The sequence below is a fragment of the Cimex lectularius genome, unplaced genomic scaffold (genome assembly GCF_000648675.2).
Source record: "Cimex lectularius strain Harlan isolate CLEC.00 unplaced genomic scaffold, Clec_2.1 scaffold277, whole genome shotgun sequence".
Classification (NCBI taxonomy): Eukaryota; Metazoa; Arthropoda; class Insecta; order Hemiptera; family Cimicidae; genus Cimex; species Cimex lectularius.
The window spans coordinates 251,933-324,021 of NW_019394221.1; the positions used below are offsets into that span (position 1 = coordinate 251,933).

General features: G+C 35.2%; 8 protein-coding genes and 1 long non-coding RNA gene across 9 annotated transcripts; 5 read left to right on the forward strand and 4 right to left on the reverse strand.

Moving 5' to 3' along the window:
• The first annotated feature begins 717 nt into the window (after window positions 1-717).
• Window positions 718-5,985, forward strand: LOC106666596 (glycine-rich cell wall structural protein 1.8-like). Its single transcript, XM_014393884.2, has 2 exons — window positions 718-758; window positions 3,864-5,985. Exons 1-2 carry the CDS (start codon window positions 750-752, stop codon window positions 5,919-5,921), a joined length of 2,067 nt encoding a protein of 688 aa, XP_014249370.2. The 5' UTR covers window positions 718-749; the 3' UTR covers window positions 5,922-5,985.
• Window positions 5,986-10,025: 4,040 nt separating this feature from the next.
• On the forward strand, window positions 10,026-11,321 carry LOC106666584 (hsp90 co-chaperone Cdc37-like). Its single transcript, XM_014393874.2, has one exon. The coding sequence runs from the start codon at window positions 10,144-10,146 to the stop codon at window positions 11,236-11,238; it is 1,095 nt and encodes a 364-aa protein (XP_014249360.1). The 5' UTR covers window positions 10,026-10,143; the 3' UTR covers window positions 11,239-11,321.
• Window positions 11,322-20,933: 9,612 nt separating this feature from the next.
• Window positions 20,934-21,170, forward strand: LOC112128314. The gene is made up of 2 exons (XR_002910938.1): window positions 20,934-20,987; window positions 21,030-21,170. It is a non-coding gene; the product is annotated as an uncharacterized LOC112128314 (long non-coding RNA).
• Window positions 21,171-25,717: 4,547 nt separating this feature from the next.
• LOC106673691 (dormancy-associated protein 2-like) lies at window positions 25,718-26,365 on the forward strand (the record flags this gene model as incomplete). Its single annotated transcript, XM_024230307.1, has 1 exon — window positions 25,718-26,365. A coding segment is annotated over one exon (528 nt), but the record flags the coding sequence as incomplete, so codon positions are not given.
• Window positions 26,366-29,058: 2,693 nt separating this feature from the next.
• Window positions 29,059-29,487, forward strand: LOC112128315 (dormancy-associated protein 2-like). Its single transcript, XM_024230308.1, has one exon. It carries the CDS (start codon window positions 29,059-29,061, stop codon window positions 29,485-29,487), a length of 429 nt encoding a protein of 142 aa, XP_024086076.1.
• A 2,788-nt stretch (window positions 29,488-32,275) lies between these two features.
• On the reverse strand, window positions 32,276-36,309 carry LOC112128313 (larval cuticle protein A2B-like). The gene is made up of 3 exons (XM_024230291.1): window positions 36,286-36,309; window positions 35,906-36,031; window positions 32,276-32,724 (listed from the first exon to the last, which is right to left on the reverse strand). Exons 1-3 carry the CDS (start codon window positions 36,292-36,294, stop codon window positions 32,395-32,397), a joined length of 465 nt encoding a protein of 154 aa, XP_024086059.1. The 5' UTR covers window positions 36,295-36,309; the 3' UTR covers window positions 32,276-32,394.
• Window positions 36,310-39,859: 3,550 nt separating this feature from the next.
• On the reverse strand, window positions 39,860-40,711 carry LOC106670764 (adult-specific cuticular protein ACP-20-like). Its single transcript, XM_014401351.2, has 2 exons — window positions 40,641-40,711; window positions 39,860-40,545 (listed from the first exon to the last, which is right to left on the reverse strand). Exons 1-2 carry the CDS (start codon window positions 40,647-40,649, stop codon window positions 39,922-39,924), a joined length of 633 nt encoding a protein of 210 aa, XP_014256837.1. The 5' UTR covers window positions 40,650-40,711; the 3' UTR covers window positions 39,860-39,921.
• A 2,978-nt stretch (window positions 40,712-43,689) lies between these two features.
• Window positions 43,690-55,954, reverse strand: LOC106666616 (glycine-rich cell wall structural protein 1.8-like). The gene is made up of 3 exons (XM_024230309.1): window positions 55,946-55,954; window positions 53,635-55,614; window positions 43,690-44,235 (listed from the first exon to the last, which is right to left on the reverse strand). The coding sequence occupies exons 1-3, from the start codon at window positions 55,952-55,954 to the stop codon at window positions 43,759-43,761; spliced, it is 2,466 nt and encodes an 821-aa protein (XP_024086077.1). The 3' UTR covers window positions 43,690-43,758.
• Window positions 55,955-65,833: 9,879 nt separating this feature from the next.
• On the reverse strand, window positions 65,834-67,729 carry LOC106670814 (keratin, type I cytoskeletal 9-like). The gene is made up of 2 exons (XM_014401419.2): window positions 67,704-67,729; window positions 65,834-67,112 (listed from the first exon to the last, which is right to left on the reverse strand). Exons 1-2 carry the CDS (start codon window positions 67,710-67,712, stop codon window positions 65,898-65,900), a joined length of 1,224 nt encoding a protein of 407 aa, XP_014256905.1. The 5' UTR covers window positions 67,713-67,729; the 3' UTR covers window positions 65,834-65,897.
• Window positions 67,730-72,089: the final 4,360 nt, after the last annotated feature.

Below are 72,089 nucleotides of genomic sequence, written 5' to 3' on the forward strand. Positions count from 1 at the left end.
TTTTTTAATACGGTTTCAATCCCACCTCCTCCACCACATGACAAAGTCATCGTTTTGTCTCTCCCTACTTATAACTCAGACGTCGCACTATAATATTATAACAATGTATGGCCAATTGTATGTTACCGTCAATGCCAAAGCTTCTAAATCTTAAACTGTCCAAATATGTATATCACATGTCAACAAATTGTATCAAGATTATAGTCAATAGTTCATAGGAAAAAAATCGGCGGAAATGGAATATAGCTAGGTTTAGTGGACAAAAATTTAATGAAAGTTTTGTCAATAGTTGTTTGACGAGTTGAAATTATTAGTGTGCTTGAAAGCAATGTTTAACTTGACCTTAAAGGCTTTAAATTTTTAGAGTATTTGGTAGAGAGAGAGTTATTGGAGTTTTAGCAGTTTTTCATCACTTTACAATTGGTTACTATTTTATGGAAAAAAAATGATATGAAACACACGACAGATTGATTAAATAGTCGAAATAAAAGTGAAAGTTTATGGAATCGGTCTAATCTAAAACAAATCAAACTCCAGGGATAAACAAACGATTCAACGTACATCGGAGCGATATTATGCACATGTTGCAGTTTTACAAATTGATCATATTGCATTTTACGGCATTATATAAATTCTCATGGGAAATTCGTAGAGGGGGAAAGGATGTCAGATTGAAGAGGTGGATACCGTAAGTATATATATAGCAATGCAAAGGTTTTAAACCAGATCATTTTCAGACTGGATTCGTTATGCTTAAGGTGAGAGGTTGCAGAATTATAAAATACGCGTTCACTTCTCCATAATTCTAAACCGGTTTAACATTTTTTCCCCACAAAATACTATTTTAAGAATTTAGTTTTCTAATTGTGTATTTATTGCAAAATTTCTTTTCTATTTACTAAAATAACTCACATAAATATTAAATATGCTTATAGCATTGACGTATGGTCAATTTAAAATGGTAAAATTTGATTTTTTTCACCCATTATTTTGTTTAAGTAAATAAGTAATACAGCTACATAACGGAAACCGTTTTTTTTTCTATTCCAAATGATGACCGTTTTCAACAAGAAGACTGCTTTTTTAAAAATTATAATCAATTATAAAATAAAATTAGGTTAGATTTAGATTTAAATTTTATTTACAATGAGACAAACATATATACATAGTAAATGCTTTGTTAAGGTTACAATATTAAATTTACCAACATGCAAAGATTAGATATTCTTTCACATTATAAAAAGGATTTTTTAAATAATTTTTTCCTTTATGACACTTATAAATTTATGTGTGAACAGTTTTCATAGTGTGAGTGGGAACGTATTAAAAATTATATTAATCCATACATGTTTAGCGGTCATAATTGACCATTATTCAATTTTTTTGGGAGGGGGGACGTATTGTCAACAATCAGGTCAATTCAGGTAGGTATACGCAACTATTATTACTATATACAATAGAACAACCTTCCTCTGGGAATCGTAACAGAGGGCCCAAATACTCGCTGCATTGGTCAAGCACAATTCTCAAATCGGGTGGCATTCCTGCGCGCTCTCTATAAAGACCCAAGGATTTGCAGCCGTCAATTAGGTGGGACACATCGAGCAACCTTTCTCTACATGCCGGACACATACGCGGGCCTAGGCTTTAGAGGTAAATGAATTCAACAGCTTTTACTTCTTTAGACCTGATACTTTGCTCATTTAACATACAAGTCAGAAAGAAGCCGTAGAAAGAAGGAGCGAGGTCAGGATTAGATCAAAAGAATTAAAAAGAGAAATTATACTTCTAGCTCAAATGCACCATCATTTTTGACCTTGCCTAACTTGAAAAAAAGTAAAAAATTATTTTTAAATTGATGATCCGCTCCTTTCTCTCCATCACTTAACAGCCGAATCGTTTTGCCGACAACATCGTTTCTCCTCTTAGAAAAAAACTCCATTTCTTGGGTGTTTTTCTTGTTTTAGAACAGATCATCGATCGAGCCTGAAACTGAAGAACATCCTCTAAGCGAGCTATCTTATAATGAGATCATATCTGTTGGACATATTTTGCCGAGTCCTTCAGGGAACTGAATTTTCACCTTATGTACGCATTAGAGCGGGTGTTCCTCAGAGTAAAACCCCCCATATTGGGCCTATTTCTATTTTCAATATACACTACAGATATTCCTTTGCATGTTAACATTTAAACACGATTTTTACAACGCTTGAACACAAGTTCAGTCAAGAACAGGAGAAGTATAAATACCTTCACTCTTAACACAAACTAAGTACACACAACTATTATTACTATATTCAATAAAACCCCGTTTCTTCCAAGAATCGTTACAGGGGACTCAAATACTCGCTGCCGTCGGATGGCATTCCTTGGCGCTCTTTGTATGGAGCCAAGGAACTAAGGGTGGTGGAGTAGTCAATATGCTCTGGGAATGCCTAATATATCTCCAACTCCTGGGAATACGCAACCTCGTAACTTTGATGTGGGTACCGGAGTCCGATTAAAAGCAATGAAGGGAGAAGAATCGAACCTAACCTAACCCGTCCTAACCTTAACCTTAGGTACTACCTAACCTAACCTAACCCGTCCTAACCTTAGCCTTAAGTGCTACCTAACCTAACCTAACCCGTCCTAACCCTAACCTTTGGTGCTACCTAACCAACCCAACCCATCTTCACCTCCCTAAAACAGAAAACCAATGACGATTAAATCACAACAAAAATGGTGTATCCAGCCCAACAAGCATATTCTAAAAGTGCTCCTTTATTCTGAATCTTCTCTTTTCTTCTGTGCTCTCATCTTCTGAAGACTAGGTAAAATTTTGTTAGAACCTTTCTGTCTCTAGTTACGGTCGAGACATGGACAGTAGGTATGGTTAACAATTTTCAATTTTTCATTTTACCTCAGTTTAACATGTTTAGCAGCAAATCCCTCTAAATAAGATAGAATAACTACATCAGCTAACCTAACCCGCTCATAACCCTAATTCTATTACTCCCAAATCCTTACCTAAACCAACCATGGGTCAACTTCAACCCTCCCGTAACTTGAATGCGCGAAAATGGTCATGCGAAAAATTGTGAATTCAAAAAGTATCCAAAATTTGCTTCTTTCAGTATCTTTTTCTACTGAATCCTTATACGAATATTTGGTCAACAACCCCTTTGAAAAGATTACCAAAAAGTAGATAGCAAAATACCTCTAGTTTAACTTGAATTGCAGCCGATTGCTCCAACATAACCTCAATCACACTCTCCTTAAACCTAACCCATTACATTGACATTAAGCGCCTTTTTTTGTGACTTTAAAATATTCACATCATGGCTTTCTCCATCCCAGAATTGTATAGCTAGTTACCCAGGAAAGACCCATGTACAGCATTCTCAAGGTGACTACTTGATTCCTCAATTTGTAAATTATAAAGCATATTTTTGACAATTTTATACTTATTTTATCAATATAACTATGCCAACATAAGTTATTGTCAAGATTGGTTGAAAGCAGTTAAAATCATTAAACATATGTTCAAAAAGTGGTCCTGAGATTGAACCCTGAGGTACGCCACGTATCACAGTTCTCTGACTGGAAGTGTTATTGGTTACTTTTCATTTCGTTGTATCCCTAACACCATAATCCTGAAGCTTCTCTAAGAACAAGTCGTGATTTATTGAGTCAAAAGCTCAGGTCAAATCGCAGAGAGTCATATAATTCCTATTTAAAAAAAAATATTTTCATAAATAAAGTGTAATATAGTTAGTGAATGATAGTTTTAAACTTATTTATTATGTTTTCTTATGGTATAAATGGATATATAATAATGATATTATGTGAAAGTGTATATCATATTTATTTTTATATTTCAGATATTAGTTTTAACAACTTTATTCATCGCAATCCGGGCAGTCCCCGTCGAATATGGCCATGGAGGGCATCACGAAGTCGATTACTACACAGAACCTCACTATTATTTCGAATACGACGTGAAGGATCCTCACACCGGAGATGTCAAAAGCCACAAGGAACAACGGAAGGGAGATCACACAGAAGGAGTCTACAGCCTTTTGGAACCCGGCGGTTCGAAGAGGGTCGTCGAGTATACAGTCGAAGGCAAGAAAGGAGGCTACGTCACCAAAGTGCACAGAGGACCTGTCAAACTTGTAGACAAAAAGGGCCATGTTGGCGTTGGTTACGCCAACTCTAACTCTTACCAAAAAGAAGTTCAAGAAGTAGTCTACGGTTCATCAGGTGGTTCTTACGGAGGATCCCATGGTGGTGATTCAGGCTCATTTGGTGGGTTCCATCAATTGTCTCATGATAATGAAGCCGGCTCATCCGGTGGTTCTTTCGGAGGATCCCATGGAGGTAATTCAGGCTCATTCGGTGGGTTCCATCAATTGTCTCATGGTAACGAAGCCGGTTCATCCGGTGGCTTTGGAGGTTATCATTCTTACGGACAAGGTGGACAGGTTGGATCATCAAGCAGGCATGGCAGTTCATCAGAATCCCGCGGTAGTGGTTCAGGTGGATATCAACACCGGTCCAACAGCGGTTCTTCTGGGAGTTCATTCGGAGGACATCAATTTCAACCATCTTACTCTCTCGGCGTAGGCAGGCATGGTGGATCTAGCAGCTCATCTGGAGCAAGTCGGTTACAATATTCTCATCAAGGAAATGAGGTTGGTTCATCACAAGGTTCTTTCGGAGGTATTTATGGTCACGGATATGGAGGACACCACTTTAAACCGTCGTACTTAGTTAAAGAAGAGCAGGAAGAGGGATCGTCGGGCTCTTCCGCTGGAAAACTACAAAATTCTCAACAAAGCAATGAGGGTGGTTCTAAGGGATCTCTCGTAGGCGGATTATTAGGTGAATACTACCAGTCTTACCAGAATGGCAATGATGGTGCTTCTTCTGGTGGTAATCTTGGAGTATTCCAATCATATGGTCATGGTGGATTACTTGAGCCTACTTACCTGGTCGGAGAAGGAGGACAAGCAGGCTACTCTAGCGGGCTTACCCATCTAGGCAGTGAAGGCGGATCAGGAACAGTAGGTGGATATAATCTTCTTTCGTCTCACAATGGTAACGAAGGCAGTTCTTCTGGTGGATCTTTGGAAGGAGTTCATTCTTATGGATTTGGAGGACACCTTCTTCAGCCATCTTACTTTGGTGGACATGGTGGTGTCGCTAGTGGACAAGGCGCTTCTGGAGGCTATCAATTACTATCTTCCCATGGCGTTGCATCAGAGGGATCCCTCGGAAGCGGATCGTTAGGAGGCTACGAACACTTGTCATATCACGGTGAAGGTGGATCAGGAGGTACTCTTGGAAGTGGATCTTTAGGTGGGTATAATCTTTTATCTCACAATGGCAACGAAGGCGGTTCCTCTGGAGGGACCTTCGGTAATGTCTATGCGCATGGATATGGCGGACACCACTTTCAACCATCAAACCTCGTAAGTGAAGCTGGACATGGTGGATTGTCAAGCAACTACGGAAGTTCGTCCGGTGATAATCAACTCCAACACGTTCATGGTTCTACTGTAGGCTCTAGCGGAAGCGGTCTAGGTGGATTTCAACACCTCGGTAATGAAGGCGGTTCTTCTGTATCTCTCGGAGGTGGATATCAGCTACTTTCGTCGAACTACGGTCAAGAAGGTGGCTCTTCACGCAGTGCATTTGGTGGAGCTCATTCCCATGGGTTCGGAGGGCATCGCCTTCAGCCGACTTATGTTTTAAGAGAAGGAGAACGTAGTGGTTCTTCCAGCGGATACGGCAGCTCTACCGGAGGAAACGGCGGTTCCTCTTCCACACAAGGAGGATACGGTAAAGGCGCAGCTACCTCTAAAGTTACTTACTCAACGAACGGAGCTAAGGTGTACACATCTACCAAACACCTCTCACCCAAAAAGTACGTCTAGTAAATATTTTTTAGTTAAACAATTGTATCCTGTGATTTGTAAATAAATTGTTTTGTATGTTTTATAATAAAATATCAATGTTTTGGTTAAATTTTATTTACGATTGTTCCACACAAAAATAAATATTTTTGTTTTTGTTTTTTTGTTGTGTGGGTTTGCTTTTTATGTCACAACGGGCATGGAACCAATTCGATAATTTACCATGTATACTCGGTTTGTATATTCAATATTCAGTACTTCAATTTAGAAATAGAAATACAACTTTTTGAAATTATTTTTGTTAATAAACCAAGGATAAGGTGATGAAGAACTTTGCATATTAGATGCTTGTTAAAAAGATCTACAGAACGAAACTGTGCGGAAGATTAATAACCTTATTCCTCCATCTATCTATCTACTCTCTCTCACTCTCTCTCTCTCTCCCAGCAAGTGATAGATAATTATTATTAGCAAATAGATAGTTTTAGTTTTAAGATGAAAAACGATTCTTAAGAAACCGTAGAGTGTATGAAACATGTCAACCCCATTTTTATGATAATCAAGAATAGCTAGATTTTTAAAACTGTACAGGTTGTTAAATCTGTAAATTGTACACAGATTATTATTGAAAGCATACAAGTCTTTGATTTCAAATACCTCCCCATACTTTTCTATTTAGTTTATGAAAGTAGAATTGTTTTCAAAAAGTCAAAAATATGCAACAATCGTTGACAAACAAAATGTACGTCAATTATAAAGTTGTTATTTATTTATGGTTTACAAGTTATAAAATATTTATTGTTCGCCTGGAATCGCAAGATTATTAGTTTAATTTTACATAAAACTATGATACTATTTTCGATTACTTATTTTATAGAAATAATTTAGGCGGGTTGGGTAGTCGTTTTTGAAATTTCGTCCCGTACCATACATTGGTGATCTATCAGAAAAACTAGGTGAAATTTTTAAACAAGTAGGTTTTAGAGTAATTTTTGGAGGAGCGAGCTCACTCAGAACAACTTCTCAAAACCTAAAGGCAACGTTGATATTTTGTTAAAAAGGAAGGTTTACAAATTTAATTATAATGATTTCTATATTAAATATATATGAGAAAGCGGGAGGAAAAATAAAACTATAGGGAGAACAATGGCCTAAATTTTTCGAATTTAAGACTTCAGACAAACAGGACTATTTGAATGAAATAAAGCATAACTTCAAGTGTGATTTCAATTTGCAACGGGACGAATCTGATTTCCAAAAAGGTGCATTTTATTGATAAAACAGTCAATTTAATTTGCAATTTAAGTGAATTAGATTTGTAAAAGCGTGAAGTTGATTTTTAAAAGAGTGAATTTAATTTACAACAAATAATTCGATTTGCAAAAGATAAATTTGATTTTCAAAAGAGTGCATTTAATTTACACAAGGAGGAATTTGATTTGCGAAAAAGTGAATTTAATTTGCAAAAGATTGAATTTTATTTTCAAAAGAGTGCATTTAATTTACAAAAGGGGAAATTTGATTTGCGAAAAGTGAATTTAATTTGCAACGGGACGTATTTAATTTCCAAAAGGATGGATTTTTTTTTGAAAAAACAGTGAATTTAACTTGCAATAGGGAGAATTAGATTTGTAACTAGCTGAATTTCATTGTTAAAAGGGTAAATACAATTTACAAAGTATTAGCATTCGATTTGTGAAAAGGTGCATCTAATTTGCAAAATTTTGAGTTTAATGTACAAAAGAGTGAAATTAATTTCCAAAAGGGTGAATTTAATTTGCAAAAGGGTGAATTTGAGTTTCAAAATAGTGAATTTAGTTAAGAAAGGTTGAATATGATTTGCGAAAGAGTTAATTCGATTTGCCAAAAAATAAATTAGTTTTGCAAAATGTTAAATTAAATGTACAAAACCGTTAATTCGATTTGCACAAGGCTGAGTTCGATTTGCGGAACGGTGAATTTGATTTTTAAAAGAGTGAATTTAATTTGCAAAAGATGAATCTAATTTCCGAAAGAGTTTATTTTGTTGGTAAAGCAGTAAATTTAATTTGCAAAACGGTGAATTTCATTTGTAAAAGGTTGAATTATTTTACAAAAGGGTTCATTTTATTGGGGGGGGGGATTTTGTTGGTAAAACAGTAAATGGAATTCGATTTGTAAAAGGGTGAGTTTGATTTTCAAAGGAGTGAATTTAATTTGCAAAAGAACGAATTTCATTTGCAACAAGACGAATCTGATTTTCAAAAAGGTGAATTTTGTTGGTAAAACTGTAAATTTAATTTATAAAATGGTGAATGTTTCATTTGTTTTGCAAAAGCGTGAATATCTTTTACAAACTGCTGGTCCTGGGTAACTATAGGTTGGGGAATATTTTATTTAACAATATTATTGCTCTGTAATCTGGTGAATTTTGACTAATATTTATTTTCTTATCATAAGTAATTTCATTCAATAGAAAATTCTTCTTGTAACACATTTGTTTTGAAGTGATTTATTTTTTTCATTGTAAAATAATATAAATAAATTTTTCACAGAGATTCGATATATGCTATAAACTCCTATTTCTTCAACTAATAATTTAGACGTAAATCTGAAATTTTTTTCTATAACATTTTCAGGCTTCTTTTTTGCAGGATATAAAATGGCTCAACAATGTATCTATATGTAACCACCCCGAGCTGTAATTCGAAATAGCATTATTGATTGGAAAAGGGTTATATATATTAATTTTATAGTTTTAATGGGGAAATCATTTTATTTGGTTAATAATACAAATGCATTTTCTTAGTTTAACACTTAAATATTCTGTCTGTTCATTCCATTTCATGTGATTGTCTATGAATATCCCAAGGTAATTAATTACTGTACTTCTTTAATTGGTTGGCAACATTGCCGTGAGTGTTCTTCACAGTGATATTTGGTATTTGAACCCTTTCCAAGAAGGGTAGGTTTTACAAATAAAACTATTCCCCCCCCCCAAGTCGCAATAAACACTTGCTATGTGAGTTGAAACCCTTTCCAAAGCATAAGCTAACTCTACAACTCTATTTTTTAATAGTTTTCAAAGAGATGATAGGCTATTATTATGCTTTTAACTTTAAATTAAACAATTTCCATTGATCTGCGGTTGAAAGTATTCCGATTAATCGTCCTTCCGATTTTCTTGTTAGCACTACGTCATACCATTACGATCAAACCGCCCGCGCCGTGAAATTGTAAAGTTAAAAAATAAGCACTTGCGAATATTTTCTACCTATGAGGATGCGGGAAATACGTTACAAAATGTAATTTAAAACCGCTAATTGGCCGCAGTTTTTCATTGTTCCCGTTCGAATTGGCCAATTGTCTTCGCCGAAGACTGAGGCACACTGGTTGTGGTGGACGTGCGGTACCTTGTGCAACACATACCGTGGATTAATGATGGGCCATTTCGAAAATGTTACCCTCCCAGGAATGCAAAGCCAAAGCACATAAAAATAAGTTATATAAAAACAGAACTTTTATTAAACTCATTGTAGTGAGTCTTGAGATGTGTTAGTGCAGTTGGCTCTAGGTTTAAAATTAAAACTCAATTCAAGATCCTTTTCAAATTTATGTTTTTCTTATCCCAAACTTCTTTCAATTAAATTCAAAGTGTGCTCATGTTGGATGTGTTTCAGTTGAGAATTTTTGTAACAAAAGTGGGCTATTTTGAAGTATTAGCACAATCGACACTATCACATTCTAGATTCTTTTAACAGCATTTTATAATGTTATGCTCTCGATTCGTAGCATGAACTGGTTATATTCAAAATCCTCACAAAAGACTCTAAAAGAAAAAAATACGTTAGATGGATTTAAAAAAAAGGTAAATGCCAAAATCAGTATTTCACGACCTCAAACGATGTTTTACTTCTTTTGAACTAAAAATCTGGCTGATCAATTTGCTTAAAAAATAATAAAATCCATGAAATATATGTACATAAAAATAAATATATGAATGTGAAAAGATAATTCAATACAATTCGTTATCTAAGTTGTGGAAAAAACAAAGTTATGACCTAAACCTATTTTATTACAACTTAATTCGCAAGGATTTGTTGCTTAGAAGAGAATAATAAAGCATCAATCACATGTAATCTAACATCTGTGAAAAAATTTAAATGTAACACTTTTAAATTTATTGTAGAACTCCCATTATTATAAAATCGTGTTTTTCTTATCATTTCTTCATACCGGTGTCAAAATTGCCAGTAAAACGAACATGGTCGACTACAGCAAGTGGAGAAAAATCGAGATATCCGACGATGAAGATGAAACGCACCCCAGCATCGAATCTTCAGCCCTTTTCGATTATAAACACCAGGCCAGGATCCGGCGGATGGAAGAGGCCCAAAAGGAAAAGGACGATTTAGCCAAAGCCAAAACGGACAATCAAAACAAAATCAAAGAGTTGAAAATGAAATTGACCGATGGTTCCGGTGAAGGGGACACTTCCGTCGAAAGATCTTTACTCGAAGAGTTGGAGAAAACTGCGGAAACGTTCGACCAAATAGAAGAACGGCTGAAAAATAAAGAAAGGCTTACACCTTGGAACATAGATACAATCAGCCAGCCGGGTTACACAAAGACCTTGATAAAGAGGAATTCTCCTACTAAACCGCCAACTCTGACAGAAGAAGAAAGAGAAAAGCGTTTGCAGGATTTTATTAAAAAGAACGAAAAGACATTGCAGCAGTACGGCACGCTCAGGAGTTACGACGAAAGTCAACAGTTTTTGGAAGATCATCCTCACTTAGTCTGTGAAGATACTGCGAATTATCTAGTCATATGGTGTGTAAATCTCGAACTGCAGGAAAAGGCAAAGTTGTCCAAGCTCGTTGCCCATCAGTGCATCTGCATGCAGTACATTCTTGAGTTGGCCAAAAGGCTCGACGCCGATCCGAGAAACTGCGTGACGACGTTTTTCTCTAAGATCAAAATCTGCGACGGCTGTTACAAGTCGAACTTCGAGGACGAACTGAGATCTTTCATCGAGCGAGTCAAGGAGAGCGCGAGGGAAAAACTCGAAATCGCAGCCAAGGAGCAAGAAGAGGAGGATCGTCAGGCCAGACTGGGCCCTGGGGGCCTCGACCCAGTCGAAGTGTTTGATAATCTACCTCAAAACATGAAAACTTGCTTTTTGAAACAAGACGTCGCCATGTTGCAAAAAGCTATTGCCGATATGCCCCAAGATGAAGTCGCCTATCATATGAAACGCTGCGTCGACGCTGGCCTTTGGGTCTCCGGCGAAGAAGACTTTGAAAAAATAAAACCCAGCGTGGATACTTCAACAAGCTCGTCGTCGGTACCAAAATAACAATCCCAGCTCCGAACTTTCCACATAGTTGAGTACAATCACCGTGTCACAATAAATTTAGACTAATTTACAAATAGACTAAACTAGTTTTCTTAATTCTAGAACATATGCTTACGAAATTGAATCAATAACTAGTTCTCACCTGTAAACTACCAAAAATCAAAAAGACATTAACATTAGAAAAAATCAATAATTATGTCAAGTAATTATGCAACTAGGATCTGATGCCAGCAAGGAGAAATACTATCACCACTTCTTTTGTTACTAGTAGTCGATGATCTAATAAAAGATCTTAACAGCTTATGATATACCGTAGGTTAAGCTGACCTGGTAACAATCATAAAAGGGAAATTAGGCGAAATTTTGTCAAATCAGACGGAAAACTGTAGTAAAATTGTAGGAAGATGGGGTGGGAAAAACGTTTAAAAATAAGCTATAAGAAAACATATATTGGGTTGTCCGGAAAATAATGCAGGATTTTAAGTTTTCATTAAAAAAAATCTATATAAAATATTCTGTTTACGTTTACAGGATTACTCATTNGGGAAATTATTTTGATTAAAGAACATTGCTTTAAAGTAACTAGTTTCTTTTTTTTTGTTTAATACCAAAATCCTGCATTATTTTCCGGACAACCCAATATCATGCTTTTTACAAAGAGAAGGAGGCTCAATCTAAAAGCTCCCACTATAAAGGATGAAGACTTAACTTTCTCCGCAGAAAGGAATTACCAAGGTTTAACTCTTGACCAAAGCTTCAAATGGAGAAAACACACTCCGTAATGATTACACCACGGTCATACCATTGGTCACATATGGGGCTCTAGGATGGTGGCCAATAATATGGATCGCGGGACACAGCCCAAACTACAAAGTCTACTAGCTTGTACCTGCCCAACTACAGCAATGGAAACCTCACTCGATCTTCCACCCTTACATATTTACGGTCAAAATGTAGGTTTTGAGAGTGCCAACAGATTCCGGAGATACAAAGTCAAATCTATGGAAGCGCCACGGTCGAATGGTTGTGTTCTCGAGAAAATGCTAGCCTTGCAACTCTTTGTGTTACGGTCAATTTTGGTCCTCTAACGGGCAAATAGCCACCATTCCATACTGATTTAAACTTCTTTGAGCAGTGCATTCAGAAATTTGGACTTCGAGCTTCCTGGAGCTGATGAATGGCTTGAACAACAGTAAGGTGCCGGTTTCGCAAAATTCTCAGAGTCAAAAAACGGTCATCCTCTGGTTCTGTTACCCTAGGGCCTCCAGAACCGGGCCTTCTTTGGTAGGACCCTTGAAAACATCTAACGGCGTCTCGCAGAGTTTCTTAGGGAACTCCGATGGCAATATCCGCATATTTAATAAGTGCCACACCACGCAAAACATCCTCATCACTACGTGGCATTTTTAACTTTAAAAATTGAAATTAAGAAAACAATCATGAAAACTAAACAGTTTATTGATTCAGAATTCAAATGAGACTAACTAAACATTCCGTAAAAACTAAATATTGAAAATTCCTTTATCCTTGTTCCGGATTAAGGATTAAGTGTGTTTACCTCTAATTGATATTCCAAAATTAAAACAAAGCATAAACAAATATTTATTGGTAAAAACAATGAGACAAATTATGTGCAAAATCAATTGGGTGGAATTTTTTGCCTGCTAGTGTAATTTTTAATTAAACAGTTGTCGTCGATAAAGTAGCTTGGAATATAAATGTGATTATGTGACACAATCATTAGGAAATAGTTATTTAATTTTTAATATATTATTGATCAAAAAGATGATCTTCAAGATGATCAAAAATGCAGTTTTTTATTAAAAAAAATTAAACAAGAAGGAAAATAAGAGAAATGGTAGTTATTGCACATATGTACTAAAATAAGGTGTGAATTATATTTTACTTGTATTGCGTAAAGTGGTTTTATAACATGTCTGTATATATATATATATATATCCACCTCCTATCAAAAACCGGACTCTGAAAAAGAATAAGAAAAATATAATCAATTATGAAGCGATTTTTATGTAACGTATAAAACAAACATAACTGTTATCACAACTCACTGTCACAACTTGGTAAGTTATATATTCAAAAGACCTTAAAAGCTAAATGAATAAAAATATGGTAACAGAGAAAGTAGAACTTATAGAGAAAAGAACAAGTACAACTATATCAAATTTGGGTACACGGCCAAGTTGTGTGCGATCTGGCACGCCCTTGGAGTGTTGTTCTCTAGGGACCGACTTCCTGATGATGAAAGGTGATTTTCGATTCATCCACACGTCCTGTTCGTTCGGAAGATAAATTTTGCTCGTATCGGAAAAACTGTAGTAGATGACTGGGATCTGGACCGGCTGGAAGCAGACTACGATATGACAAAGAATATGTAAATAAAAGGTAATCCCGACTCAGAATATGCCATACATGACTAACACACGGACACTTTTTTGTTAGAATGATCGCGTATATATCCAAAAATTAAATAAAGATTGCTCGATACGTCATGTTTAATTGAACTTGGTTACATGTAAAGAATGTTAGCTCGAAAATGTAGTCACATTGCTATCCGTTAGGGCGTCGGTAACCAACATGGCAGCCATGAATTTAACAGCTATTTTTTTGTTTACACGTATTTTTATTCTTAAATACATATTAATTAAATCAGACCAATACATTTCTTTTGTTAAATTCTGACCTGTCCTTAAAGTCTCATTCATTATAGATACATCCCATATCCTATAAAGTTGTAGGCGGTTAGAGGTTAGGATCCAGTTAGTTATGGCATTTGTTAGTACTTTTCGAGTGCATAGATAGCATTTTGAATGAAAGAGTTGATTAATTTTCTTATTTTATTAACTTCTAGCATCTTACAATTTAACACAAAAGAAAACCAAAACAAACAACAACAAGCCTTCAAGGACAGTGATAACATTATTTTTGGTTCTAACAATCGCAACGCGCAGCTTTCCGGAAAAATTAACGTTTAAACATGGTAACATTAATGTTTAAACATGCTAAAAAAGAATGGGGCGTTCACGATCTTACTGGACATTTCTCTATTCGAGTTAACACGAGTAAACATCATACAAACATCGTGAATACCTCTAGAATCTTTCTGTCCCCCCATTTATGAAAACAATCATTTTATTGTTGCTAAAGTTATTATTCTTTTTAGATGTATTAGGGTTAACTGTTTCGTGGGAATGTATTAATAAGCATGAATGTGTTGTACAAATGTACTTTGTGGCATATTAATTACACATTTCAATTAATTATTCTTTTTATGTAAGGTCTTGGTTGCCAAGAAAAAGTTATTATCACGAGCGGGATTCGAACCCACGACCTTCGGATCAATACGCCGTTGCTCTAACTACTTGAGCTATCGTGTCTTCGATCCACTCGGACTCCCCATCTCAACCTACAACCTTGCGAATTTTCCTTCCTTTTTGCCATTTATCATTCATTTTTCATAAAAAGGATAATTAATTGAAATAAGTAATTGGGTCAATTGGACCACTATACATATAATAGTATATATATAAATTGATTAATATTAATTGCACAATTGGCTTTCAATTAGATTGGTATGTGTTTGTGTTTGTATAAAGGGTGAAGGAAAAATATCAAATACTTCAATGAGAAAAAATTATTAAAATGAGTGCGTTGGTTAACTGCTAGGCTGAAATTACCATGCTGTCGATAGCCACTGTAATAAAATGAAAATGACATGTTTGTTAACCGGGTTTTCTAGATTAACCTCTTGCAGAACTAAGCATTTGGTTAATATTCTTTAACCAATTACGAGATAGAATGAGGCAACTTACAGCCGAAATTCGTGAGCAATGACACATTTTCCTCTAAGTTTATCTCAAACGGCTCGGATCAAATTTTAGAAATATGTCGCAAATGTTAATTATCGACTGATATAAAATCGGATTGGTATTAAAACGGTGATTTGGTTCGAAACCGTAGCCAAAGCCTCGTTCCTTTCATTATGTGGAAATGCTGCAATTCGGCCACGTGAACGTTATCACACCTGTTAATGAAATTTCTACTTATTTTTTCACCGAAAACATATTTTTCGTAAATATTTCTTACTTACATAATTATATAAAAATATGAATTGGCCACTGAAATTGAGCCCTATAAAACCTTGTGCAATCCGAATTACGCCCACTATTCAGACTTTTATGAAAGAAATAATAATTATGTAACAATTTAAAAAGGCTCCAGCGTACAGGTTTATACTGCAGAAATTAAAAAATAATTTATATTAGCCAATAGATAGTCCGTTGGATAGTATTAATATAACTAGTTTGTTGTTTTTTCTCCCTCGACTCAGTGCACTCCGGAATCGAGGAGTCTATTCTACATGTTCCTAACATGTAATACATAGATAATTACAAAAATCCTTGTTAAGAAAGTTAAAGTTAAGTTAAAATTAAGTTTGATTTAAACTATAGTATAAAATGCAAACATGAAATTTTTTCTCAAAAAATAGGTCATCATTATCAACTACTTTAACCCATCTTTCTGCCAGAAGTTGAATTTGGTGGTGATACCTGTCGGTGGTTTACGAGGCGAAGAACTCCTTACATCAAAATTTGACATCCTCATAGTTTTCGACGTTCCGGCCATTCAAAAAATGCGCCGTTGACTGAAAAAGACCATATTCAGACAGTGCGATGTCAGGGTTGTAAGGAGGGTGAGGCAAGATTCTAATATCCTTTATTTCTGAAAAGTTTTCTTTGGTGAAAGGGCAGGATCGTAGTCTTGCTGAAATTCGCTTTATCCGATTGAGCAAAACATGGTACTTCTCTTTTAAAACCACATATACTCTTTCAAGTTTTTCACAGTAAAGCTCTGCGTCAATAGCACTGTCATCTAGTACCAGCTCAAAGTGCAAAACACCCTCATTATTCCACCAAAGACAAAGCATGATCTTTTTTTCCCAATGGCGAACCTCTTCTTGAACCTCTTGAACTTGCGGAACCCATTGGTTTTGGTGGATAAGATTTTAAAAAAATACCCATTTTGTATCGCTCGTTACAATCTCTTTCAAAATATATTATCTTTTGAATTTTCAAGCAAACGTGATATTAATTCGTTGTTGATCTTGGGCAGCTGACAAGTCATGAGGATCAGACTCTTCTATTTCGGTGATTAAGCTTTTTTTAAATGGTGGCTTACCGTTACATTTGAAACCTGCTTGGGACGATAATCCTCGAATGATTGCATGCAGATATTTATTGACTGACTCGAGTAATTCAGCATCATCCACCACTGAAGCACGACCAGATCTCATCTTGAAGGCTGTTGTTCCCAGAATGGAACCACCTGGACCAAAAAACCTGCGGTGTTACGATGCACAACATTTTCACCTTCCACTGCACAAATTTCCTCGGCTGCTTTCGCACTTAGTCCTTTTTTCCAGTAGTGCTTCAGTAGACTACGAGTGACAATTTTGTCTTCCGGCATTTTCGGCGAGATTTATTAAATAAAGGATTAGCCAAAGTAAACAACGATACATAAATGGATATGCATTGTTTACATCAGAGTTGAATAAGGATTAAAATGGAAACCTTAACAACACCCATTAATTAATGCACAAGTATTTGAATATGACCGTATAATAATCACACACATTAAATTAACATTAATGCAGTCAATGATGATGTGAATGAATTATACCTGTTTTTTTTTTTTTTTTTTTTTTTTTTTTTTTAATGCTTTTTATTTAGTTGTTATTGAGTTCGTTGTTAAGAGAAAAATAATAATGAAGAAATAGTAATAAGGAGAAAAGGAATAAAGCAAGGTTTTAACATTATTCGCTACTACTGGTGTTACGTAGGAAGTTAGAAAAACATTTTATTTATCGTGGCAACGTTCCCATCTTTAATGAGATCATCTTCAGGGCCTGTGACTTATAAACATTGTTTAAATTTTACAAATACATGTAGGATGTAAAAAGTGTGTATTTATAAAATTTAAACAATGCTTATAAATCACAGGCCCTGAAGATGATCTCAATAAAGGTCAAAACGTTCGCACTATAAAGAAAATGTTTTTCTAAAGCCTACGTCACACCAGACCGCATCTCACGATCTCCGAATAATCATTGACTAACGTTCATTAAACACCACACATTAAACTCATTAGTTTTAATAAAGTGAAGTTTTTGACGATGTCCTTCTTGAGCAGGTCTCTCACAGGTGTAGGCCAGGCTAACTGTGAGGATAACGTTTTTAATCTATACGAATCCAATGCAGGGAAAACTTAATATTTGAAAAATATGCTGATAAGTGACACCACCACAGGTGCAAAAAGGAGTGATATTAATCTTCTTTCAAGACCCGAGCCATGACAGGACTGTCAAATTTGATGTAATTGAAAATTATTGCGCTGTGGGAAGATGTTTATCATTCATTCGTTTTCTTTTGGTTCGCTGTTCTTTTATCATCTTGGTATACTTTATTTCCTTGGCATAAGATGTAGGTATTTTGCTGATTTTCAAGTCGACCTCAACAGAAGCATCGTCTACCTCCTAATTTCCAGAGCACACATTGGTGGACCCACATAGACCCTGGTTTTATAAGATTCCTTCTAGATCTATCATGTTCTAGATGGATAACTTTCCATTATGGAAGGTTCGACGGTTAAAGTTTTAGGTTTGGAATGGCACTCGACAAAAGATAGCCTATCATATAGATACCAAACGAAAGAGATAGTTGCCATAAAACGAGGGATCATTTCCACTATTACGCGTTTATATGATCCTCTCGGATATCGTGCGCCTGTCATTTTCCGGGCAAAAACCATCCTACAGGAATTGTGGAAAATAAAGTGCGATTGGGACTCAGAAGTAACCCGTCGTGTTTGGATAGGTTTTCATGAAGATTTATCTTAGCTTAAAAGCATTCAAATACCTCGATGTCTACAACTTTCATCGTTGGACGTTGTGGTTGGAGAGGATTTACCTGAGACAAAACCAGAAATTGTTTTGCTTAGTTTAGATAAGTACCCTTCACCATTCATTGAATTGATAGATAGATCATCCTCATACAGCAAATTGATCAGAATCATAGCATATATCTTACGTTTCACTCAGAACTGCAGAATAACGTGACGTTATTATAATAAACTTATAATAAACGTTATAATAAACTCAGAACAACGTGACGCATCCACCTGTCTTTATGGCTGAAGACAAAAGGAAAAAAAAAAAAAAAAAAAAAAAAAAAAAAAAAAAAAAAAAAAAAAAAAAAAAAAAAAAAAAAAAAAAACACTAACAAAAACTCACACCGATTTGAAAACACTCGTTTCATTTATCGATTCAAAGGGAGTTCTTAGGGTGTTCGGTCGTCTAACTAACCCACCTCTGCCCTCGCACCTTTACTCCCGCCATACCCCATTAAAAGGCAATGCTTATCAGCCTAGAATTTTTGTGGGTCAAAAATTGGTGGGCGGTATGTTCAAGCATACTATATTTTCTATATATTGTATATTTTTTGTTTTAAAAATAATTAGTATAAGTTACATGTAATTATTGTTGTTAAGTGTGAATTTTTGTGATCTATACGTCGCGCACCTAAAAGGCCGTGAAGTGACGGGTTTTGTTGTTGGAGACGCGCTTGACGACGAGGTCCAGAGACTCTTCTTCGCTCCCGCACGTGTTCGAGGCAGTCCCGCAAGCCGCAAGCTTAAAAGACTGTGTACGAGTTAGATCCGCAATTTATTCGCGACCGTTTTTTGTGCTTGTCGATTTCTCCGCATTTGTTGGTGACTCGCCACTCCTCTCGCTGACTTCTCCCGTGAGTTTTTTCGCTTTAGACAATTTATGTTTTTTTTTTCTCTCTCTCTCTCTCTCTCTTTGGTTTTATTAAAACTGTAAACTTATTTTATATTTGATTTATTTCGTTTGTATAAAATCTAAATTTAATTCCTTCGATTCTTGTACAATTATAATTAATTTCAAACATCGCCTTATTGTCATTTATTGTAATATATATACAATAATTGAATTGTAATTGACTTACAAGTGTTGTGGGCTGGTAAGTGTTAAGGAATTATAAGGATTGAATTTTCCATTTTTTTCATTACATGTGAGATGTTGATGGACTGCAATCTGGAAAAATTGATATTTAGCGGATTCTAGAGAAATTTAGAGTTTCGGAGAGTGAGGGATTACCCTCAATTGAGTTAGCTCGCCCTTTCTCGCACATTTAGCTTTCCCTGATTGTTAAGGTATGCAAGTGCGTAAATTGTGAGCTATCGCTCATGACATTACATTGTTTTTTTCAAATTACAACCTCATTGTCCACTCCAATAACCGCCTGCTGCTCAGCCTGATGGTTAGAGCAGGTTTTTCTAATAAATTATTAGCTTTTTTTAGCGCAATTTTATTATAATGACGCAGTCCACTTCGCTATATGAATATGAAATACTTGCAATTGCGTGGCTTGGTCGATAGTATAGCATTTTGCTGGATAGCTCCATTTTTCGTAAACAACCTAGTTCACAACCAGCTTACACACTGCAAAAAAATATTTTGCTCATTTTCAGCTGTTAACGAGTTTGAAATAATTTTTAATTTATTTATTTATTAAGTCGTTCATTGCTACGCTACGGCGTTAATTGAGGATCATTACGAAACGAATTAAATATAAAACCTTAGCTTCTAGGTAGGTACTTATGTTACAAAATTAATGTCACAAAGCCACCATTTTCAGATTTGTCCATTTGCCAACCATTCAACACCGGTGGGGGAAAAAGAACCTGCGTGACCAACTGATACACATATAAAGCCCGTCGGCCCCCTTCACATTCAGTTCGACATAACAAGCGAAAATGTACAAGGTGAATGGTCTTTTTCGAAAATATTACATATATATTTATTTCCTTTTTTTCTATTTTCAACTACTTATAAGCAGCTATTAAAAAATAAGTTGTTAATAATTATCTATTATATTAATCCGTATGGATTTTAGCGATTGTTTAAATTGATTTATAATTTTTAGGTAAAGGTTTGATTTTTCATCTTAGCCACATAAAAATTATAAATCGATTTAATTAATTGCTATTATACTTCTTTGTTTTTCAAGTTACAGTTGTTTAAATCTGTGAAGCATTTTGACTGAGAATTTATATAGCTAACACAATAGTTTAAATTATGGATATGAGTTTAAATTTGATAATTTTTTTTAATTAAAAAAATGAATATATCATATTATTTTGAATTGTGAATTTGATTAGAAGGTAAATTTAAGGTTATAAAATTGTTACAGCTTTGCTTTCTTGCTGTTGTCATCGCCGCCGTTGGTGCCCAACACTACGGGCACGAAGAAGGCCACCACCACCACGTCGACTACTACACGGAACCTCATTATTATTTCGAGTACGACGTTAAGGACCCTCACACCGGTGACTTCAAGAGCCACAAGGAACAGAGGAAAGGCGACCACACCGAAGGAGTCTACAGCCTCGTCGAACCCGACGGTTCCAAGAGGGTAGTCGAGTACGTCGTCGAAGGCAAGAAGGGAGGATTTGTACCCAAGGTACACAGAGGACCCGGTAAACTCGTTGACCACAAGCACGGCCATGTAGGATACGTCCACGCCAACTACAACTTCCACCAAGGGCATGTTCAAGAAGTCCAGTACCATTCTGGCGGACACGGCGGACACCAGGGAGGTGATTCGGAGGTCAACAAGGCGGATTCGGAGGTCACCACGGTGGATTCGGAGGTCAACAAGGCGGATTCGGAGGTCACCACGGTGGATTCGGAGGTGGCCACGGAGGATACTAGTTCCTAAAGATCCATCGACTACCAAATAATTATAGATTCATCAACAAACCCTCATTGCCAACTCCATCCTGTTGATTGTTTTTTACTTTTCTAATAAATTATTTTGTACATTTTTTTAAAAGTGTGGTATTTATGTCACCTTGTTTCTAACATTTATCTCGACCTATCGCTTAAAATTTTTAACTCAACGTTAGTAAACACACTGGAGAGTTTTATTCGCATTTATTAAAAATTATTTCAACCCTCTAAAAATCCAAGTGCATACAATATTACAAGCGTACAGCATGTACAGAAACACTCAAAATTTAACTACTACCATACTAAATTTAACGAACCAATCTTCATTTATCAATATTGAATTAGTTGGTTCAAAATGAATACGTTTTAGCTATGATTGTTTGAAAATTCACCAAAACAGCCGAGAAAGATTTGGAGATAAATTATAATTTAATTAATCAATTATTATCCCGTCTTGGTCGAGTTCATAACCACCATCGTTTTTATCTTGGTCAGAAATAAATCACCAATTTGTCCTATTTTTCCCAATAGGATGTTTGCGATCACTTGTTAGTTCATAGAGTACATTTTATCTTTTTTTGGACCTTTTCAAACATTTGTACATTTATTAAGGCTTATTAGCATAGTCTTTATTCAAGGTCCGTACATCAACTAAGGAAGGGTCGCCCCATCGTAGGTCAAGCGCACAGCTTCATATTCAAGCGTCAACGACTCAATCATAAAAACAATTACACGCTGTTAACAATTGGTTTTAAAAAAATCCGAAAGTTTTCAACTTTCAAGTCAATACTTGAGGTGTAATATCAAAACCTAACAGTTCCTGCTTGCTTCAACCATAACTTTCAACCTTAACGTTTATTGCGAGTAGTAAAAACTGAAGATCTAATAAAACTCAGATTATGGTGTACAGGAAAAATCGAGCAAAATTGAGGAAGGAGAAATGGGTTTCTAAGAGCCAAAGTGCTTTATGTCTGTAGGTAATAGTAAGGAAAAATAACTCAAACCAACTTGGCCACTAACCGTATCTGGAATAAATACTTAATAAAAAAGACTAATTTTCAAAATAAAAATATGAAAGTTTTTAATAATGAAATAAAAAGAATCCCGGGGTATACCGCAAAGCTCTGCAGCTTTTTAAGTCATAAAACTGTGGAGAAGTTTCAACTATTTTATAACAAGAGAAAATATATCAGACCACGTATGAGGAAAAATTAGGCTAAAACTGAAATATGTTCCTAAATGGCGAACTTCTTGGGTAACTTTAGGTAAAAGTTATCTTGAGAAGAAAACATCACAGAGAATAAAAATCTTAAACTCTGAGGCCTCGTGCTTTTCTGGGTACTTGAGTCAAGCGGTGCAGCTTTCGCATCGATAACGGTACTGAGAAGTAGCAGCTTATCATTCTCATTCCCAACTTTAAAATGAGCGTAGAATGAATAAAAATGCTTTTCATTTGAAACAATGTATCTCCAGAAATCTAAATTCGGATTTATCTCCTGTTTAGGACACTGTTCAACCAAGGTATATGCCATCACTTTTTCCACTCGCATCAATTCACAAATAGATTTATCTCAATTTCTGTTCAGACGACGCAATCACCTTGATTTTGGGTACGTTCAGCATTAGGACATAGTGCTGGACTATAGACTTCACCATACATTGCTGGTAATTATACATTACTGATTCGTCCGCATACCATGTGCTTTTCAGGTATATCTCATTGATAAAGACGCCCTTTGTACGGAAATCGTTGAGGGCTTCTTTAAATATAGCTCCGAATATATGTTAAAAAGCAAGGGCGTTAAAATATATCCCTATCTCACTACACGATCGAATGTCATAGCCTGTCGTTCGACTCGTGCAGTAAATAACTTATACCGAAAGCGAACAGAGGAGTTGCTCTAAAAATCAGCCTTCGAAGATTGGTCTGATTAATCCGCAGTACAGTATGTCTAGTGCTTGGAGAATTTCGAAAATGGTGCTTTTGAATAGTGAAACTGAACAAGAAAGAAAATGCAGAAAGAAAGAAAGAGCAGCGATTAGACATTATCCTTAATGGTTAAAAAAAATTAAAATATACATTTATGTATGTTCCTTTTGTTTTATTTATATAGACGATACATTTTTATATTATAATTATTGATTTTATGAAAATAAAAGCTTTCAACTATCTATCTAAAAAGGAATTATTAGAAACATAACCTGTTAATTTTGTACAGTTTGAAATATACTTACATAACGCGATCATTTCCTAAATACTTTAATTCCTACAGTACAAAACGGTTGTTATTTAATTAATAATACAACAATTTAATACATTACAAAGCAATCGTTTATTTGTTATTTTAATCTGGAGGGCACGAGCTGTTTAACAAACTCAACTTTCTAACACGTGTATTGAAAGGGAGCTATTGTAACATGCTGTTTATTGTATAACATAAGAACGGTGTTCATTTCAAAACCAGGAATTTCAAATCATATTTGTTTATAATATATGTTTTGAGGTTTTAGGCAAAGGAAAACACTTAGTTTTTATTGGATTACATTTTTTCTATGACATGAAAAACTGAAATATTACATATTAAAATTAAAGAAATAATGACTTAATCCAGTGAAAACAGTTCACGAGTTTGAATACTGAATTAAAGAGAGAGAGAGAGAGAGAGAGAGAGAGAGAGAGAGAGAGAGAGAGAGAGAGAGTGAGAGAGAGCAAGAAAGAGTAGTAAAAGGAGATAAAGGCAGAATTAAAGAAAGAAAGAGAGAGGGAGAGACAAAGAAAGAGAGGGAGAGAGGGAAGGAGGATGAGAGAAAGAGAGAGAGAATGAATGAATATCATTGTATTTAATGAAAAAAGAGAAAAAGAAAGAGAGAGAGATTGAAATAGAGAGAAAGAAAGATATGAGAGGTAAAGAAAGGGAGAGAGAAGGAAAATGAGAGAGAGAAAGAGAGAGAGAGAGAGTGAGAGGGAGAGAGAATGAATGAATATTTTTTGTTTAAACAAGAGAAGAGAAAGAGAAAGAGGGAGAGAGGGAGAATGGGATAAAGAAAGAGAAGAGAAAGAGATAGAGGGAGAGAGGGAGAATAGGATAAAGAAAGGAAGAGAAGAGAAAGAGAAAGAGGGAGAGAGGGAGAATGGGATAAAGAAAGAAAGAGAAAGAATGAGAGAAAGAGAATGAATGAATATCGTCGTATTTAAAAAAAGCAGAGTAGGAGAAATAGAAAGAAGGAGGTAAAGAAAGACAGCAAGTGATATATTTTTTTATATAGTAAAGAGTAAAAATATTTTTTACAGATTGTTCTAAAAATCTTTATTTAACAACTTAAATAGTAAATACAACAAACACTGCCTGTAAATTTGCTGAAGGTACTCATTACAGATTCGTTCAACTATATACTTTACAAACTATCAACTTCATACATTGCATAAACTATCAGAAAAAACAAAATTTCTACATCATTTTAAAGTCGCTTGAAAAGTTTAAAATAAAAAACCGGTCATAATCCCTAATAATTAATTTTTGATAACTGATCATAGACCGATAATACCATAGTAATTTATTAGTCTATACTGTATCTTAATCTGATAGTATTAATGAAATTATCAATGAAGTTATGTATAAAAAAAGTTAATATTATAATGTTTGAAGATGCAGGACGATTCTCTGTTCTAGTCATTATATATAATAAAAAAAGGTAATTTTTACATTGTTAGTAATGAAATAATAAAACAAGTTAATTGAGATCTTTAAGATAGGTTAAGGCTTCCTAATAAATATTATGAAATATTCCAAGGCTTTTTACCATATTTTATACAGTAAATATAGATAATTTAATGTAAAATAGGTAATTGTAACACATTTGGAAAGAAAATGAAATTTAGTCGTGTTAACATACATTTAGTCGTACATATAAATGTACTACAGTAGCATAAATAAGAAAACATATTTTGCGCATTTTTAACTGTTAACGGGTTTAAAGTAATTTTTAATTTGATTATTAAGGACGCTACATGCCTCAATCGAGTACCATTACGAAACGAAATCAATTTAAATCCTTCTTTCAAATGTATATATTTATTTTACAAACTTAATGTCACAAAGCCACAATTTTCTGATTTGTCCATTTGCCAACCCTTTTACATCGGTGGGGGAAAAAGAACCAGCGTGACCGCCTGGTATATAAAGCCCGTGGACCCAGTGCACATTCAGTTCAACATTACAAGCGAAAATGTACAAGGTGAATGGTCTTGTGGGTTTAGGAAACTTTATATTTATAGAAATATTAATTTCCTATTTGCTTTTTTTCTGATTTTGAATTGTTGCTGGCAATTTTTAAAAAGTGACAGTATTATTAATTGTCATATTATTCCATATATATTTTAATTGGCACTATATAACAAAATTAATTCTTCAAATTGATATGTATTTTTATGTAAAGTTTTCATTTTTCATCTCAACCACACTTTGCTAACATTATAAATCAATTTAATTAATTGCTATTATATTCCTTTGTTTTTATGTTGCAATAGTGTAAATGTGTAAATTTTGCACTAAAACTTTATACAGCTAAAACAATAATTTCAAATAACTATAAGAAATCATATTATTTTGTATTGTAAATTTGATTAGAAGGTAAATATGGGTTTATAAATATTGCTTGTTACAGCTTTGCCTTCTTGCTGTTGTCATCGCCGTCGTTGGTGCCCAACACTACGGGCACGAAGAAGGCCACCACCACGTCGACTACTACACGGAACCTCATTATTATTTCGAGTACGACGTTAAGGACCCTCACACCGGTGACTTCAAGAGCCACAAGGAACAGAGGAAAGGCGACCACACCGAAGGAGTCTACAGCCTCGTCGAACCCGACGGTTCCAAGAGGGTAGTCGAGTACGTCGTCGAAGGCAAGAAGGGAGGATTTGTACCCAAGGTACACAGAGGACCCGGTAAACTCGTTGATCACAAGCACGGCCATGTAGGATACGTCCACGCCAACTACAACTTCCACCAAGGGCATGTTCAAGAAGTCCAGTACCATTCTGGCGGACACGGCGGACACCAGGGAGGTTTCGGAGGTCACGAAGGTGGATTCGGAGGTCACCAAGGCGGATTCGGAGGTCACCAAGGCGGATTCGGAGGTCAAGGTGGATTCGGAGGTGGACACGGAGGATACTAATTCCTAAATATCCATCGGCTACCAAATAATCATAAATTCATTAAGAAACCTACGTTGTCATTTCAATCATGTTGATTGTTTTTACTTTTTGAATAAATTTTTTGTACCATTTTTTTAAAAGTGTAGTATTTATTCACCTTGTGACCAACAATCATAACTAAGTATCTAACGCTTAAAACATGCAAAACGACTTTAGTGGACACATTGAGAGTTCTAGTCATTTTCTACAAAATAATTTATCTTTATTAAAAATGCACATACATACAATATTTACAATACATTATCGAACAATCCTTTGTTTATCGTATTGAATTGTTTGGTTCAAAATTAGCAAATTAGGCAAGAAGGGAAGATTTGTACCCAAGGTACACAGAGGATCCGGTAAACTCGTTGACCACAAGCATCTTTCAAGCAATGGATGACAACACGAGCAACACGCGGTCGAGCACTATCATGCTTTAAGACAAAGTTCTCCCTAAAAAATGAAGCGAATGGGACAACAGCTTCGAGAAGAATTTCTCCAGCAAGAATCCATTTAGCATGATAATCATGACTCGTCGTCGATACTACCCAATATCATTACTGACTGTTTTTGAAAAGGTTATGATTACATTTCCCACACGAAGCAGTGTTATCCAGGTTTACTTTGCCCGGTCCCGTTCTGATTGTGATAAACCAAACGGGCACGCTCAGTGAAGAGAACAGCCCTTCATCAGTAAAATGATTTTAGGTCGTCATCAGGACAAAACAACCATAATGTTTACAGATATTTAAATTTTTACAGCCGATCTCAAACAATGAAATACATCGGACAATCAAGACGAATAATAAAAGACAGATCCAAAGAATGTACACCTCCTGGTACAAACTTTAAGGACATAAAAAAATTATGTTATATAAACTCTGTTCTGTAATATATTCTTTAGATTATGTTTAAATTCGTCCGTGTGAAGTCTTTGTACTGATAAACATAAAAACTGTTTAAAAGGATTTTCAATTCAATGTCACTAATTTGTCGATATCACCTGAACAACTACTTCAATGACAGTACGGAAAATCAGTTTATATCAAACTTCTCAGGTGTAATACTTCGTTTTGACAAGTTTTTATGTTTTGTCGAGTATATTTATTGCACTTCTTGTTAACCATAATGCCGAAAAAGATGTGCTTGCTGATGTGAGTTGCTGCCGCACCCACGCATACTAAACCACTCATGCCAGTAAATACATTCGTACAATTTAAGGGGTATGAACCACTTGTGGGAGTCACATGCGGCTATTCGCATTTATTGATCTTAAATATGCTATAAGCTTATCTTCGTAGTCGCTGTTATGCTTAAGAACTTTTGACATGTCGGATGGCAGGTCGCAGCTCCTTCTGTGTCGCGCTAGTTGTTAGCATTCTTCTAAGATATGTTTCACTGGTACAAACGCTCCACACGGGAAAAATCCTGGGTTTCTTTTTAATTAGGAGGTGGCCGGGTTTTAACCGAGTGTGGCCTATCCTCAGTCGTGTTAAAATGATCCTCTCTTTTCCATTTTTTCCCGGGCCCAGGGTTTAGTTCTTGGTTACACTGCTTTTAACTCTACAATCATACCACCCCAGCGGACTTGCCATTCATTCCAGCTTGATTTCCATTGCATTTTTATGTCCGCTTGGCTGATCGGGGTATACGGAGCATTCGGTATTTTTGTAGCTTCTTATGCCGCTCTGTCGGCCTCCTCATTTTTGCTTACACCGACGTGACCCGGAATCCAAAGAAAAGAGACAAACGTCATTGCGCTGTTGTAATTGTGTATATCGTTCATAAAATTTGTACAATCAGGGAATAGTTCTTTCAGCTCTCAACTTTCTTTATTGTTTACTGCGATGAAACAATAAATTTGAGGAAAAAATTCGGAGGAAAAAGTCGAGAAGATCTCGCCCGAGCAGATGTTTCGGCCAACGACGGATCCGTAAAGTAAGGCTGAGCTCTAAAACATTCATCAAAAGGCTTCGTGAGACTACTGTTCGATAGGTTCGTATCATCTTTGTCTGCTAATCCGAGGTGATTTTTGTTGGTTCAGACGCGTTTCGGCATTTCGCCATCTTCAGAGTTTGGATCATTTCTGTGGAGTGAAGTTTTCATTACGAGGTCGTGGATGGTGAAAATGGTTCTGAAGATATAAATGGTGTTTGTTGGTGTGTTTGATGGATTGTAAGATCTTTTGGATACGCTACAGGCTTCGATCAATGACCATTACGAAATGAAATTAAATAAAACCTCAGGTCACGTGTAGATATTTAGTTTACAAAATTAATGTCACCAAGCCACATTTTCGGATTTGTCTATTTGCCAACCCTTTTACACCGGTGGGGGGATAAGAACCAGCTTGACTGTCTGATATATATAAAGCCCGTTGGCCCCCTTCACATTCAGTTCAACATTACAAGCGAAAATGTACAAGGTGAATAGGTTCTAGAATCATAAGAAATTTTTATATGTTTATAAATATTAATTTCCTATTTGCATTTTTTCTAACTTAAATTTATGGCTGGCAATTTTTAAAAAATGACATTATTATGAACTGTTATATTAATCCATACATATTTTAATTGGCACACTTTTACAAAAGTAATACATGAAATTGATTTGTACTTCTTATGGAAACTTTTCATTTTTCATCTCAGCCACACTTTGCATAAGGATTATAAATCAATTTAATTAATTATTATCGGGTTGTCCGGAAAATAATGCAGGATTTTAAGTTTTCATTAAAAAAAATCTATATAAAATATTCTGTTTACGTTTACAGGATTACTCATTTGTATGAATGTCAACACTNTATTATTTCGAGTACGACGTTAAGGACCCTCACACCGGTGACTTCAAGAGCCACAAGGAACAGAGGAAAGGCGACCACACCGAAGGAGTCTACAGCCTCGTCGAACCCGACGGTTCCAAGAGGGTAGTCGAGTACGTCGTCGAAGGCAAGAAGGGAGGATTTGTACCCAAGGTACACAGAGGACCCGGTAAACTCGTTGACCACAAGCACGGCCATGTAGGATACGTCCACGCCAACTACAACTTCCACCAAGGGCATGTTCAAGAAGTCCAGTACCATTCTGGCGGACACGGCGGACACCAGGGAGGTTTCGGAGGTCACGAAGGTGGATTCGGAGGTCACCAAGGCGGATTCGGAGGTCACCAAGGCGGATTCGGAGGTCAAGGTGGATTCGGAGGTGGACACGGAGGATACTAATTTCTAAGGATCCATCGACTACCTAATAATCATAGATTCATCAACAAACTCTCATTGCCAACTCCATCATGTTGATTATTTTTACTATTTGAATAAATTGTTTTGTACATTTTTTTAAAAGTGTGGTATTTATGTCACCTTGTTTCTAACAATCATACGAAGTATGAAACGCTTAAAACATGTAAAATAACGTTAGTGAACACACTAGAGAATACGTCCTGTATCTCTTAAAAATATTTTAAAGTTATTAAAAATACAAATGCATCATTATTGTATTAAATTAATGTTTTATCGCATCATTGTTTACAACAAAAAGCATACGTACATATGTATTTTTTGGTGCCATATATGTTTTCTTTAGCATATCTCCATGTCTCATCATCCCTCGTGAAAACTTTCCTCTTAAATAATTATGAGAAAACGAATAAGAAAAAACCGTGTACCTTAACATTACCAGAACTGCCACAGTACTATTAAAAATCTAAGTAATTATTTAGTAATGATGCCAAATGCTAATAATTATAATAAATATGGTAGTGAATTCAAATAAATATTTTACTGAATAAACAGACATTAGTTTAACAAGTTATCGTATAAATCAGTTATATTTAACAGTAAGATTTTTATACATTTAGATCCGGGCTTCCCGAACCTATTAGCCAGCGGACCCCTCTCATTCGAGTATTTAAAATTCGATAATTATAGTAGTTAAAGTGTTAAAAATTAGCCAGTCCATTTTTAATTATGTGCTGGAGGATGATATCACTATGTGAACAATATTAAAATGGCATACTTAACTTTATTTTCAAAATCCGGAATACAAAAATCAAATTGGATAGAAAGTAATCAATATGTAAGCAAATCTCGAGCAAATGCAAATGTAGTAATTTGAACATTAATGATTAATCATTTGATGGGATGATTAGATTGTTTTAGTCTGCACAATTTGAATATGATGGATTTTTGATAGCTGGAGAGGGATGAGACTTCAAAAGCCAATCGTTTGCTTTTGCACCATCTATGCAGACTCCTATGTAAACAGACCATAGAATTTGGTTAGTTGTAAATAAATCGTCAACAAATGGAATATTTCGGCATTTGTTGCATTGGAAGGAAGTGGTTTGAACAAGAGAACATCCTCTCCGAAACATCCCGAGTATTCATAACGGACAAAAGCCAATAAAATAGCCAACCCTGCGATGTTGATAATGGGACCGAACATATCGGTTTTACTGTTTTGTACAATATCGTTATCACAGACTTTTTGATGTTTGAAGGGTTGGTATGAGATTTACTTGCTTCTGGGTATGTACCATCAAAATGACGACCCAATTTAACTGGAACCATTGAACCATTTAACCGTGTCAGCCTCTATAAATCTCAAATGAAGGGGTCAGGGGAAAAACAGTACATCTCCATTTTTCTAAATTTTACAGGAGAGCAAAAAATCGATTTACCATTATGTTTGAAGCACTAGGCTGTTCTTAAAAATTTAATGAAAAATACAGCTATTAAATTTAAACACCTTTCACATCAAATCAAAAATTAAATATTGAAAATATTTTTGCAATATGGATAAATTTTCATTTGGAAAAACAAATCGTGTACTTAGCCTGTTTTTCCCCACAACGTTTCAAATCTAAGTAGCTGTCGTGGTACTAACGATTTTTAGATATTCCACTTCCACTGGCTATTTGACATGCACCTATTCCGAGACGTGTAGAATTTGATCATGCTGGATCCTGGTGAGGTGCTTCACTGAAGGTTTTCCTTCATTTGGCTTGTCGTCAGCCATGTCCTCATCAGAAGGTTCTCCTTCCGCCTCATCATTTGCAATCCGGCTTAAAGTTAAAGTTACAGTGCTTATCAATACTAAATTAATATTGTTGTATTATTCCGTATTATATGTTTTAGTGTTTTTTAGTACTGAAAAACACTGTAACAATAACTTTAAGGCAGAGAGACGTACACGCCCTCACGAATAATAATTTATAGTTTTAACAATTTTCCCACTAAAATTGAGGTCAGGGCTTTCTTTTAGGCCATCAAGAAGGGCAATCCGTGGAGCAGTTCGGCAGTAACTTTTATCGGCGTTTCGGGCGTTCACAATAGTACATAAAGACTAGCATTTACCCGCGACTTTTCCTCGAAGGACTCTGTTTAAATAGATTTTTCTAATGCGATGCAGGGTGCTAGTATGGCTTTCTAATATGATGCCTCGACTATCAAATTCTTCTCATCACTTCGGTCTACACATAAGGTAAAAAAATTGTCCGTACAATTCTGTAGGGATAGAATTTCAAAATATCCTTTTTTCGCTGCTATTCATGTAATTGTAGTAATGCCCTGTCGAAATTTCATCCCTTTAGATTCAGCGGTTTCGTCTGTGCGTTGTCTGCCAGTCAGTCAAGAACTGTTTTATATACATAAATATTTATAAAATTAACTTACTAATTAATAATATTATTTAAAAACTAATTTATCTAAATTATTTGTACTGTTTATACTAAGATCTAATGTATCAAATTATTTAAAAGCGAACGTATTTATACGATAACATACATTTGTATATATATGCTATTTATTGTAAACAATAAGGAGAGAAAAATTAATTTAATTTAATTCAATATTGGTGCATTTGCATTTATAATAACGTCAAAATATTTTTTAAGGGATGCAAAATGAACTGTAACGTATTCTCTAGTGTGATCCCTAACGTTATTTTACATGTTTTAAGCGTTTCATACTTTGATATGATTGTTAGAACATGGTGACATAAATACCACACTTTTAAAAAATGTACAAAACAATTTATTCAAAAAGTAAAAACAATCAACATGATGGAGTTGGCAATGAGAGTTTGTTGATGAATCTATGATTATTTGGTAGTCGATGGATCCTTAGGAATTAGTATCCTCCGTGTCCACCTCCGAATCCACCCTGTTGACCTCCGAAACCTCCCTGGTGTCCGCCGTGTCCGCCAGAATGGTACTGGACTTCTTGAACATGCCCTTGGTGGAAGTTGTAGTTGGCGTGGACGTATCCTACATGGCCGTGCTTGTGGTCAACGAGTTTACCGGGTCCTCTGTGTACCTTGGGTACAAATCCTCCCTTCTTGCCTTCGACGACGTACTCGACTACCCTCTTGGAACCGTCGGGTTCGACGAGGCTGTAGACTCCTTCGGTGTGGTCGCCTTTCCTCTGTTCCTTGTGGCTCTTGAAGTCACCGGTGTGAGGGTCCTTAACGTCGTACTCGAAATAATAATGAGGTTCCGTGTAGTAGTCGACGTGGTGGTGGTGGCCTNTGGAATGAATGGCAAGTCCGCTGGGGTGGTATGATTGTAGAGTTAAAAGCAGTGTAACCAAGAACTAAACCCTGGGCCCGGGAAAAAATGGAAAAGAGAGGATCATTTTAACACGACTGAGGATAGGCCACACTCGGTTAAAACCCGGCCACCTCCTAATTAAAAAGAAACCCAGGATTTTTCCCGTGTGGAGCGTTTGTACCAGTGAAACATATCTTAGAAGAATGCTAACAACTAGCGCGACACAGAAGGAGCTGCGACCTGCCATCCGACATGTCAAAAGTTCTTAAGCATAACAGCGACTACGAAGATAAGCTTATAGCATATTTAAGATCAATAAATGCGAATAGCCGCATGTGACTCCCACAAGTGGTTCATACCCCTTAAATTGTACGAATGTATTTACTGGCATGAGTGGTTTAGTATGCGTGGGTGCGGCAGCAACTCTCAGGCCCACCAGATTAGTATAGCGATATATGTGTAGTATGATGTGTGGGAAGGGTCTATAGCATCTCTGTCTTTCTAGTATGAATGTATTTATTAGTATGAGTGGTTATGTATTAATGGAAGTGGCTGACGAGCAATATCGAGTACTCCTCTACTTAGGCTAGGATAATTGGTTTAATGGATTAGTGGAATTTGTGTATATCGGGTGAATGTATTTATTGGCGTGAATGGAAGGAGGTTAGAAGAATTACTACATCACACTGGCCCTCCTTTTAGGTGTAGGGGTGGGATCTTCAGGTGTACATCAGTACACTGAGCACCTCCGCGTATAGATTAATTAAATATTTATATTAGGATGGATGTACGTTATGAGTTTGTAAATAAGCATATATTTTAGTCAATCCACCACGTGCGGGAGGGAATATTGAGAACATCACCAAGAACAACACCATTAAATATGAAATATGAATTCATTATACATTTTTCCAAAATTTCAAAGAATAAGTTATTATTTAAGTTAGTATTATTTTTAATATATTCCCCTTAAAAAATAAGCTAACAACCACGAAGGAAAATGAGAAGAATGAATCTATAATTTGATTAATTTTTAAACAATTAAACAACAGTAAGTTAATAATTTAATAAATTAATAACTTTACAGAAAAGTAATAATTTAATAGGTTGATAAATAAACATTACATTACAAGCAAATGTAAAACAACGAGGCTGGTGGTTAAAATATGTTTTAATCTTCTGTGCTTCCAAGATTTTGAACTGTCATATTTGCCAATTAACACACAACATGCCATATTATAGGTATATAACACATACTTAATCGCTCAAAAGTCATAGGTACATACAAACTCTCTTTTATTTATTCAAGTGCTTTTTGTCCAAAAGTGAAGGAGATTAATTATGTTGGGTTGAAATAAAATTTACCAACACTCCAGAAAATAGTTTAGTGATGGTTATTTAATTAACAATTTATTATCTAGTTTTGCCAATTAACACACAACATGCCGTATTATAGGTATACAACATATACTTAATCGCTCAAAAGTCATATGTACATGACAGAGAGAGTTTTAGGTTTTTTACACAGTTTACCAATTACAAATTATTTAATTATTGTAATGAAAATAATACATTTTATAGGACGATTGAATATTTTTTCTTGCACGATTTTTTAAAATAAGCATTTAATGATATTACATGAATTTTAGCAATGAACATTAAGTTTAAGGCCAGTTAATAAATTGTTAAGGTATTAGTTTATATGACCTCCATTTTTTTATAAATGAAAAACACAATTTTTCATTTATTTCAACAAATTTTGCCATAATGTTGGATAGGATTGGAATATGCTTCCCATTTCGATATACTCTTCTAGACAGATCTCCCCACAAGTTCTCGATCGGGATCATATCTGAACTTTACGCTGGCCGCTTATGGAGGTTTATTGCAGTTCATCCAAGTTTTTAATACTTGACAATCAAAGACATATCCACTTGTCACCTACTAGCACTTCAGCATTAGGCACAAGACGTTCTATTATAAATTATTTACATCCATCGACATTTATCACATTATAAATAAATGTCGGAGAGCTCACACCATTATAAGAAAACAACCCCATACCATAACGGAACCACCGCCAAGTTGTGTTTGAGAAAAAAAATTCTTTTTCTCTCCTCAAATCGTGCCAGTAATATTCCATCCATCAGATCCATCCAGATATTTTGTTTTGAAAACATGACGTTAGTCAATTTAACCCCAAAGTTATGACGTCGTAGGCAAATTTTAAGCGCTAAATTTTGTGTCGCTATAATAAATGAGGCTCTGCCTTTTTCAAGATGTAGACTATATTCTCAGCTTTTTACTCGTATTTTTAATTGTTATTCGACATACTGGAAGGCTCGTCGTTTGAATAACGTCCTGACATGAATATTTTCAAGAAGGAGACCTAAAACTGTGCGTTGATCGCGCTTTGAATGTTTCCGCGGCCTTCCACTGGATTTTTTTCTATCGTAGTTCTATCTTCAATGTAAAAACTATTCACGACAGTTGTACAACATACAATACCAACTGCTATTTCGCGGCAACCCAAACAAACATCATGGAACGCAACGATTTGTCCTTTTTCGTAGTCATTTAAGCACATCTTTTTCGGCATTATGGTTAACAAGAAGTGCAATAAATATACTCGACAAAACATAAAAACTTGTCAAAACGAAGTATTACACCTGAGAAGTTTGATATAAACTGATTTTCCGTACTGTCATTGAAGTAGTTGTTCAGGTGATATCGACAAATTAGTGACATTGAATTGAAAATCCTTTTAAACAGTTTTTATGTTTATCAGTACAAAGACTTCACACGGACGAATTTAAACATAATCTAAAGAATATATTACAGAACAGAGTTTATATAACATAATTTTTTTATGTCCTTAAAGTTTGTACCAGGAGGTGTACATTCTTTGGATCTGTCTTTTATTATTCGTCTTGATTGTCCGATGTATTTCATTGTTTGAGATCGGCTGTAAAAATTTAAATATCTGTAAACATTATGGTTGTTTTGTCCTGATGACGACCTAAAATCATTTTACTGATGAAGGGGCGTTCTCNCCTCTGTTCCTTGTGGCTCTTGAAGTCACCGGTGTGAGGGTCCTTAACGTCGTACTCGAAATAATAATGAGGTTCCGTGTAGTAGTCGACGTGGTGGTGGTGGCCTTCTTCGTGCCCGTAGTGTTGGGCACCAACGGCAGCGATGACAACAGCAAGGAGGCAAAGCTGTAACAAACATTATTTATAAACCGTATGAAAATTCTCATCAAATTTGTTTTAAAAAACGATAAAATATATATAATAAAAATTTTAGCCTAATGAACAGAAGGTAAAAATATTTCTATAAATTCTAAGTCATAAAATTGCACAGTTAATAGCAAAAATATTTTAACTATTTTCACTTGAAAAAAATTAACTTTTCTCACTATAAAATGACATTTGTGAAAGAAAACTTTAAACTTCAGTATGAGTTTATTTACCTTGTACATTGTGAAAAGGTAAAGAAATGAATGTGTAAGGACCAGATTGTCCGACCTATATATAGTCACTACCCTGTTTTCCCCCCCAAGACAAATAGTTAGTTTTATGTAATTTCGAACATTTTTTTATAGACCCAACTGTGATTTAATAACAGGTTGAGAATGTTGTCATTATGTTTTCTTTACAAAAGACCCATTGATTTTTTAGCGAACGAGTGTTGTAAATAGATTGGACCTGACATCATTTCCCTTTTTTACGAAGTGGGTTTCATAGATCTTGAATCTCTCATTTTAACGATTTCTCATTAAAAAAAAACCATATTTTCTTTTTTGGTATATCTCGCTTTAACAAAATCTAATCATCATCTACATAAAATTATGCAAGGATATAGATAAGTACTTTTCCATTTAAAAAAATAAAAATTCTCTTAGAAATAAAAATATAGTATTATTTGTTATTAACTTTACCTTTATAAAAATAATACCTTAATAATAAAATTAAAATATAAGATATAGTTTCATCTTCTATGAATGGTGATGATGAAGATGAATGAGTGGGTCTTGTGCTCCCCGGGCACTGCAGCCTTCAGGCTTATTGTAACTTCCTAGTTACCTAGTTCAGTGCAATCGACTCAATCCTTCTTCTCAGATATCATTGACTGTTGCTGCTACAATTTTAGTCCCTAGGTTTTTCTGTATGACAGGTTATGTTTCCATTGAGCTGTTGCTTTGCATTCGAAGAATATATGGGTGGCTGTTTAATCCTTCTCATTACATAATCTGCAAATGGGATCATCATTATATACGTTATGTACATGTTTTCTCAGTAGCCAGTACCGTTGATAGTCCTACCACTCTTCTGAGTCTGGCCTCTCCAATTGCAGCAATGAATTTTCCAGGCTTGGTAAGGGTTGTTTTAGCATTAGTTAACTGTGTCTAGTGCCCCTAAAGTTTAGATTCTGTATTTGTTTTTGTTTTCCCAAGTATAGGTTCAGGGCCCATATATGGTTTTGCATAACCTCCCTCCTCGGCCGGTGTGTCCGCTTTTTCGTTACTCCAAATTTCTTTGTGTCATGACACCCAAGATATCATCAGACGTTGTGTCTCCCCAGGTTTTAGAGATTTTGGACGCACTCACTGATTAGTTTTGATTTGATTTTTTTTTACTCGCTAATGGTATGATAGATGCTTGGCTATCCAATCTTAGGAGGTTTTTTTGCCAGCGTAACCTCTTTTAAGATTTTCCAGGGCACAAGCATTGATGGAATGTATATCTGCTTGAAAGATCGAAGTGTACTTCCCCAATGAGTTTGATTGCTCATATTTTGGGTTTGTTTCGGAGCCATCTGTATATCACATCATTATATCTGATACAATACCTCAGTTCTTCATCTGCTTTGTAGTCTGTTGAGATGTTGTAAAGAATGTTTCCGGGGTCATATAGTCAGTCCCCATTTCTAAGAATCTGTGCCCGAATTGTTTAGTTCCCATCAAATTTGAATGTTTTTGGAGGCCAAAAGAGTTTTTCCTAGGTTATCCTTGGATGAATGTTAACAGAGGAGGTAGAGTCAGTAGAGTTTCTAGTTAAAGGTTGTTACGTTTTCTGATTTTGAGAGGTTAATGAATCCCCCCGCACTCTTCGATCAATCCAAATTGATTGGGGGGTGTAATGAACAATGCGTGCAAAAAGGATATAAAAAAAAGGACATACGAGTACACAAATATATTTTGACAATTCAAAGGAACAGAAATTAAAAAGAAGAAAAGAAGATAAGGCAACACTTGCAAGTCTCGGAAATTAACATAAATATTCTTTGAGAAGGTTTTCGTTGTTTGCGAAAAATGTTTTTAACATAAAAAAATGACAAAAAATAATGTTGTTTTTTGATTAGCTGTCCTTCACCGAAACACATATAAATGTAATTTTCACTGCCCTGGAAGACGTGCCCGTAGTTCCGGCTTCAACATCGGGTGGCGTTGGAAGTAAAGGCAGTCCAGACTCCAATGTTGGGCGGTGTTGGTAGTAAAGAAAGAAGAAAGAGAGGAACAAAAAAATGCCTCGTTGTGTTGTTTTCAACAGGTTTGTTGTCACCTCTTGGCTGGCCAGCGCTGAACTAAAACTTCTCGTCGGATCATCCTTATCGGAAGGTGGGGGTTATCTCTGATTGCGCCTTAAGGTAAATTTGAGTCTCATCTGCATAAAGTGACTGTATGTTATGGATTTTGGGGAAACATGTAACAGCAAATGATGCTTGAGACTTTAAGGCTACCAAAGATGTTGGATATGGGAGAAGATGGAGGCTGATTTAGAACGAAGACTTCTTGGGAACGGTAAAAATAGTGGAAACAGTGGAAGACACTGTAGAGAAAGATAAATTAAGGAGAAGAGGGTGATCTGCCTTATCAAAGACAAGGAGATTGGAGTTTTCTAGGTAAATGGACAAGTTTAGCAAGGTTAGAGAGGATGTATAATGGACAATTTTGTTTAATCATATTTGGTGTACAAATAAGTCAAAAATACTTTATTTGAAATCCTAGTGTAACAAGGAGTTTTAACTATAAGTCTAAAATAAATTTTGTTTTGTAGTACAACTGCATCCACTGTACTGGCAGTTAAAGAAAAAAGGTTATAAGGATTCGGCCTCTTTACGACTTACCGCAACCAATGTACTGTGCAATCTCCATTATTTTCTAGATCTTTTCGTTTAGCTTTAAGGCTTTTTATCAGACCCTATAGCTTTCCTAATAAAGGCTCGTGTCGTTATCCTTCAAACCTAGGCTTTTCTTTTCCGTAAGAGTAAGAATCTCAGCCGGTATATGCCTTCTCACCCAAAACATGACACATTCCACTGTTTTTTCTTCCTGGCGATATCTGCGCGGGCATGTTTCTGCTGCTCCGATTATTTGCCTCAGGAGTTTGCAGTGTCCAGACAGCAGTCCTACTGCCCATTTAGTCCTAAATCATTCTAGGTTCAGTTGAGATGGTCTTGGACGAATTTTTTTCATGGCATTCCCATTCAACCAAGGACTTATGCTTAAGCCTTGTCTGATAGTCTGATATATATATATATATTTGTAAAACGGTTCAGAGCAATAGGTTTTCTGATTGTATTTTCCTTGCCCGACCTGTTGCTCCACTGCCATATATGCTCAGATGCCCTAAACAAGGGTAATTTTGTTGTTTTTCCGATGTCTGACAGAGTCTTAAAGGTAATTCCAAACGGCTCTGGAATTTACTACTCACTACCCAATGTATAGTTTTAAAGAAGACACGTTTAAATTTTGAGTAACCATATTGGTTTTCTCTTCAAAATCCTTGATATAACCTTATCCAAAGTTATAATATCACAGATGTTTCTATTAAGTTATAACTTCACCGATTTTATAGTAGCAATTTTCTTTCATTTATGACAACCATCAATTTTCACGTGTCTGCTTTCGGATAGAATCAGAAAGACAATGATTTACTAATAAAAAGATGGTTATAGAACCAAAAATGTTCGCTATGGATTTTACTAATATTGCTGAGAGATTTTAGGTTTATGAATAGGTGAAACAATTATATATAACAATGAAAATACAAATGTTTTATTACATAAAATGGTGCAAAAAATGACTAGTTTTTACATACAGGTTCTAATATCCATGACCATGTGGAGCTAAATGTTTCGTAGACGTGTAGATTTTAGCTCCGTTTGTAGACAATGACACGCTTGAAGAAGCTCCTCCATTGCTGTATCCTCCGTTGTTGTATCCTATGTCGTTGTGGCCTCCGTTGTTCAATCTTCCATAAGATCCGGCGGACAATTCTCCAGAATGTCCGGCAAACCCGTCAGATAACCCACCAGAGTGGTAATTTCCAAACCCGCCACCGAATCCTCCGTGCGGATGGTTGACTTCATATACGCCGTCTTGGTGAAAATTCTGGTTGGCCACTGAGACACCGTGCCCGTGTCCTTTGTTGTCGATGTGTTTTACCGGGTCCCTGTGCACCTTTGGTACGAATCCACCATGCTTCCCTTCGACAGAGTATTCGACGACTCTCTTGGAACCGTCGGGCTGTGCCACGGTGTACACTCCGTGGGTGTGATCGCCTTTTCGTTCTTCCTTGTGACTCTTGAAATCTCCAGTGTGGTCGTCTTTAACCTCGTACTGGAAATAATAATGCGGCTCAGCATAGTAGTCAACTCCATGATGTCCACCGTGTTCACCGTAGTGCTGTGCCTTGACTCCGGCCACAACCAAACCCACAAGAATAATCTGAAATTCGTCAAAATTTAGTTCAATTATGATAAAGCTCAAATCACAGCACATAACCGAATAAACAGTCTTATTCGAACAAAAGGGTCATTCACCTTATACATTGTCTACCAGACAAATGAACTGATGCAATTGTGTTCGGGAATAACCTTTTTATATGTCTGGTTTTCCCCTCCAATGCATGCGATCCGTTTATGCAATTTTTCAGCTTCATTTGTTGGTCTTATTTACAACACCGAATCCTTTTACTAGTTGATAATATTGTGTTTACTTTTACGGTTGCAGAATTATGTCGAAATCGCATTTTTGTCTAGTCGGAAACTGACCTCTTAGCCACAAGCTCGACAAAATTAAACGACCACGATTGTTTCTTTCTCACATTTTTTTTTAAATCATTTGAATATTTTATGCTCTATATTGATAAAAGTTTGCTATAACTAACTACTGAAACCGGCATTCTCAGATTTATTTTATATATGTAGATTTTCTTTTAAAAAAATTACATAATCTACCACACTTTAATTATTCTAGATAAGTTTCATAATTATTCCAGCATGCCTAGTCATATGATATTAAAATATTATAAAAAGTAGAAAACGTGACAATACTCTCACTCTTTATCCAATTATCATTGGAACAAAAAAAATCTATTCCAATATAATTTAAAATTCCTGTTTTTTCGCATTGTTAATGTTCTGTTCATAACATAATCCATTTAAAGTGAAGGAAGTTCGGCGTATAAGCAGGTTAATACCGGACTCAAATTCCGTTTTTCTGCCAATCTTGCTTATTACTAAACTAGGAACATAGATTTGGTTAATTGTCTGAATATTTTAAGTTGAAAATTATGCTTTAGAAACCCGTATTTTTTCTGGCGTGTAGAGTAACAAATTGACTATGAGTATAGGTACAGAAATTAAAATAAAATCGTGTACAAAGCAATTCTAATGTTTTAATTTGTTTTGTTGATTTGTCATTTGATACACAATATTGTAATTCATTTACATTTTAGTGGTCAATTGTCCAAGTTACTTCTTTCAATTAATTATTCTTTTTATGTAAGGTTTTGGTTGAGATAAAAAAGTCAGTGTCACGAGCGGGATGCGAACCTACGACCTTCGGCTAAATAGAGAGCAGCTGTGTATTTAGCCGAAGGTCGTGAGTTCGAATCCCGTTAGTGACACTGACTTTTTTATCTCAACCGAGACCGTAAATAAAAAGAATAATTAATTTAAATTTATTGTAATGTATATTCTACATATTTGTATAGATTTGTTTTACGGGTTTGGAAATGGGTAAAATATGATACTTGGCATGGCGTATATTGGCATAGGCTCAACTCTGCACATACATTTACATATTATGCACAGAATTGGCATTCCCCTCTTACCCACTTATTTGTTTTGAAAGTCCCGGGTCAGACCTCCAGAAAGTCCGTACCGCTGCCGTAGGCTCCAGTGGCTGTCAACAGCTAGGTCATTGCAGCCCCATAGCTAGAAACCCTATCACTTAAATATATTTTTTTCCAATTTACATTAACTCAAGTACTCTGATGAAGTTCTTGATATTGCTCTATCACTATAAACAAATGATATGACTAATCTGATTGTGGGTAATAACAATATTCTCTCGCACTAAGCATTCACTCTAATAAACACATTCACTCTCAGGGTAAAAAACACACATAAAGAATAATCTACCGTGTACATACTAGACTTAAAGGCAAAAAAGTGGCTATTTTTACTTATATTTCAGACAACTCTCCATTGATTATATTACAACAATATTTGGTTTGTTTTAAAAGATTATAAGAAAACATAGATAAAATCTCCCACTTATGCTGGTATCCTTGAATAATCAATATATTTTATGTTGGTTTTTCTGAAAAGCTTCTTTATAACGTAGCGGTAATTGGATATTTTTTTTAACTTGTACCATTTAAGTTTCAAATTTGATTGAGTGATGGTTTTAAAAGATTCAGATTTGGCTAGAGTCGTTTCATTGACAGGTTTGTGTATAATATTGTAATTTGCATAAAAATTTGAAATAATAATGTTAATATTTGCAATATTGTGTATATAAAAATAATTTAAGTAAATATAAATCATAAGATTTATATTTTTTATATTAATGTATATGGTATTTAGTTTAATTATTTATTAAGAATTTTACATATGTGGTTACACCTATACTTACTAGCTAATTATTTCGTAAGTTTCGCAACTTGACCGAAGGACTCTATGTCAAGACGTGATACGTATAATAAGTATAAGTTTATATTTCAAATTATATATTGTACTTTGTGCGCTAAACAAAGCAAATAAACACTTTATTACTATTATATTATTATTATACTGATCAATTTTTGTTTTTATATTTTGAATGTTTGCCGTTATACCTTGCGTTTTTGTCAATTGTGACTGCGTCAAACGCAAAATAATCGGACAGTTGTCAAGATGTAACACTGCTTTATTCAGCTTGAACAAAGAAGGGAATTTTCGCTTATAAAACTCTATATACTCTATCGACCGGTTGAATGTAAAGCCCTGTCAATAGGTCTGTCAACTCGAACATGCTCAACGTGTAAAAAAACTATTGTAATTCGACCAAAAGCAAACAAAATTGCTTTTTTCGAACTGAACCAAAGTTGAGAGTATGCTTACCATGGATTTAAAATTGTTATATTGTTACTAACTTATTAAAGTTTAAACTACTCGGATGTAATTATTATCAGTCTTCATTGTTATAATTGTATATTAGAAATCGTGGGTAAGGCCAGATTGAAAGAAAAAAGAAGTTGAGGAAGTTACGGACGTAAGAGTTTTAATTTAAAAATTTTTTTGATGCTAGGTCAAAAAACATTTGACACTAGTCCTAGCGTTCTTGCCAACGAACCTAGGATCCCAGAAAAACAACACCAAGTGAGTATTCGAGAGAACATTATATCTTGAAGAAGGTCAAATATAGGCCGAAAATTTGTCAGGTGATAAGTGTCTTACAGCTGACAACAGCCTTGGTACTACCCATATAATATTAAACCAAAATAAAAATTTGCTGGTCAGCAACACCGACATCATACAAGGTTATCCATAGACACATAAGTCGATTTTTTGCATAAGGAACTGTGGGAATAAAAGTCGTGAATTATTAAAAAAGTATAAAAAGTTTATTTACATGATAATACAGACAACTAGGTTTGAGATTATCGTTTTTCTAGTAACCGTGATGGCCGTGTTTCTGAGGAACGACGTGTCTAGTAGAAGTGTAGACCTTGGCGCCGTGAGTTGAGAATGTAACTCTGGATGTGGCTTCTCCTTCTCCGTGGGACATGCCGTATCCACCAGAAGAACCACCAGAATGAGCGCCATAACCATAGCCTCCGGCATTACCTCCTTGACCACCTGAGTTACCACCCTGGGATTGATACTTGTATCCTCCACCGGATGAACCTCCATATCCGCCGGAATGACCTCCGTATCCGCCTGAGCTACCGCCCTGGGATCCACCGTATGAAGATTGGTACTTGTATCCTTCAGAGGCTCCACCAGATGAACCTCCATATCCGCCGGAATGACCTCCGTATCCGCCTGAGCTACCGCCCTGGGATCCACCGTATGAAGATCCAGAGGCTCCACCAGATGAACCTCCATATCCACCGGAATGACCTCCGTATCCGCCTGAGCTACCGCCCTGCTGGGATCCACCGTGATAAGAAGATTCGACTTTGTATCCTTCGGAAGATCCGCCAGATGAACCACCATTACCATAAGCGCCTAATCCAACTTCTTGAGCGCCGTGATATGACTCGAACTTGTATCCGTCAGAAGATCCACCAGAGAGACCGCCGAATCCACCGGAGTGGCCTCCAAAGCTACCTCCGAGAGATCCAAACTTGTATCCTTCAGAAGAACCGCCAGAGCTGCCTCCGAAGTATCCGCCATGACCACCACCAGATTGAGAACCAGATCCACCGGAGTGACCTCCAAAGCTACCTCCGGCTGATTGACCATATCCGCCTTCGGAGTGTCCGTGCGACTCGTAGGCAACTTCTTGCACCTTTCCTTGTTCGAAGTTGTAGTTCTGGAGAGAGACACCGTGTCCGTGTCCTTTCTTGTCGAGGTGCTTCAAGTGTTCTCTGTGTACCTTGGGGACGAATCCTCCCTTCTTTCCTTCAACGAAGTACTCGACGACCCTTTTAGTGCCGTCGGGCTCGACCAAGAAGTACACTCCCTGAGTGTGGTCTCCTTTACGTTGTTCTTTGTGGCTCTTAACATCTCCTGTGTGAGGGTCCTTAACGTCGTACTCGAAATAATAATGAGGTTCAGTGTAGTAGGTGGTGGTGGCCTTCTTCGTGCCCGTAGTGTTGGGCACCAACGACGGCGATGACAACAGCAAGGAGGCAAAGCTGTAACAAGCAATATTTATAAACCCATATTTACCTTCTAATCAAATTTACAATACAAAATAATATGATATGTTCATTTTTTGCTTATAAAAAACTATATCAAATGTAAAAAAAATTATCCATAGTTTATTTAAATTATTGTATTAGCTGTATAAATTCTCAGTCAAAATGTTTCACACATTAAAATAATTGTAACTTGAAAAACAAAGTACTGTAATAATAATCAATTAAATTGATTTATAATTTTCATGCAAAATGTGGCTGAGATGAAAAATCAAAACTCTACATAAAAATTATAAATCAATTTAAATAAGCACTTTGGTTAAGAAGTGCCAACTAAAATATATATGGATTAATATAAACAATTAATAATAATGACCATTTTTAAAAATTGCCAACAATAAATTGAAGTTAAAAGAAAAGCAAATAGGAAATTAATATTTGTGTAAACATAAAAGTTTCCTATGATCCTAAAAGACCATTCACCTTGTACATTTTCGCTTGTAATGTTGAACTGAATGTGAAGGGGGCCAACGGGCTTTATATATCAGACAGTCACGCTGGTTCTTTTCCCCCACCGATGTAAAAGGGTTGGCAAATGGACAAATCCGAAAATGTGGCTTTCTTACATCAATTTGCTAAAATAAATATCTATATGTGAACGGAGTTTTTAAATTGATTTCGTTTCGTAATGATTATTGATCGAAGCCTGTAACGTATCCAAAAAGACCTCGAGTTAATCCATCAAAAACACCAACAAACAACACTAATGCCTACAGAACCATGTACACCATTCATGACCTCGTAACGAAAACTTCACTCTACAGAAATTACCTAAACATTGAAGATGGCGACTTACCGAAACGCGTCTGCACCAACAAAAACCACCGCGGATAAGCAGACCAAGATGATACATAACTATCGAACGAAGTCCTACGAAGCCTTCTGGTAATGTTTACAGCTCAGCCTTACTTTTGCGGACCGTTTGGAGTTGACTACGTATCATAGAAGCCGTCAAATGACGGTCGTGTAGTAAGAGCAATAAAATTATCATTTCTAGCTGCCGTACATCTCTGTCGACCACTACGTTTTCGTCAATCGAGTCTTTCGGTGGCCTAAACCCTATAGACCATCATGTATGGCAGAGGGCGCCAAACCGAGGACTTAATTAATTAAATACTACATCTGTCTTTGGCCAAGTATCTGCTCGGGCGAGATCTTCTCGACTTTAAACTATGATTATTACTAATTAATTATTTTCACCCAAATTTATTGTTTCATCAAGTAAAACAATTTCAAAAACAAACACCTCACTCGACAAGTTGGCTCTGGATTTTTGTAATAACATTTATTTGTTATTTACAACTGCAAATATGGTATTACATAAAGATTTTGATCGCGAATAAAGTATTGTTTTTAATGATTTATAACGTCGGTTTGTTTGCTGTCTTTTTAAGCTTGCACGAGATGTAAATCAGTGATTTGTCCATGGAAAGTCCAAGGAAACGTGCACAAGGTCATTGATAGGCAATGGGGTTCCATTTACACTCACTGAGGACATAGGCTCTGGAAAGAATGAAATAGAACTTATTTTCTGTATAGTCAATCTAAAGAATGTAAAAGGATTAGTAACACCCCTTGAAGGGAAACAGTAAGTTATTAATGCTGTATTTATTTTTCAAGCACTATACTAACTGTGATATATATTTTTTTACGAGGGATCGCAACTGCAGAGGTCATATAAACCCTCAAGGTGCCGGAAAAAAAGCCCATTTGTAAGTATGTCGGGTTCAAATGCAGGGCCGCTGGATTCGAACCCGGGACCTTTATCTTACAGTGATGAGCGTCGTGTCAACGCCTAAACCGTTGCGGCCACCGATGTCCCCCTTTATATTTAGTTATTACAGAAAATAAACAAATAAATACAAGTGGTCGATTTATTTTTTCTTTGCATTACAGGTTGCAAAAATTATTTTTAATTAAGATTACATTTTGAAATTAGAAAAAAAAACAATAATGTTAAAATTGGTAACGTCGAGCAAAATGTATCTGCACATACAAAACCTGAAATTATGAATTTTTCTTAAGACACTTTTATAGTGCACAAGGACGTCTGAACTTATACAAGACAAATTATTGTTTGTAAAAAACAAATTGTTATGTTGTTGGGTGGTATATTTGTTTAGATATTTCATCTTCATCTTAATTATCTTCATGTGTTCATCGCCAAGGTTTTTAAACACAAACATTCCAACTTTAGGAACATTCTCGGACTTCATAGTATATATGATAAAATCTTACTGTGTAATTATTTTTAAAAATAGAAAACGCCGATCAACTGTTGTGAATGAATTATTTTTCAATATCATGCTCTTGTGTCCTATAAAAAACTAATTCACGTAATAATCTCCTAATCTGGGTTTTGAGCATAAACCGCTTATCCATTTGGTTTGCACTCTATAGTCAAAACCAGTCGCGTTCCTTGTTATGTGGAAACAATCTCTTAATAACTTGTTTGTAATACATGGCCACCTGTATGGTAACGAGGTGAAATTATGACTTATTTGTTTACACGCTCCAGGAGTTCTTAGGACACTATAGATTAATTATTAATCATTGTAGAATTAATAAATTATTTGGAAATAGTCTTTTAATTTATTGTTTTCATAAGATATGACCATTTATGAGAACAGTGATAAATGTATAATATCTCTAATTAATAATGTATTTGTAATTTATACGAGTTAAAGCCATATTACGCATTACCAATTATGTCATTGTTAAATCTATCTCTCTTATCACTATATACGTTTCGGAGCAGGAGGCTCACAGGGGTGCACATTTGCTCCCCTACTATACACTATTTATAAGCTGACCTACCCACCCAACCTGAAACAATAACCTTACAATTCCCTGGCTATAAAGGAATACTGTCTGTGATAAAGATCTAAGTCTTACTACCTAGTACATATTCTACACAGTCAGTTAGTAGTTCTTGGCTCTGGCTCCAGCATTGGAGAATCAAGCTAAATTAACACAAATCAAAACAAATAGACTTCCTCTAAACAGAAAACTTTTCCTATTGCTTCACTTTAACAATATTCCTATCCAAAATACGATCCAACTTTCCACTCGACTTGTACAGGCTGAAACCACAGATAACAAATATCGAACAAACTCGAGAAATTGTTCAACCTGACTCTACTAAACTACAAAAAATTACACTATCTTCTTGTTCCTATACGTTCGGAATTGAACTATACGGCACCCGAACGTTCCAACCCAAATCCTACAATCTCAAATCTCGAAGAGATTTAGACTAACAGACAGACAGAACATAGAGAGAGACAAACAGATCGATAGATTACGTAGAGATAGATAGTTAAATAGGTAAATAGATGGATAGATAGGTAGATACCTATATAGATATATAGAAAGACATATTGATAGATAGATAGACAGATAGGTAAAAAGATTGATCGATAGGGAGACAGATAAATAGATAGATAGACAGATAGATAGAGAAAATGATAGATAGATAGGTAAAAAAATAGATAAAGAGAGAGACAGATAGATAGATAGATATATAGGCAGATAGATAGATATATAGACAGACAGATAGGTAAAAAATAGATACATAAAGAGACAGATATATAGGTAGATAGGCAGATAGATAGATAGACAGACAGATAGGTAAAAAATAGATAGAAAGAGCGACAGATAGATAGATAGGCAGATAGATAGATAGACAGATAGATAACTTGAAGAGTGAGAGAGAGAGCACTAGAGAGAGAGAGAGAGAGAGAGAGAGAGAGAGAGAGAGAGAGAGAGAGTGAGAGAGAGAGGAAGAGAAAAATCTACAAAAAGAAAGGGGAGAGAGAGACGATAGATTGATTGATTAACGATTTACTTATAAAAAATTCACCCAAAAGTTTTGTCACTAGGGCCCCTCTTTTACTTAAAATGTTGTACTTAAAGTTGTAAAAGTCAAGAATAAAGTAAATGATTATTCAGAAATCGGTGTGGTGTGATGTAGGTTTCAGAAAAACATTTTCTTTGTCGTGCCAACGTTTCGATCTTTATTGAGATCATCTTCAGGGCCTGGGATTTACAAGCGTTGTTTAAATTTAACAAATACATGTAGGATGTGGAAAAAAGTGAATTTATAAAATGCAAAAATATATCTATTATATTCAATCAAAGTATTTCTACTCACTCAAAGTGTTTGTTTTCTACGTAGTTTATAAAGTAAATATTAAATTGAGAGTTAGTTAAACATGTAACTTATATGTTTCTATAGAGTATACCGTTAATATTGAGAAACATCGCAAGATTAAATAGACTTTGGCTAACTACAGCTAAAGATAAATATTATATTATAATTATTATTATTATTATTGTTTTATCATACACAAGTTATATAAACAAAATTAGGTGTAGATATTTCTTAAGAACTTGGCAAGGAATCTTTTAAAATAGTAACATAATTTTAAGATTTAAAAATGAAATAAAATGATTAGTAATGTTTTACAAGTTAATGTAAAAGTATTTAATTTGTAATTAACTAACTAAATATTAAATAGACATGTAGAAATATAGAGAGTGAGATGGTGAGAATGAAATATAAAGAGGAAAAAATAGAGGGAGAAAGAATGAGAGAGGTGGTGAAACAGATTGATTGATTAACGATTTATTCATAAAAATCCACGCAAACGTTTGGTCTCTAGGACCTTTCTTCTACATAACATAGTCGAATCATACTTAAAATAAAATTGAGAAATTATTGTAAAAGTCAAGAATAAAGTAAATAATTAAATTGAGAGTAATTTAAAACAAAGCATATTGTTAATATTGGATAACTTCACAAGAATAAATTGACTTTGGCTGAGTACAGCCAAAGATAAATAATTACATTATTTTATAAAAACACAATTTATAAAAAAAATTAAATATAAATAATAAGATTAGATTTAAAAATGAAATAAAATACTAATGAAATTATTAGAAATGCTTTTCAAATTAAGTTTATTCTAGTTAACTAACTAAACATTAAACAGAGATAGAGAGATATATAGACAGAGCGGGAGAGGCTGAGAAAGAGAATGAAAGATAGAGAACGACAGGTAATATATNATATATATATATATATATATATATAGAGAGAGAGAGAGAGAGAGAGAGAGAGAGAGAGAGCGAAAGAGAGTACACTCTCATTTAATGTGCATAGACAAGTTAAAAATCCATTAATTCCTTCTTCTTCGCCTTAATAATTTATTTATTCATTGAATGATGATTAGACTACTCACGAAGACAAAAAAAATGTAGTTTTAAGAATTGTAACATAACGAAAATTTCACGGTTGATTATTATAAGCGCACGCGTTCAAAGCTGACGTAAACAAAATAACATGTTAAAAATTGCATAATGAAGTAATTTATGTCAAAGAAGTATATTTATTAAATTACCAGATAATTGTACCAATAATATTAGTCATTACTTAATTACATTTCGTGATTGGAATTTCTTGTCAAATATTTTTTGAGCCGACTTTGAAGATTATCTGTTAATATACCTGTTTGGCTACGGGTTATTTCCATTTGAACCCAGCAGTCCAAAAAAAATTTACTAGTGTTGGGCTGGTTGTATTTCTCTTGGGCTGGTGCAAAAAAATGCAGAAAAAGCAGTCAAAACTATTTGTAATTTTTATAAAATACAATTTATTCGAAATATTTTAAAACACATTCTATACATCTTTGCCAATGTGTAATAGCGCTTTTATTCCGCTGACATAGTCTCTAGAAATGCCTTATTCCTAATGTGTAAGTTATAATTTTTTTTATCATCAAAGCAGACATAAAATAAAATCAACAAATTATTGTAAAATTCAAGAATAAATAATGATTAAAAGAATGATAAGTTGAAGTAATCATCAGGGCAAAACGAATTTAAATACGTATAAAAATTAAATTTCACACACAGTTTATTAGGCTACAAAAGCATCCATAAATCAAATTTTAGACAAGAATTAAAAAGATTGTCAAGGCAGGAAAACATCAGACATTCTCAACCAATGTCAAACAGGAGTCTCTTAACCAGATAATTTAGTAATTATGCCTTTTTTGACATTACAAGAATTAATCATTCATTTATTCATTAGACACGTAAAGTTATTCAAAAGTATATGAATATTTAACAAATGAAAACCTCAAAAATTACGTATATTCAAATTTCAAAATAAAATTTTAATAACAAAAGAATTTTTTGTAAATATAGATTTTTTTATATTTCGTGTGTAAATCAATAGCTAGGACATAAATATAATATTTTTATGTTTGGTTAGAAACTATTTCATTTGTCAAATGTTATGTTCACTTTGGATGAGGCACATTCAAGACGTATTTCTATTGTATACTGACAACCTCTCCCTGATGATTTGCTACTTGATAATCCTAATTGTACTCTGTTTAAAAATTCCAAAGGCTAAGGTTGAACAGTAGCCATAAGCCATTTTATCTCAGCCAAAACCTTAATTAATTGAAAAGAATTTATTTGGTCAAGCGGACCACGAAACCTAATAGAAAGTAGCCATAAATTTTTCGACTTCTGTCTACACATGATTTAGTAAATATAGACAGGCTTTATGTTTACATCTCGTACATGATTTTAGAGCCCTCACTGAACATTTTTCAGATCACCTCCTCGTTAATGTGATTATTCACTCTAACATCGGTACTCCTAAAGAATCCGTTTTACTTTTGATACGTCGGTAAGCTTGGGATGATAAACTTGCTGATATCGATAAATGTAATCTGCTTGCCGCTTCTTCTAATATCCAGTCCTTTATAAATGACACCCAAAGTGAACTAATTATCGCATCCCCTTCTAGTACACTTAACATTTTCTCTTTTCTTTTTTTAAATATAATCTGCGCGACCGCGGCAGACGGTTTATTACCATGATGTATAGTACACATGTATTTTATTTTTCGTTTTAATGTATATTTATGTTTTTATATGTTATATGTTTTTTATTTATATCTCTTTGATTTTATATCTCGTTAAAACAAATTTATTTCAATTATTTATTCCTCTTATGTAAGGTCTTGGTTGAGTTGAAAAAGCTAATGCCACGAACGGTATTCGAACCCCTTCGGCTCAATACCCGGCCGCTGCTCTAACTACTTAAGCTATTTTTTTTTTTTTTTTTTTTACTGGGGCTTCCGACATCTGGGTCATTTCAGCCCCAAACTAAGTCAAGTCAATATTCTATTTACACTTCTATTTACAAACACTACATTCATACAGATAAATACATTCATACACATAAATACATCCATACAATACACACATTCCGTTTGGTCGGTGGAGTAGTTGATATTCCTCCACCGACCTATACTCGAACTAAACTAGATTGGGGTCGATGGAGTACTTTTATAAATATTCCGCCATCGACCCCGAACACNTAGGGGATGCCACGGCTTGGCCAGATACCCGGCCGCGTAACTGAGGGTGAGCTGCTCTCTCCGTAATTCGGGAGGCAATACCCCCAGCTCACAGCACAGACTGGCCAAGGGGCTGGTCCTGAACGCTCCCGAGATCGCTCTGAGACCCTGGTAGTAGAGCCTATCGAGCTTTCTCAGACGCGTTTTTCGGGCCGAGGAATAGGCCATACTTAAGCTATTGAGACAAAGGTCGTGGGTTCGAATCCCGCTCGTACCTTTTTCATCTCAACCAAGACTTTACATAAAAATAATAATAAATTGAAATAATTAATATGGACAATTAGACCACTAAACATGTGAAAGGTTATTAAAAACCTTTTTGACTATAACAAAAAAATTGCCTGTGTTTGTATTTTTAATGACGTTAAAATATTTTTTACGATATGAAAAATGTTCTAGTCCATTTTGGTATTCTTCTTCGTGTTCAATAACATTGTTTTCAACGTTTTAGACTTTTGATACTTAGATATAATTTTTAGACACAAGGTGACATAAGTACCACACTTTTTAAAAAATGTACAAAACAATTTATTCAAAAAGTAAAAAAAAAATCAACATGATGGAATTGGCAGGGTTTGTTGATGAATCTATGATTATTTGGTAGCCGAATTAGTATCCTCCATGTCCACCTCCGAATCCACCCTGTTGACCTCCGAAACCTCCATGGTGTCCGCCGTGTCCACTGTAGTGGTACTGGACTTCTTGAACGTGCCCTTGGTGGAAGTTGTAGTTGGCGTGGACGTGTCCCTCATGACCGTGCTTGTCAACAAGTTTACCGGGTCCTCTGTGTACCTTGGGTACAAATCCTCCCTTCTTGCCTTCGACGACGTACTCGACTACCCTCTTGGAACCGTCGGGTTCGACGAGGCTGTAGACTCCTTCGGTGTGGTCGCCTTTCCTCTGTTCCTTGTGGCTCTTGAAGTCACCGGTGTGAGGGTCCTTAACGTCGTACTCGAAATAATAATGAGGTTCCGTGTAGTAGTCGACGTGGTGGTGGTGGCCTTCTTCGTGCCCGTAGTGTTGGGCACCAACGGCAGCGATGACAACAGCAAGGAGGCAAAGCTGTAACAAACATTATTTATAAACCGTATGAAAATTCTCATCAAATTTGTTTTAAAAAACGATAAAATATATATAATAAAAATTTTAGCCTAATGAACAGAAGGTAANCTGAGCTACCGCCCTGGGATCCACCGTATGAAGATCCAGAGGCTCCACCAGATGAACCTCCATATCCACCGGAATGACCTCCGTATCCGCCTGAGCTACCGCCCTGGGATCCACCGTATGAAGATCCAGAGGCTCCACCAGATGAACCTCCATATCCACCGGAATGACCTCCGTATCCGCCTGAGCTACCGCCCTGGGATCCACCGTATGAAGATCCAGAGGCTCCACCAGATGAACCTCCATATCCACCGGAATGACCTCCGTATCCGCCTGAGCTACCGCCCTGGGATCCACCGTATGAAGATCCAGAGGCTCCACCAGATGAACCTCCATATCCACCGGAATGACCTCCGTATCCGCCTGAGCTACCGCCCTGGGATCCACCGTATGAAGATCCAGAGGCTCCACCAGATGAACCTCCATATCCACCGGAATGACCTCCGTATCCGCCTGAGCTACCGCCCTGGGATCCACCGTATGAAGATCCAGAGGCTCCACCAGATGAACCTCCATATCCACCGGAATGACCTCCGTATCCGCCTGAGCTACCGCCCTGGGATCCACCGTATGAAGATCCAGAGGCTCCACCAGATGAACCTCCATATCCACCGGAATGACCTCCGTATCCGCCTGAGCTACCGCCCTGGGATCCACCGTATGAAGATCCAGAGGCTCCACCAGATGAACCTCCATATCCACCGGAATGACCTCCGTATCCGCCTGAGCTACCGCCCTGGGATCCACCGTATGAAGATCCAGAGGCTCCACCAGATGAACCTCCATATCCACCGGAATGACCTCCGTATCCGCCTGAGCTACCGCCCTGGGATCCACCGTATGAAGATCCAGAGGCTCCACCAGATGAACCTCCATATCCACCGGAATGACCTCCGTATCCGCCTGAGCTACCGCCCTGGGATCCACCGTATGAAGATCCAGAGGCTCCACCAGATGAACCTCCATATCCACCGGAATGACCTCCGTATCCGCCTGAGCTACCGCCCTGGGATCCACCGTATGAAGATCCAGAGGCTCCACCAGATGAACCTCCATATCCACCGGAATGACCTCCGTATCCGCCTGAGCTACCGCCCTGGGATCCACCGTATGAAGATCCAGAGGCTCCACCAGATGAACCTCCATATCCACCGGAATGACCTCCGTATCCGCCTGAGCTACCGCCCTGGGATCCACCGTATGAAGATCCAGAGGCTCCACCAGATGAACCTCCATATCCACCGGAATGACCTCCGTATCCGCCTGAGCTACCGCCCTGCTGGGATCCACCGTGATAAGAAGATTCGACTTTGTATCCTTCGGAAGATCCGCCAGATGAACCACCATTACCATAAGCGCCTAATCCAACTTCTTGAGCGCCGTGATATGACTCGAACTTGTATCCGTCAGAAGATCCACCAGAGAGACCGCCGAATCCACCGGAGTGGCCTCCAAAGCTACCTCCGAGAGATCCAAACTTGTATCCTTCAGAAGAACCGCCAGAGCTGCCTCCGAAGTATCCGCCATGACCACCACCAGATTGAGAACCAGATCCACCGGAGTGACCTCCAAAGCTACCTCCGGCTGATTGACCATATCCGCCTTCGGAGTGTCCGTGCGACTCGTAGGCAACTTCTTGCACCTTTCCTTGTTCGAAGTTGTAGTTCTGGAGAGAGACACCGTGTCCGTGTCCTTTCTTGTCGAGGTGCTTCAAGTGTTCTCTGTGTACCTTTGGGACGAATCCTCCCTTCTTTCCTTCAACGAAGTACTCGACGACCCTTTTAGTGCCGTCGGGCTCGACCAAGAAGTACACTCCCTGAGTGTGGTCTCCTTTACGTTGTTCTTTGTGGCTCTTAACATCTCCTGTGTGGGTATCTTTAACGTCGTATTCGAAATAATAATGAGGCTCAGCATAATAATCTACTTCGTGGTGACTTTCTTCATGTCCATACTTCTGGGCATGGACAGAAACCGCAACAAAAGCCACTAAGAAAATCTAAAACAAATTATTTTTTACATTTATTTCAATATTTCAGCGTGTTTTGTGATAAACTTACTAAAATGTTTTAAAGATATTTATAATTATATAAAATTCTTTATTAAATTCAAACTAAAAATTAATTTATAAAATAGGTAATTAAACTAAGCAATCAAACTATTATTCTAGAAAAAATTAAATAAGCAAACATCAAGTAAACTTTGCTTTAAAATCAATCAACTTAATTAAAGGACCAGATTACGCAGTGGTTCTTGTCTATTCAGCAATTTTAATTGCCACCTGTTCATTCCGAATCTTATTCGAAAAAAAAAAGTTAGATTTAACTCACCTTGTACATTTTGAATCGAACTGACTTGGTAAGGCCGGTTTGGGCTTTATATACAAATCAAGTTCGGACAACCCTCTCCCCCTCCGTGTTTGTTTTACATAATTCCAAGTTATTTCTAAAGAATTCGACTCAAAACTTGATCGATTGCTAAATTGGTTTATACTACGTTTTCTCATTTATCGGTGAACAATAAATAAATATTTATATAACGAAAAAAATATTTCTATACCGTTTGCAAATATTTATCGTACTTACCATTACGAAATTAATCATTATTAAGGATGAAACCCTACATGATTTATTCTAAAAATAAATTATTGGCACAATTTATTTCGTGTTTATTCACAATTAATTTACAACTGCATACATGTTTATTTATGTGTGATTTAAAATTTTGATTTTGGGATTTTGATTATTATACATTTTTTTGTCTAAATAAAGTAATAACCGAATACAATTTCAATTTGAGAAAAAATTATATTTTTTGTAATTAACTGGTTTATTTAAAAAATATTTTAAACGTTAACAAAAGGAGGAATTATATTGCTGTTTTGTAATTTTTTTCTTACATTTATCACAAGTAATAACCTAAAATTTTTTTCATTCCCGAACTGTTTCTTATTTCCAAAAACATGGTTCCTTTTTTTAAACTGTAATTATCAATATTTACAAATTTATTTTTATACTAAATCGTTGCGTGGATTTTTGGATTTATATAAGCTCAAATCCGCGCATGTATGTATATATACCATTACGAAATTAATCATTATTATTAGTCATTATTATTAATCAATATATATGTGTGTGTGTGTGTGTGTGTGTGTAACACATGTGCAGAATTTTCAGGCTGCTTTTTATTTTGTTGCGAAAGGCTGTGCTTCGATGCTCAGAGTGTTGAACATACTGGAATCTTTCATATCCGATTGTTGGAAACATAAAAAGACTCTCATCTAAACTGCTTAAAAATGAATAGGAATATTTGTAATTTTTTTTATTCTATTAATTTTAATTAAATTAACCGATAGATTTTTGTTATTTGGTTAAAACAAAACAGAAAATACAAACAAATGTTAATCCTCATTTTTATTAACGAATTTACTTTAAAATAGTAATTATGAAGATTATACATTTTGCAAACAAACACCTTTTCTAGTCTTTTCATCATCGTCATAGTGATATCATCCGAAGTGTCAATTCAAATTTTCATCCAGTAAAAAACATAATAATTTCTAACAAATTTAATGCAATTTATAATAAAAATGCTATGAAAAGTAAATACAAAATTAGTAATGTCCCATATCCATTTTGGATCAGTTTATAATTGTGTATTAAAGTAATGTAATATTTAAAACGGAGATAGTTGGTTTGCGATCCATAGTTTAATATTACATTTTAAAAATTTATTTATTTTCTCATAACAGAGTTATTTTATATCACAAGTTAAGATCTTTAGAACAATATTTAATATGCGTCATGTTGCAGGGTACAGCATGTAATGCGTTTTGTGTCAGGATTAAATTTGATATTTTTTTCTATTAACGTACAAAAAGACTTTTTTATTACTGGCCAATCTTTGTTTTTATGTTATTTTTTAATAGATAATGTTCAACAGAGGTTCTGAAACTACTTATTAATATATAATGATGCTTTGAGTGACCTGTTGCTGTGAACACACAACACATTCACGCAAAACCAATATGACACCACAAGAATAGCAACACACTTTATGCCCTGAAGATGACACGAATAAAGGTCTAAACGTTGGCATAAAATGAAAAGGTGTTATCTAAACTACCTCATTCTTGACCACTCCTCACGACTTTATAAATGCTTCAATGTCAGCAGATATATTATGATTTGCAAAACTTTTTTTTATATGAGTACATTGCTTTTGCCTTAGCTCTTTGTTGATCTTATTTGTAGAAATTTGTAGATGAGTAAAATAATTAAAAGTAGGAAGTTAGCCTCGCATTGTACGCCCGTTTGAACAACTTGCAGCAACAGCCCGCCACCAGCAGAATATGCAGCGAGCGCCTAGAAGAGAACACCAATTGGAAAGTTGTTGTGTTTACTGATGAGTCACGTTTCTGTCTGTATAGTGATAGCAGGCGCCGAAGTATCTACCGAGAAAAAAAGGGGTGTAAAATGTCCAAGTTCTTGTTACCTTCAGTGCAGTGTGGAGAAGGCAGTGTAACGGCCTGGGCTGGAATTTACCCTGGAGGACGATCTGGACTCCATATTGTTGAACTCACCGAAGTCCGTCGGGTCCAAGAAATTATTGAGGAATACATCCCTCAAACTCGGGATCTCATTGGCAGGGATTTTCCATTTCTTGATCACAATTCCAGCTTCATAGAGGCAGAGTTGTTCATCAGTGTTTAGAAAAACTGGGAATTTCCCATTTGCCTCATTCCCCATTGTTTCCAGTCTTCAATCCCAAGAGCACATGAGGCGTGCGTTGGAGAGAAGGCTTTTCGATCACCATCCACAACCAGTTGACATACAACAACTGAGTGCAGCGCTGCAGCATCTTTGGAGTGAAATTCCTTATGAAATTAGTGACAACCTTATAAACTGTATGCCTAACTGGTACATAGAGGTTTTAGCTAACAGAGCAAATTACAAGACACCCTGTGTTTAATCTGACAAAACAACTCGGAGTACTTCGCAAGAGGTGTTATAAGTAAGTACTTTAAGAATTTTAGTTTTAGTTTAAGTTTGCATTATCTCGAACAGTATGAGCTCCATAATGCAGATCGAGCAATTTCTTCTAAATGTGTGATTACCTACTAGCGTAAATCACTAATACCATATACGACGAGTCTCTGCAGAAAATAGTAGTGTTTTAGCTAACAGGACTTAATAAACGTATTAATTTTTCAAAAATACTATTTTGTCCAATAAACAAAATTATGGAATTAAAACCTTTCGTTTTATTATTTTTCAAAATAGATTAATTAAATTTTCCTAAAAATTTTATTGCAATTTATAATAAAAATAAAATAAAAATGCTATAAAAAATAAATAATACAAAATTGGCAATATTCCTATTCATTTTTGGGCAGTTTATTCCCTTATTTCGTCTATTAAATTGTTCAGAGGTTTGGGCTCATGGCCAAAATCCTAAACAGAAAAGAGTACAACTAAAGTCTTTTATTATTATTAATATTATTATATTGCTTTGCTTTAAATATAGCAAAAGTACACACATATTCCCATTATATAACAAATATTTAATACATATCAGATAATAAATTAATTAATTAATTAAAACAAGCAACACAGAACAAATTCGTTCCAATTTCCTTTACATATTATATGATTTTATTTTATCCGCTTTTTTGTCACTTTACGATTAAGACTTTTCCCCTTGGTTTGTTTTTTATTATAAGTATTTTTACTATTATTTTTAACATATTTTGTTTTGTGTGTGCTAGCATATAGCAAATAATGTTAAAACCTCGCTTTATTCCTATTCTCTTTATTACTATTTCTTCCTTATTATTATTTTTATTTTTTTCTCTTAATAACGACCTCTGGCAGACGGATTGTAATCCATGCCTGTACTGTACTTTGTAAATAATTGAACAGCTATATTTATGTAAATAAAAATCATTTAACAAAAAAACAAAGAACAATGAAATAAATATTTGTACACATAAGTAAAAAATGATCATGACACATATGTACAACGTTACTAAAGTCTATAGCACAGAATCACACATCATTATCATACTCTTTCAAAAATGCATATATCAATTTATCCACGTCACATTTCGAGTTAAAAGCAAGCATTCTCAGCAAAATGGTTTCTCAAAATTTTTCAGCGTATACCCCCTTCGAAAAATTTCTGTCTTGCCTTTTCGTATTCTATGTACGTCAAAATTATATTCTTTATGTTTTTCGGCTCATCGCACGTCTGGCAGTTTTGAGTACGGCCAATTCTATGCATGTATGCACCGGAGTGGTTGAACCAAGGTTTCGATACTATTTCCTGTAACATGGATTTTTATAGCAAACTCGCAGTTCGCTGGTATACGTGCTCCATTCTTGCATCAACTATTTGGTGACTAGGCGTTTTTCGCTCGTCTTAGGCAGCTTGATGTGATATTCTCCGTGCTTTGTCGCTTCTTTGGCCAATTGGTCCACTACTACAGTATAACGGATGCCACAATATCCCCGACTTCAGTAAAACACTACTATTTTCTGCAGAGACTCGTGGTATATGGTATTAATGATTTCCCCTAGTAGGTAATCACACATTTAGAAGAAATTGCTCGATCTGCTTTATGGAACTCATACTGTCCGAGACAATGCAAACTAAAACTAAAACTAAAATTCTTAAAGTACTTATTACACCTCTCGCGAAGTACTCCGAGTTGTTTTGTCAGATTAGAAACAGGGTGTCCTATAATTTGCTTTGCTAGCTAAAACCTCTGTGAACCAGTTAGGTATACTGCTAATAAGGTTGTCCCTAATTCCATAAGAAATTTGACTCCACAGATGTTGCAACGCTGCACTGAGTGGTTGCAGGGCAACTGGCTGTGGATGGTGATCGAAAATCTTTCTCTGCAACGCATCCCACATGTGCTCGATGGGATTGAAGTCTGCAGACAATGGGGGAAGGGGCAGATGGGAAATTCCCTGGTTTTCTAATTGGTGAACACCGCTGCCTCTATGAGGTCTGGCATTGTCATCCAGAAATGGAAAATCCCTGCCAATGAGATCCGAGGTTGAGGGATGAATTCCTCGATAATTTCATGGACCCGACGGACTTCGGTGTGGTTGCCTTCAACAATATGGAGTCCAGATAGTCCTCCAGTGTGAGTCCCAGCCCAGAGAATTACACCTCTATTCCAAACTGCACAAGGGAGCACGAACTGGGTCATTGTACTCATCCCCTGTTCTTGGTAAACCCATCGGCGCTTGCTATCACTATACAGACAGAAACGCGACTCATCAGTAAACATAACAGAATTCCAATTTGTGTTCTCTTCTAGGCGCTAGCTAACCATATTCTGCTGAGTTGCTGGTGGCGGGCTGTTGCTACAGGTCGTCTCATACGATTACGAATCGTTTGTGTTGTCAAAGGTCATGCCAAAACATCTTGCACTTCATTTAGGATCTGATGGGCACAATGGAAATGGTTCCGTCTTGCTGCAATGACCTTATTTCTGTTCTCCATTAGTGTCGTATTGCTTTGCGATCCACTACCAGGCCTCCTATTGGCACTTCCAGCCTCTCGGAATCTGGGCTAAAGCCCAAGAGAACAATGGTCACACACTAATCTGTTCATTTGGTTATGATTACTTACCAATTAAACCTTCAAAGAATATTAATATAGTAATTTTATAAGTATTTCCATTACCATTAGTCAGTGCGATTATTCATTACTTTAATTCAATGCATTAAATTTATGTCAACTTGTTACTACTAATTATTGTTATCAAAATGGTTGTTAAAACCCAATGGTTGTTATTGTTTCCTCGTGTTTAACTAATTTCTTGTAAAACTATATTTTGTAAATTCCTATGATTATATGTGTATTTCTGCAAGAAGCCAACTTCCGTGTATGAAGTTAAAGGCTAAAACAAATGTAATAAATAAATAAAATAAAAAATAAAATAGAAAAACTATAAAAGTCACAATAAATTTTATATATTTAGATAGAAGAATATTTTTAACTTGGGTATCATGGCTATGGTGATGATGATAATTTAACAGATTTAGGATTGAAAATGAGTTTAGGTAATTTTCTAAAGAATTAAATAAATCAGCAATACATGCTGTCGTGGATTGCGGTGGCCGAGGGGTTGTATCCACCGACAAATATTTTTCATGCTAGTGGTTTTGGGTTTGAATGCTGGAATTGGCCATGAAACAAACATAACTTTACAATTACTACATAGGACGGTTTTCCACCTTCGCGAAACTCAACGGGATGGTGGACGTTAAGCCCTCCTGTTTGACAGGACTTTACTTTTCTTACATATACGCTTATTTCTTTAAATTATTTTCCAATTAATCACACTTTAGAATTTAAAAATAATCAAGTAACGCCCAGTTTTGTCCCTACGGCTCGGCAAATCATGCTATTGTGCATTTTCATCCATTTAAATTAGTACATAATCGGTTTTGGGACAAAAAATTTACCTGTAACTTAATTCTGTATCTTTTTTCAAAGTTACTTTAAACAAACTTTCAATTGACCTATAAAGGCTATATCAGCAGATGGTAGTACCTTAAAAGGGGGAGGCATGGTACAACAGAATTGTTAATTTCTATTACATAAGAGTAAAGCAGCTAATTAACCTAAGCTAGCACAACCATAGTCAAATAAAAATTTAAAAAAGTTTATTACGCTTATATTTATTTGTTACTAATAATAAATAAATCCTGTTTAAAGTTTTCAAAAGCGTATAGTGTATATATACGTTTAGGAGGGATATGAAGTCCTTGATAAATTTTTTGCATAAACACTATTCTTATGTAAGTCAAATGCAAGCACAAAAACGCACACGTACATTCACAAAAGAATTTAAAATGTATACAATAAAATGCGGTGAACTGTACTGAAAATAGTTTAAAATATAAAAATTATGAAAGGTTGTGTATAAAAATAGAAAAAGAATAGAAAGTCAAATAGTCGCGAACTCTATTTCTTAGCAAAATTACGATAATATCGTTTAAAATTTCTACAGGTAGCCAAATAAAACAAAAGAGATTTAAAAAAATCAACATGGATGAGGAACAAAGGAGTAGAATATTAAAATATGTACGTAGTGGAAATTTAAAAAAAACTGACTAATGTTCAAGTATATCAATTTTCATCAAAATTATATTTAAAAAATAACATATTGAATAATGCTTATTAGATCAAAGGTTATCCAATCGTTGACAAATTAAAAAAAGTAGTATCTCATTTCACCAAATTTGGCAAGCGTTGAGCAAGTTCGTTGCACAATGGTCTTCAAATCAGACAATTACAATAGCATACGTTTGTTCGGATTTCTAGTAATCGTATAATGATGTGATAAAGAGCAATAATGACCATTTTAAAAAACCTTAAATTATACCTTTGCGTGTCTTCGTCCTAAATATTCACTTAGTTTTGACATGTATAGGTATATCGGTTTATAATTTAATCTCTTTTAATAATCTTAAACATAAATAGCAGGCAATACACGAAAACAGAAATATTTTTCCTTAACCTCGCCAGAGTACTACAAAATTTGCGACGAAAAATCATGTAGGTGTTAGAAACACAAATGGTAGTAAGATCACATTTTTTTGTAGTTGTTCTTTTTCAATTTTTAAGCCTTACCATGGTTGAAAGTAGGTACTGTACACATAAAACATAAAGGCCACACATATCAGTCATTTTGAAATGATATATGCTCGCATATTGACCTCAACAAACAAAAACAGCTAAAGGGAAAAGAAAGCGGGTTTTTGTTTCTGTCAGGAAAAAAAAGGTTTAGAGTTAGTCTTACTACGATATAACAAATGTAATTAATGTATAATGTGCATCTGGAAATATGTAAAAACGTACTTGAAAATTATTGAGGAATAATAGAGAGGGCTTCGAAAACTTGCTTTAGTAGACTCGGTCTAAACTTCTTCATATTTTTTTATTTTGTTCACAAAATTAAATTTTGATTTTTATTATAATCTTCAGTATTCAGTTTTTCATGTACTTTTCATACTTTCCTATCACCGTGAATTTGAACCACCACACTCATAGAAAAAGGACCGTACCGATCCTACCAGGCTTACCAAGCGAAAACTTATCAAATGAAGCCGTTTTTGGGAAATTTGCCAATCTCTAGGGATTTTCGTCTCAGTGTAGTGAATTTTTGAAATTTTTCAAAGTACTTCCAATAACTGCTTCTGCTTACGCACGGTTTGACCCAGCTGAAGGCAGAAAAATCGATGACTCTTCTTTAGCAATCCAACCTATATTTTTAAAAAATATCAATTTCAATTAAAAATGCTAAGGTTACGATAAAAATCGTATCTTTTGAATCTTGTGAGCTAGAAAACCCGTTTTTACAGAATTCTACTACACTTTTCAGTCTACTATAGCCAAATTACTTTGGCATCTCGTACCGTACAACCCTGTAAATATAGATAATAAAATATATTTTTTTAAAAAGGTGGACCTGCGATGACCCAAACCACTCGGCTGGACTACTCGTCCTTGCCACGCTAGCATTTCAGGGTTCGAATCTCGACACAGCCTACGGATTTTTAATTCTGAACAGTCTGAAAAAAATATTTCAATGTAGTTTTACCACTCAAGGGTAATTGGACTCTAAACTTATCCATATATCGGGAATGTAATCAATTTAATCGTGTAGAAATCATTAAAAACCACTTTTGTAAATACGGTTTAATAACACTTTTTTTCTCGAGTTAAAGGCTATTAATATTTTCAGTAAATATTGTCAAACATCATGTTATCATAAATGCCAATAAGAACCCGTAATAGGAATTTTATTTTTATGACCGTAATATTGTTTCAAAAAAGAAAACGTTTCTTTCAATTTTTAAAAATTTACACAGATTAACAAAAAAATTATATATTTTCATAATTCCTTTCTTCATTATCAAAGAATATATATATATATATATATTCTACCGCTTAAATGTAAGTTTTTTTGCATTGAATATATAAAAAATTAAAATAAGTTTGCTGGAGAATTCTTCCTTGGCAAAAAATAAATTTATTACGAAATAGTGAATAAAATTAAAATAATTTTGGCGAAATTTAATTGAACATTTAATTCTTATAAACGGTTCGTAAATGCAACTACGTAAAAATATTATATTTATTTTATTTAATAAATTGTTTGTTTAATTAATAAATTGCAATCTACATGTCAAATTGGACCAAAAATTCCCTATTGGCCCTAGCGTGGTTCTGAATTCTAGTCGAGAAATTTGACTATTCGTATTACAATTTTCTTGCAAATGGTTTAAAAAAAATATTTATTAAGATTTTCAAACTTTTATAAAAAAAATAATGAAAGTAATACAAAGTAAACAAAAAAGATTCTTTGTTGCAAAATTTAACATAAGAAAAAACAAGCCTCTAAAACTTAAAATTAATGATATTAATTTTAAAATGTCCACATTTTTTAAGAATGCAAGCCTGATATCATTTGCGGACAGATTTTACTACATAAGTTTTCTATGTTCACTTTTGTACCTAAGTGGATTTTTTTGTATTACTTTCATTTTTTTAATAGAAGTTTCAAAATCTTAAAGAGTAATTTTTCTCAAGGGTTGGTAACAGAAAAATCAAATTTTTAGAACTTAAACGTAAATTTTACTTAGTGATAATTGAGCTATGAGAAATTAAGTGCTAAATTAAAAGCTTATTAGAAGAGGCGACATTTATCTAAGCGCCTTATCTGCCAGTATTTACAGAACTAAGAAAATCTTACTTAAACTTTAGTCGAGAATATTGAACTTTATATTTTATCTTCTGCGAGATTTGATGTACCTAAGCTAATAATTTAAAAAAAAATCTTGTAAAATTATTAATACCCTTTTCATTGGGGTAATACAGTTAACAGTCATTAGCATTTTGTGAGGTACCAGGGGCTTTATGGAATAAATTTGTGAAAAATTGATGTAACATGTAAAGAGATATTCTCGATTATACTTGAGAATTAGAATTTTGGCAATAGAGACATTTTAAGTCCAATTTGACTTGTATGATAAACTCCTGAAGTATTAACGTCTGTTCATGGGACAACCTGTACTTAGAGGAAATACAAAGAATTGTTGATATTGGGGTTTTGGTTTTTTTTTGCTATTTCTTATCAATGAGGAAGGTGAAGAAAAAGGATTCTTGTTCAATTAAATGAAAATCTCAAATTATTACAAAAGTATAAAAAAGGTTTATTTACATGATAGTACAATCAGCTAAGGTAGAAATCTAGTACTAATAGCCGTGATGTTCATGTTTCTGAGGAACGACGTGTTTCGTGGAAGTGTGAACTTTGGCACCGTGAGTTGAGAAGGTGACGCTGGAAGTGGCTTCTCCGTGTCCGTATCCTTTGTGCGAGCCACCGTATCCACCAGAAGAACCACCAGAATGACCGCCGTAACCGCCCGAGTTGCCTCCCTGACCTCCGCTATGGTAAGATCCGAATTTGTATCCTTCGGAAGAACCGGATTGACCACCGTATCCGCCAGATGAGCCATGAGACAATCCACCAAAGCCGAAGCTACCAGAATGACCTCCGTAACCGCCTGAGCTACCGCCCTGGGATCCACCGTGATAAGAAGATTGAAACTTGTATCCCTCAGAGGCTCCACCAGATGAACCACCGTATCCGCCGGAATGACCTCCGTATCCGCCAGAAGATCCACCGGAATTTCCACCGTAGCCAGATTGACCTCCGAATGAACCGAATTTGTATCCTTCGGAAGAACCGCCAGAGCTGCCTCCATAATGTCCTCCGTGTTGACCACCGGATGATCCACCAGCCTGTCCGCCGAATCCACCTGAGTGTCCTCCAAAGCTACCTCCGAAAGATCCAAATTTGTAGCCTTCAGAAGAGCCACCAGAGCTGCCTTCGAAGTGTCCTCCGTGTTGAGAACCACCGGACAATCCACCAGAGCTGCCTCCGAAGTGTCCTCCGTGTTGAGAACCACCGGACAATCCACCAGAGTTACCTCCGAATCCTCCAGAGTGTCCGCCGAATCCGCCGGACAAACCGCCGTAGTGTCCTCCGTATCCGCCTGATTGTCCACCATATCCGCCTTCAGAGTGTCCATGCGACTGGTATGTAACTTCCTGCACCTTTCCTTGTTCGAAGTTGTAGTTCTGGAGAGAGACACCGTGTCCGTGTCCTTTCTTGTCGAGGTGCTTCAAGTGTTCCCTGTGCACCTTTGGGACGAATCCTCCCTTCTTTCCTTCGACGAAGTACTCGATGACCCTTTTAGTGCCGTCGGGCTCGACCAAGAAGTACACTCCCTGAGTGTGGTCTCCTTTACGTTGTTCTTTGTGGCTCTTAACATCTCCTGTGTGGGTATCTTTCACATCGTATTCGAAATAATAATGAGGCTCAGTATAATAATCTACGTGGTGACTTTCTCCATGTCCGTACTTCTGTGCGTGGACAGAAGCAGCCACAAAAGCCACTAAGAAAATCTGTAACACGTAACAGTCCGTTAAATTTTTTTTTTATTGCAATAAAATTTAAAATTTACAGTAACATATCATTAAAAAATTTCCGCATAGAAACTTTAAACTGTGTTAAACAATGAAAATCGATTGATTGATAAATAAAAATTATTGTTCGCATAAATTTCTATGTATGACTTATTCCTAATTATTTAAAATAGTATATTAAATTTTTCAAATTAGTAATGGTTACACTTTCAACTAGACAGTAGTGACTTCCTGAGATCATAATTTGGAAAGCATAAATAATGGAACAACAATCGGCAACAGCCAATTAACTTCGAGCATGATATAATAGACGTAGATAATGTGGTTAATGTTCATAAATAATTTATATGTTAAAACTCATCAAATAAACATCAACACTTTGTAAAATTTCAATAATTTTCATTATTAAGTTTTAGAGTAAAGTTAAAAATAAAAATATTTGAAGACCAGAAAATTTAAAGACATGTTCCGTATGTAGTATGACTAACCGAATAAATTTAAATTGAACAAAATTTAACCGAGAAAAAATAATCCATTTCAATAAAGTAGATCGTGATATCGGTCACTCACCTTGTACATTTTGAAAGGGAGAACCAAACTGAATGGAGAAGGCCGGTGCCGGCCTTATATACGAAACCCCGACTCGGACAACATTCTCCCCCCTGGAGTGTATGTTTGTTTTACGTAATTGCATTTTTTTTATCGAATGATCAGAAGGGATTCTGGCATTGAGATCACAATGGGCGACGCTATGATCCTTTGATGGGAGATTCTAAACGTTTATCACCTGGTTCATTGTTTTCAAATTTTTCCGGTGAGGCTCATTTTCTGCCCTCTGCATGTCATTGACTGCAATACCGAGACGTACGCAGCCTTGTGAAGGTCTAAAATTTACAATATTTGTGTAACGTTGTCCTGTTGATAATTGTACTGGCATTCTAAAAATTATATATTAGAAGAGTTGTAATAGTTTGTAGTTACACAGATGGCATTACTAACTTCTAACAATAGTTAGTTTGTTGTATCAGTTACACTTTATTGGATTATAGCACGAAGCTTCGTTATATTAAATCATGACAAAAATGTCTAATCATTATCATTAATATTTATTTGTATAGCCTAATAAACGTTTCAAATTAAATAAATAACAATAAAACGTTTCTTCCTTATTGATAATAGTCAATGTCAATAGAACCTTTTCATCATTTCATTCTGTGTGGCATTTAAAACTTCATACAAACGACAAATTATAATTTTTTGTGCCTTCTACTTAAAGAAGGATCTTTGTCTCCTTTGTTTGTTCTATTATTGTTTGACTCGTATGCATTAACTCTCTACTGATGTGACCTATCTATTCATATGTCACTCACTCACACTCACTCTCGCTTTCTTTATATTTTTCTCTCTCCACTTCTGTCTCACTCTTTCTGTTCTCTTTCTATATTTATCTACCCATCTTTCTTTATCTTTGATATTTTTATGTGTATTCTTCTCTCTCTCTTTTCTCTCATTCTCTCTCTCCTGATCCTCTCTCTTTCTCCGTCCTTGTCTCTCCCCCGGCTTTCTCTATTGCTTTCTAACACATTCTCTCTATCTATCTATATCCAACTATCTATATATCTATAATACCTACTTTTTTCTCCCTCTACTTCTCTCTTTCTCTCTCTCGCTCACCCACTTCCTATCTCTCTCCTCTCTCTTTTTCTCTCTTCCTCTCTCCCTCCCTCTCTATTTATCCTATTTATCCATCTATACATTATTCTATCTATTTATCTCTTTGTTACAAGCACACTCACACATTCTATTTTTCCCTCCTCTTCGTCCAACTTTACCATCTCTGTCTCTCACAGTTTTTCAGTCAATCCCTCTCTCTTCTCTCTCTCTCTCTCTCTCTCTCTCTCTCTCTCTCTCTCTCTCTTTCACTGTTCTTGTCTCTCTGTTCTACTTTCTCTGTTGCTTTCTCACACGTTCTCTCTATCGATCTACGTATATATCTCTAACTATCTACATATCTATCTACCTACTTTTTTCTCCCTCCCTCCCTCTCTCTATTTCACTCTCCCTCTTTTTTCTTTCTTTTTCCCCTCAATACATTCTCATTGCTTTTGCTCTGTTTTTCTCACACACTAACTCTCCCTACTTATCTATATACATATCTATCTACATGTTTCTATTTATTTATCTACTTATCTCTCTCTTTTTCTTTTATCTTTGTTTCTATCCCTGCGCTACATTCTCTTTTCTTTTGCTCTTTATTTCTCACACTAACTCTCCCTATTTATCTATTTACATATCTTTCTATATGTTTCTGTTTATTTATCTACTTTTCTCTCTCTCTCTCTTTGACCATCTTTCTTACATCCTTTTTAACTAAATGACCTAATGTTTTACAGAAATATGTAGGTACTCCGAAATACTAGGTACAAATAAACTGTGATTTTGAATTTTATAATACGTAACGAAAAGTAAATAGGTACTAACAAAATGCAATAATAATCATCAATACCTTCGTTATAATAACTAGAAAAACTGTAATAATAATATTAATAACCGTACAAGTCTTCGGTATACACGATTAACCATTACAATGTATAATCTTTAAGTTAGCACAAATTATAAGTTTGAAAATTATAACAAGCCTATCATAATTTACCTTAAAGCATTAACATTATTTGAAGCAAAAGTTGAAGAAAATCTTCAAATTAAATTAAACAGGTTTATTTTTAATTAAATTAAATTTTATTTCAGTGTATTACCTGTATAAACTATATTTTTTATTGGATCGTGTAGTTTTTTCTATAATATTTATTATTAGTAATAGTTGTTTTATCAATTCTGATGAATATTTTTTTCTGGAAATTGCAAGAGAATGTAATGAACTTGGTACCAGGTATTTTATGATTTTGAGTAAAAAGGCACCATTTCAATTTTACTTGACTATTGTTTAAAAATCTTGAAACCTGCTGTAAACTATATGTGGTGCACAATCAAATTATACATTATATATCAGTTATCAATGTATTTTATAGATAAATTTTTTTATAGATAAAATTTATAGATAAAAAGTACCTGCAGTAAAAATATTTTATCCTTCATCATATGTTATTTACTTTTTAAATCACGTCACATCATTTAACGATTTTCTTTTCTTCACTGAACAAGAATTTTAGAATTTTATGAGTTATTTTTCAGCATAACTAGCACGTCATTTTGACAACAACAAAAAAGAAAATCTACTTTATATAAAGGTTTTATTAATTGAATCTGAAAACTTTTATATCACTCGATATAAATTTTTACCTCCATAGCTTTCCCTATTGTACAATTAATTAATTGCAATACAATCTAAAATATATCTGCAATACAAATATTTGCCTAGATGCATAAATGAACGATCATAATTTACAATGAAATCAGCCAAGCCAATCGGATCTCAATAACGATAATCATATGTTATACAACTGTATATAGAAAGAAGGTGACGGACGTTGTCAAATCAATTTATTTTAGACAGTTTCATGTATGCTTCCGCATTGATATTTCCTGTTAGCATTACGTTAAATTTAGATCTCATCTCTAAATAAATGGCACGAATTCGTTCAGTTCAATAATTAGGATTTCATTAGAAACAAAGTCTAGAATTACTGGTAATTTATCTACGATCGATGAATGTAATAAAATTGCATGAATTGGATTAAAACGTAATTCCTATAACCACAAGTTTAGCATCTTTCTGAGCAGATCTCATCCCAATTGTTTGATTATCCTATTTTAAATAAATGGCACTAATTGGTTCAGTTCAATTATCAAGATTACATTCAAAACATATATTATTACTTATTCTACTATCGATGTTTGTAATAAAATTGCATGAATTGTAATAAAACGTAATTCCGATAACCATTAATTTTGCATTTTTCTGTGCAGATCAGATCCCAACTGTTTAGAATATCCTAACCTAACTAAATGGCACGAATTGATTCAGCTCAATTCCTAGGATTTTATTAGAAACATAGTATAGAATTATTATTACTTTTTCTACCATCAATGAATGTAATAAAATTGCAAGAATTGCAATAAAACGTAATTCCTAGAACAACTAGTTTAGCATTTTTCTGGGCAAATCTCATCCCAATTGTTTGATTATCCTATTTTAAATAAATGGCACGAATTGTTTCAGTTTAATTATCAAGATTACATTCAAAACATATTATTACTTTTTCTACTATCGAAGATTGTAATAAAATTGCATGAATTGCAATAAAACGTAATTCCGATAACCATTAATTTTGCATTTTTCTGTGCAGATCAGATCCAAACCGTTTAGAATATCCTAACCTATCTAAATGGCACGAATTGATTCAGCTCATTTCTTAGGATTTTATTAAAAACCCAGTCGGGAATTATTATTACTTTTTCTACCATCAATGAATGTAATAAAATTGCAAGAATTGCAATAAAACGTAATTGCTGTAACCACTACATTAGCATTTTTCTACGCCAACCTCATCTCAACCGTTCAGATTATCCCATGTCGCGTTGCTTTTATGATAATCGGCTCGGCACGGCCCAAAGGAATTTTTACGTACGGCAGCTGTTCGAAATATCATAAACCGAGGTGCATAGCTTTCACATTCAGGTGCCCTCCTTGTCCCTCAGACGTGAGTTCTATGAAAAGGTGTTGTGTGAAAATGTCAATTTGGCCATAGACAGGAGTAATAAACCAGAACAAATTCCTTCCGTTGTTTTGCAACGGTTTGCTCCTTTTATGGGCTGAAAAAAATGTCTATTTTCCCGTAACAACTATATCTTGACATGTTCCCTTGCCCGGACAGACCTTGAAATAGATTTTCAGCAAACAAAATAATCAGTATCTATTGGTGGGAAACAGACCAAATATACGCCATATGAGTTAAAATTTAAACAATAATTTGTATAATAAATGAATATGAAATG

Coding starts and splice junctions, on each gene's coding strand:
- LOC106666616 (XM_024230309.1), bottom strand. Junction 44,236..53,634: donor CTTCATACGGTGGATCCCAG/GGCGGTAGCTCA, acceptor GGATCCCAGCAG/GGCGGTAGCTCAGGCGGATA.
- LOC112128313 (XM_024230291.1), bottom strand. Junction 32,725..35,905: donor TCGAGTACGACGTTAAGGAC/CCTCACACCGGT, acceptor GACGTTAAGGAC/CCTCACACCGGTGACTTCAA.
- LOC106666584 (XM_014393874.2), top strand. CDS start 10,144: ATGGTCGACTACAGCAAGTGGAGAAAAATCGAGATATCCGACGATGAA.